This window comes from Neofelis nebulosa, chromosome 4 (assembly GCF_028018385.1).
Source record: "Neofelis nebulosa isolate mNeoNeb1 chromosome 4, mNeoNeb1.pri, whole genome shotgun sequence".
Classification (NCBI taxonomy): Eukaryota; Metazoa; Chordata; class Mammalia; order Carnivora; family Felidae; genus Neofelis; species Neofelis nebulosa.
Window position 1 is genome coordinate 11,684,302 of NC_080785.1, and position 72,089 is coordinate 11,756,390.

The window sequence follows — 72,089 nt, forward strand, 5'->3', positions numbered from 1 at the left end:
CCATTCATTGTGTATAAGAAATAAGACAATGGAGAAACGCTTTACACTTTTACTTAAAAGTGCATCATGTTTAATATGACAACCATATGACTTTTCCTATTTGGATTCACTTGAATAACTTGATAGTTTATAAGGCTTGCTAATCATCTTGAATATAATTAAGCTTATTCAAAATAAACAGCCTGCCGTCTTAGAATCTGAGTTATTGACTTGGGGCAATAGTTAAGCCAACTTTTAATTCTCGTTGGAAATACTTCATTAAAATGCTGTAATTTTCTCTAGAACTGTCTTCATTTCATGTTTCAGCAAAGACTTATTCTTTGAAGAATTTCTAACTCTAAAAATGGTGGCAATTTTTATCCCAAAATAATATAATTATCTTGCTCAGAAAAGGGAAGAAGCATAGAATTGTCTTTATTTTTATGGTTACAATCATGTATTGGTAGCATATATGAAAAATTTAGACATAAAATTATGATAATTATGATGGAAAAAACTGGCAACAAAGAGGATGTATAATAACCCTTTGCTTAATTGAATTATATTTATGTATTTATTTATTTAGGCATATTAAACGTCCACAGCAGCAATATGGACTTCACCTGTTTGGTTGTCTTTTTCAGTATATTTCTTGCAGTGTTGAATACTATATATTATATGCTTTGAGAACTATATATATATAATTGTTACCATATATTTTTAAAATGTATGCTTAATTTTGTACTTATTCTAGAATCTTATAACTTAAAAAAATTTTTTTTAATGTTTATTTATCTTTGAGAGAGAGAGAGAGAGAGAAACAAAGGGTGAGTGGGGGAGGGGCAGAGAGAGAGGAAGACGCAGAATCTGAAGCACGTTCTGTGCTCTGAGCTGTCAGCATAGAGCCTGATGCCATGCTCGAACTCATGAGCCCTGAGATCGTGACCTGAACTGAAGTTAGACATTCAGCTAACTGAGCCACCCAGGAACCCCTGGAATTTTATAAATCTTTTTTTTTAATGTTTATTTATTTTTTGAGAGGGAGAGACACAAAGTGTGAGCAGGGAAGGGGCAGAGAGAGAGGGAGACGCAGAATCCAAAGCAGGCTCCAGGCTCTGAGCTGTCAGCACAGAACCCGACTTGGGCCTCCAACACATGAGCTGTAAGATCATGACCTGAGCTGAAGTCAGATGCTTAGCTGACTGAGCCACCCAGGCACCCAAGAATTTTATAATTCTTGATTTTAATAAATTTTTCATGACTTGCAAAAAATTCAAAATACTTAATGTCTTGATATATTTTAAAATAAAACCAATCTTCACAGCAAAGGAAACCATCAGCAAAATGAAAAGACAAACTACTAAGTGGGAAAAAATATTTGGAAATCATATATCTGATACGTGTTAATATCCAAAACATATAAAGAACTCATACAACTCAATGGCAATAAAACAATCAGTTTTAACGATGGGCAGAGGATCTGAGTGGACATTTTTCAAAGAAGACATGCACTTGGCCAACAAGTACATGAAAAGGTGCTCAACATCATTCATCATCATCAAAAACACATTGAGATATCACCTCACATCTGTTAGAATGGCTATCATCAAAACGACAAGGATTACATGTGTTGGTGAGGATGCAGAGAGAAGGGAACACTTGTGCTCTGTTGGGGGGAATGTAAATTGGTGCAGCCACTGTGGAAGACAGTTATGGAAGTTCCTCAAAAAATTCAAAAATAGAACTACCATTTGATTCAGCTATTTCATTCCTGGGTATTCATCCAAAGGAAATGAAATCACTCAAAAAGATATCTGCACCCCCATATTCATTGCAGCACTATTCACAACAGCCAAGACATGGAAACAACCTAAGTGTCCATTGATGGAACAAGGGATTTAAAAATGTGGTCAATGAAATACTATTCAGACATAAAAAAGAAGGAAACCTTGCCATTTGTGACAACCTGGATGGATCTTGAGGGCATTATGCTAGTGAAGTAAGCCAGATAGGGAAAGACAAATACCATATGATCTCACTTATATGGGGAGCTGGGAAGGGAAGGAAGGGGAAGGGAAGAGGAAGAGGAAGGAAAGGGAAGAGGAAGAGAAGGGAAGTAAGACAAAACTAGCTCATAGATACAGAGAACGACTGGTGATTGCCAGAGGCCAGGGTGTGGGGAATAGGTGAAATGGGTGAAGAGGGTCAAGAGATACAAACTTCCAGTTATAAAATAAAGAAAACGTGGAGATGTATGCAGAGCAAAGTAACTAGAGCTATGAATACTGTATTACATATTTGAAAGTTGCTCTTAAAAGAGTACACCTTAAAAGTTGTCATTACATGAAAAAAAAAACTGTAACTATGTATAGTGACCAATTTAACTAGACTTACTGTGGTGATCATTTTGCAATATCTGCAAATATTGAATCATTGAAAAAAAAAGCAGCTCTTGTTTATTTTATCAACATTAGCATCATGAAGACAGTTGTTCAAATCTTGTAAATCCAGAGAAACTTCTGCCGCCGTGAAAGAAAGATGATGTTAGGTATGTCATAGCTATCTCCTGATATTTGGTGCAACCCCAAACCATCTTCTGACAAGTTGGTTCAATAATTATGAAAAATATTGGTGGGAACAATTTCAAGAACTTCAACAGGTGATTCAATCTTCTCTTATTAGAAATTGTTTTTAAAAAAGAAATCATTGGGGCACCTGGGTGGCTCAGTCGGTTAAGCGTCCGACTTCGGCTCAGGTCATGATCTCTCAGTTCATGAGTTCAAGCCCCACGTCGGGCTCTGTGCTGACAGCTCAGAGCCTGGAGCCTGTTTCAGATTCTGTGTTTCCCTCTCTCTCTCTGACCCTCCCCCATTCATGCTCTGTCTCTCTCTGTCTCAAAAATAAACGTTAAAAAAAAAATTAAAAAAAATTTTTCACTAAAAAAAAAAAAAAGAAATCATTATAACCCAAGAATAAACATAATGTTTGAGCAACACTCAAAACCCTTACCTCTAGAACCATTTACACATTTACTGATGAATTTCCTTTATTGAACCAAATCCGAAGCATTAAATATATTTTAGGATTTTTTTTTTTGCATAGTTTCTCATTGGATAAACTCTTTCCTTAACATTTTCCCCTTTACTCCTAAATTATTCCATCAAGGAATTTAGCATTTCTCTAAACTCTTCCTTCATCAGACTCACAATTGGTGAGGCAGAGTCCTATAACTCCGCAATGTTTTCTGTATTGGAATCTCAGATCTGTGGAAGTTCTTTCTTATGGCATTAATTTTCTGTACTGTGTCCAGCTACCACAAGGTGATAAAAAGTCACATATGTCTAAATACATCAGCCAGAGTCATGCAGTGATGTCGGTTTTACATTTAATTTTTTCTCCATACGTGAATATTCCTGGCTTGAAAAGATAAAGAAATTTAATGTTTTTTCAAAGAAAGACTAAATAGTCTGATAATTTAGATGTCCCAAATACTAACACAGTCTCTCGGTTTCAGAAGATACACTTTTCCATGGAATTTTGCCCTATTTTTAGAGCTAGAAGATGGACAGTTACCACGTTTAATTCAAACTTCCAAGTGGGAACCTATCTGAATTTTTGCTTCAGCAAACCACATAATTTAAAAGGAAACCCCCAAACAATATTCTATCTATATTTCACATGGACCTTTTCTTCAGTGCTCTATACAAAGAAGCCTTTACCTGAGCGTTCCTCAGGCTGTAAATGAGAGGGTTCAGCATTGGGTTAAAAAGACTATGAAAAAGGGATAATATTTTCTCTTGCTCTTCTCGTTGTTTGGAATCTGGGACCATATAAACAACCATGGCTATGCCAAAGAAGAGTCCAACCACACAGAGATGGGACGAACAGGTGGAGAAGGCCTTTCTGCGGCCTTCCCCAGACTGGATTTTAAGGATGGCCCAGAGGATGCACATGTAGGAGATTAGCATTAAACAGAGGGGCCCAACTAAGACAAACATACAGGCAGCAAGGATAACCAATTGGTTGATCCATGTGTCAGCACAGGCCAACTTGAGGACAGATAGGATTTCACAGAAGAGGTGATTCACTTCCCGGGGTCCACAGAAGGGCAACTGTAGAAGGAGAATTGCATGTACCAGAGCCAGAATAAATCCACATGACCAGGAAGTGACAGCCAGGACCAGGCACAGTCTCCAGCTCATGATGACAGTGTACTGGAGGGGGTGGCAGATTGCCACAAACCTATCATAAGACATCGCCACCAAGATCAGGCACTCCGTAGCAGCAAAACCCAAATACAAAAATGTCTGCATTACGCATGGAACAAAGGAGATGGTTCTCTTCTGATTCACTAAGTTTGCCAACATCTTGGGGACATTATTGGATGCATAGGAAATGTCAATGATGGCCAGGTGGGAGAGGAAGAAGTACATGGGGGTGTGTAGTCTCGAGTCCAGACAGATGAGTCCCAAGATCATGCCGTTTGCCAACAGGCTAAATATGTAGAACAGGGAGAAGATCCAGAAGAGGAGCACTTCCATCTCTGCACGGAGCTGGAATCCCACCAAGATGAATTCTGTGACCCATGACTGGTTGCTTCCCATTTCTTAATGACAGTTTGTCAAGGACTGAAGTGTGAGAAAAGGTCAGAGCTGGAGAATGGACAAAAATTGGAGTTACTTAGCTCAGAATGAGCTCAGAGAAATCTTGTATCCTTGTTCCTACTTGACAGGAGAAGCAAATTGGGTACCTTTTTTATTTCAACTTTTTTTTTTAAGGAGGCTCCACACCATCAGGGGGCATGAAATCACAGCCCTGAGATTAAGAGTCTGCTGCTCCACTGACTGAGCCTCCCAGGCACCCCTGATTTGAACTATTAATATGAAAGAAGTTTAAACTCACAGAAAAGGGTCAAGAATTATCCAAAAACTCCCATATTCCTTCACACAGATTCAACAAATTTTAATACCTCTTTTATATATGCCTTATTCTCTTTTTCTCTACGTTTATGTTTTTTTTTTTTTCTGAGAGTAGGATGAATTCAGCACTTTATAAAACACTGAGAATTATCATCTATGCCTTTAGAGGATACCCGGCTTGGGTGAATGTAAGTTACTGGGCTAGTGTATATTGCGCTGGAAAATGCATATGGGTCATTCAAAAATATTAGCGTGGTTACAAACTATGTGCATCACAACCTTCCTTGTGTAATCCTGATGGGATGTTGCCCTGGGGTCATTCTCCTCATTTGAACCATTTTATTGCAGTTTTCACTTGTCACTGCAAAGAGGATGGTGACAGCCTACTTGATCTTCTCTCAGCCCTGTTAAGGAGACTAATTATAAGACAGCTGATAAAAAGGGTCTTTGCTACTCTTGAGAATCAGAGTAGATTCACGTGAGGAGGCTCTTCAGGTACCTATTAACTGTATAGAATTGGTCAATATTAACAGTTAAAAGAGTAATATCTGCACTATGAAGATATGGATAATCCTCAAGATAAAATCCAAATGTCGTGTATTTGAACAGACATTCCCTTTCACCAAATGGTAAATCTTATGGGCCTGTAATATGTCCTGTGCATCTTTACATTTAAAATGACTAGTAAATTCTAGATAAAACAGGCACTCAGGAAATGTTAGATGGATGACTGTCATTTTAGTTAAAAAAATGGGTGTACTGTATATCTTCTACTTGCCAGTTTCTTTTGACAAAGACATGGTTTCCCCTTCATTAGAGAAGTTCACAGTTAGAAGTTAGAGTATGATCACTGGAAAATGAAACAGAGACAAAATCATAGATTCTTTCACCTCCATGAATATGATTGCATGTGGGAGGATTCTATGCATATGTGCGTGAAGTTTGTGACATTGATTTTGCCACAATTAAAGAATATACCTGTAGTATGTAAAGTTGGAGACAACATTAATATTGTAAAATCTACAGAGTTGGATACGATGAGCCATGTCTGAAACACATTTAATCTCTGAACATAAAGGATAAAAATATTGTTGAAGGTAATTGATCACTATTCAGTAGGAACACTTGTTTATGAACTTTTTAGTCTAGTCACTTTTGTGTGTGATTGTGTATATCTTTTTATTCTTATTTTAATTACCATTATTTCCAGTTTGCTCTTAAAAACTGAACAACATAAAGACAAAATTGAAAGTAGGCTAAAACTCTTTAGCAGTTAGAGTACTGGAATAGAGAAGAAAATGTCCCAATAATGATGCTTGAAATTTCACCTCCCTGATGGAGTAAATGAAACAATAGCAACTCAAGAAAAGCTTTGCATGGTTGTATGAGCAGTGCTCTCTAGGCAGTCCTGTACACCAGTATTTTTTTCTTTATTTTAAAGAGAGAGAGAGAGAGTACAAGTAGGGGATGGGAAAGAGGGAGAGAGGGAGGGGGGGGGAGAGAGAGAGAGAGAGAGAGAGAGAGAGAATATTAAGCAGCTGCATGCTCATCATGGAATCCAACACAGAGCTTGATTCCAGGGCCCTTGGATCACGACCTGAGCCAAAATCAAGAGTAGGGGACTCAACCAACTGAGCCACACCTAGGTTCCCCTCAGAATGTGTTGTGATCAAGGGAACTATATTCTATTTCTTCAATCCTCTCCAGGAATGCTGGCACTCATTCTTCCCTCTTTTGTGATAAGAAAGACATGAACATACAATACAATGATTTTTAAGTCTTATAATTGTCACAACAGGGTGATAACCTGGGATAGTTCAAAAAGAAATAATGATACGGCAAACTTACATCTTACAGTGTTTGAGCAAAGACTTACTGTTACTAGAATTTTCTTTTCCATTGAGACAGGTTTCTCTGGACATCAATAGCTTCATTTAGGGTAGGTAATATACAAAGTCCTTTCATTAATTTGGCCATTGCAGAGCTTTATTCAGAGACAATACTTCAATATAAGTCTTCTCATTCTCTGAGTCCCCTCATGCGGAGACAGTCATGCTAGCTCTGCCTACCAGCACTGAGTTACAGTTCCATTGGTAGGAAATGGTAAGAGATGGTGGGGAAGTTCAAGGATGCCCTGACCACTACTCAGTAGGCAGAGGTCCCTAATGTCGGGGAAGGAAACATCCAGGTGCTGATTGCATCTACCTACAGTGCACAATGGGAGTCAGGAGGCAGGATCACCCAGGAATGTCATTCTTGTCCACATAGCCTGTCCTTTATCAACTACCCATACTGAAAATCACCTCCCAGCATAAATTCATCCCTTCTGCATAAGAACATGTTAGCACTGGGTTTTCTCACAAGAATCTACTTTGATCTAGAATAAATTTCACAGAGGTGAGAAATGTACCTCTAACATGGGTGCAGTGTCCTGTTCCCTTAGTAGTTTTCAGAGGATTAAATCCCAGGTACAGAAGGAGTCACTCACTAGACTTGCTGAAGTCTCTTCGAAGAACCCCAAGAGCATAGGTTTTATTTTAGAATCAGATGAACATAAAACATTCTTGCATTTCTACTGAGGATTCAAATTCCCAGAAGGATCATAAGAAAAAAGGTGGGGAGGGAAATCCTCTGGGGTAGAGTTAAGATTGCATGTGATTGACCTCGAAGGAAAATTCTGGGGTACAAACAGGGCAGATGTGGACATCACACTGTTTCTACACAAACTTTCAAATGTCTCAAGGATTATAAATGTGAGACAAATATCACAATTACAGTACCCAAACTCTAAAAATTTATTACAGTTTTATGAAGTCATGCTTCACAATCCCTATCGAAGAATCTGAGAGAATGGAACTTCTAGATACTTGAGAAGTAGATTCCCAGGGAGCCTGTACCACTCTGAGAGAGAATAGATCCCCCAAGCCAAGATGAATCTCTATCTGCAGTAAGGGTTGATAAATCCAAATGAGGAAGGCTTCTAATATACATAAGCAACAAGTATTGAGCCTGTCTCTTGTTTCAGAAAATGTGCCAAATGCTCTATATTGATTACATGGTGTAATCTGATCAGCATTACCATTTTATAGGTGTGGAGACTGAAGTTTGAATATACTAAATTATTTATTCTCTAAGTGTGGTCCAGGGACTAGAAGGGGGAAATCTCGGAGAACCTCAAAGGGTCCATATGATCAAAACTGTTATAATTATATTTAGACTTTTTTACTTTTTCAACCTCCCTCTCTCAAGAGTGTGCCATGGACTATTCCAGAGGCAGCATGGCATGTGATACTGCATGAGACAGAGTGCAGAAGGAATATAAGATTCGCCTGTCCTTGCTTAAGCCAACATTTAAAATTTTTTCAAAAATGTAAAACATAGCTACTCCTTTTACTGATTATTTTTGCTTTATAAAATATTTATATAAAAATACATTATATTAATATGTAATGGAAATATTTCTAAATGAATCAAACTATTTAATGAATTCTCAGTTTTGATTTCCAATATGATATATATCAAGAAATTTCAGGCCCTGTGTTGACAGCTCAGAGCCTGGAGCCTGCTTCAGAATGTGTGTCTCCCTCTCTCTCTGCCTCCCCCCACCTCACCACTCACACTCTCTCTTTCTCTCCAAAATAAAAATAAACATTAAAAAAATTTTTAAAAATATTAAAATAACAACAAAAAAGAAATACAACCATATGGAGGAGAGTCAGCACGGTGGAGAAGTAGGGGGACCTGATGTTCCCTCAAATACAGCAGTACTGAGGCTAGAAGACTTGGAATTCCAGGAATTAGGGCTATAGAGTGACAGAAACCTCTGTCACACAATCGTATGATTGAAAACTGAGAGAGATACAACAGGTGGTGTTTATCCACAGAAGAGAGAGACAAAAGGAAGAGAAAGAGGTGTGGAAGTGTAGGATTGTATTTGGACAATAGGAAAACCACAGACCAGGGAATGGAAAAAAACAGAGAAAGAACCAGTTTCTAACTCCATCCAAGGTTGCGGGGCTTTCTCTGGACTGGGGCTGACCGCTGTGTGCACACACCTGGGGAGGAGGGGAGTCAGCCCTGGGCTCAGTCACCAGCTGAGGTGCAGTTGGAGAGAGCAGTCCCCTTCCTTGACTGCTGTGGGAAGAAGGCACATAACTGCTCGAAGGACAAAAGACCCTGCAGGTGCACACCAGGTAGAGGCCCTTTGTCAACTGGCTGCCAGAGTGGCAGTATCCCAGAACTGAGTGCAAGGAGTGGGATCCTTTAAGATATCAGGGTTTGGATCCCAGCAGATCACCTGAAAGGCACGGGAAACTGTGGAGCAGGACAAACTGGCCCACTCTACCCACGCAGCATTGTGAGGATGGCCTGAACAGAATGGTTTGGTTCACCCGGTCCAGGGAGGAGAGACTGGGGTGTCACTCTTTTTCTCCCCATCACCAACAAGGTGGGCCTTCAGGGAAAGGGCCCACAGTGGAGGTGGGACCCGCCTACAACAAATCACCCCTCTGTGCCTAGTAACTGTGTATCTAACAGAGCAAGACTGACACTGACAGAACCAGACAGTCCCTCCTCCAGACCACAGCAGCTACTGGTTCCAAGGCACCATCAGATATGGGTCCAGCGGTTTTGCATTTTCTGATTTGACTCTCAGTCAATTCTTATTTTATATATATATGTATTTTTTTTCTTTTTTCTACTTCCTTTTCTTCCTTTTATTTCTTCCCTTCTCTATTCTGGTTATTCTGGTTGTTGGTTTGTGTAAGTAGACATTTTTAATCTATTCTTTTTATACCTCTTCTGTATCTCCTTATTCTTTATTCCCCACCCCCTTCTCTCTCTGAATTAAGCCATATAGTTTCTCTGATTCTCTTCCTGGTCAATTTTTTTCTTTTCTTTTCCCCCATCCCTGTCATTTCTCTCTTTGTATGGGTTAAGGATTCTTTCTCCACCACCCCCTTTTTAGAATTTTTTCCAGGGCTACTTCAGTGAACAAATCACAGCACACCTGGTGGAAGGTCCGAACCACCACTATGAGTAGGGAGATAGAGCAACGAGAATCACAACAGAAGAGAGCATGCAACACACTCCAAAAACACCTCCTGAAGGGCCAGGCCCTGGACAGTGTATGACCCCTTTTTAATATAGTAGTGCTCACAGGTGCAGGACACATAACAAGCTATTAAAACACATAAAGGACAGAAAACTAGCCTAAATGATGAAATGGAAGAATTCTCCTCGAAAGAAATTCTAGGAAGAAATGACAGCTAGAGAATTGCTCAAAACAGATATAAGCAATATATCTGATCAAGAGTTTAGAATAATAGTCATATGACTAATAGCGAGGCTTGAAAAAAGCATAAAAGACAGCAGAGAATCTATTGCTGCAGAGATCAAGGACCTAAGAAATACGATGAATTAAGAAATGTTGTAAATGAGGTGCAAAATAAACTAGATGCAGTGACAGCAAGGGTGGAAGAAGCAGAGGGGAGAATAAGTGAAACAGAAGATAAAATTATGGGAAATGATGAAGCCAAGAAAAAAAGAGATAAGAAAATACTAGACCAATGATGGGTGAATTACAGAACTAAGTGACTCAATGAAACGTGATAATATCTGTATCATAGGAGTTCCAGAAGAAGAAGGGGAGTGGGCAGAAGGTTTACTTGAATAAATTATAGCTGAGAAGTTACCTAATCTGGGAAAGGAAGCAGACATCCCAATCCAGGAGGCACAGAGAACTCTCTTCCGACTTAACAAGAATAGGTCTTCACCATGGCATATCATAGTGCAACTGGCAAAATACAAAGATAAAGAGAGAATTCTGAAAGCAGCTAGGGACAAATTGGCCTTAACCTTCAAGGGTAGACATATAAGGGTAGTATCAGACCTGTCCACTGAAACTTGGCAGGCCAGAAGTGAGTGGCAGGAAATACTCACTGTGCTGAATAGGAAAAATATGCAGCCAAGAATCCTTTATCCAGCAAGGCTGTCATTTAGAATAGAAGGAGAGATAAAGGTTTCCCAAACAAAAACTGAAGGAGTTCATGACCACTAAACCAGTCCAGTCTGTGAGTGGAATGCTGCAAAGACTACAAAGGACCAGAGACATCACTACAAGAATGAAATGTACAAATTTCTATGGATTTCTATGACACGAAGTCCATATCTTTCAACAGTAACTCTGAATGTAAATGGACTAACTGCCCCCAATCAAAAGACATAGGGTATCAGAACTGATTTAAAAAAGAAAAAAAAATAAGATCAATCTATATGCTGTTTACAAGAGACTTAATTTAGACCCGAAGATACATTCAGATTGAAAGTGAGGGGATGGAGAACCACATATCATGCTACTGGAAGTCAAAAGAAAGCTGGAGTAGCCATACTTCTATCAGACAAATGAGATTTTAAACTGAAGGCTGTAAGAAGAGATGAAGAAGGGCATTATATCATAATTACAAGATCCATCCGTCAAGAAGAGCTAACAATTGTAAATGTTTATGCCCCCAACTTGAAAGTCCCCAAATATGTAAATCAATTAATCACAAACATAAGCAATCTTATTGATAAGAATATGGTAATTTCAGGGGGCTTTAATACTTCACTTACAACAATGGAAAGTTCATTTAAGCAGAAAATCAATAAAGAAACAATGGCCTTGAATGATACACTGGACCAGATGGATTTGACAGATATATTCAGAACTTTCCATCCAAAAGCAGGAGAATACACATTCTTCTTGAGTGCACATGGAAAATTCTCCAAGACAGATCACATACTGGGGCACAAAACAGCTCTCAATAAATATAAAAGAATTGAGATCATACCATGTGTATTTTCAAATCACAACACTATGAAACTTGAAATCAATCACAAGAAAAAAATTGGAAATCGTCCAAATGCATGGAGGCTAAATAACATCCTACTAAAGAATGAATGGGTCAACCAGGCAATTAAAGAATAAATTAAAAAATATATGGAAGCAAATGAAAATAAAAACATGACAGTCCAAACCCTTTGGGATGTAACAAAGGCAGTCCTAAGAGGAAAAAATTGCAATCCAGGCCTATCTCAAGAAACAGGAAAAATCACAAATACAAAACCTAACTTCACACCTAAAGGAACTAGAAGAATAGCAAAGAAACCCCAAAGCCAACAGAAGAGAAATAATAAAGATTAGAGCAGAAATAAACAATATAGAATCCAAATAAATAAATAAATAAATAACAGTAGAACAGATCAATGAATCAAAGAGATGGTATTTTGAAAAAATAAACAAGTGTTCTCAAAAAAGAAAAGAGAGAAAACCCAAATAGATAAAATCACAAATAAAAGAGGAGAGATGCCAATGAACATCACAGAAATACAATTATTAGAGAATACTATGAAAAATTATATGCCAACAAACTAGACAACCTGGAAGAAATGGAAAAATTCCTAGATACTCACACATTACCAAAACTCAAATGGGAATAGAAAATTTGAACACATAACCAGCAAAGAAATGGAATCAGTTATCAAAAATCTGCCAACAAATAAGAGTTCTTTGGCCAGATGGCTTCCCAGGGGAATTCTACCAGACATTTTTTTTAAAAAAATTTTTTAACGTTTATTCATTTTTGAGAGACAGAGAGAGACAGAGCATGAGCAGGGAAGGGGCAGAGAGAGGGAGACTCAGAATCCAAAACAGGCTCCAGGCTCGGAGCTGTCAGCGCAGAGCCTGACGCGGGGCTCGAACTCACGAACCGTGAGATCCTGACCTGATCCGAAGTCGGACGCACAACTGACTGAGCCACCCAGGCGCCCCGTCTACCAGACATTTAAAGCAGAGGTAATACCTATCCTTTTCAAGTTGTTCCAAAATATAAAAACAGAAGGAAACCTTCCAGACTCATTCTATGAAGCCAGCATTACCTTGATTCCCAAACCAGACAGAGACCCCACTAAAAAGGAGGATTACAGGCCAATATTCCTGATGAATATGGATGCAAAACTTCTCAACAAGTTACTGGCAAATCAAATTCAACAATATATTAAAATAATTATTCACTATGATCAAATGGGATTCATTCCTGGGCTACAGGGCTGGTTCAATATTTGCAAGTCAATAAATATGATACATCACATTAATAGAAGAAAGGATAAGAACCATATGATCTTGTCAATTGATGCAGAAAAAGCATTTGACAAAATTCAGCATCCTTTCTTAATAAAAACCCTCAAGAAAGTCGGGATAGAAGGGACATACCTTAACATCATAAAAGCCATATACGAAAAGCCCACAGCTAATATCATCCTCAATTGTGAAAAACTGAGAACTTTCCTCCTGAGATCAGGAACACAACAGGGATGTCCACTCTCACCACTGTTGTTTAACATAATGCTGGAAGTCCTAGCCTCAGCAATCAGACAATAAAATGAAATAAAAGGCATACAAATTGAGAAAGAAGTCAAACTTTCACTTTTGGCAGATGACATGATGCTTTACATGGAAAGCCCAAAAGACTACACAAAAAGCTGCTAGAACTGATACATGAATTCAGCAAAATCACAGGATACAAAATCAGTATACAGAAATCTGTTGCATTTCTACATACCAATAATGGAGCAACAGAAAGAGAAATCAAGAAATTGATCCCATTCATAATTGCACCAAGAACCATAAAATACCTAGGAATAAACCTGACCAAAGATGTAAAAGATCTGTATGCTGAAAACTATAGAAAACTTATGAAGGAAATCGAAGAAGACACAAAGAAAAACATTCCATGCTCATGGATTGGAAGAAGAAATATTGTTAAAATGTCAATATTACTCAAAGCAATCTACACATGCAGGGTGATCCCAATCAAAATTGCACAGGCATTCTTCTCAGAGCTAGAATAAACAATCCTAAAATTTGTACGGAACCACAAAAGACCCCAAATAGCAAAAGTAATGTTGGAAAAGAAAACCAAAGCGGGAGGCATCACAGTCCCGGACTTTAGCCTCTACTACAAAGCTGTCATCATCAAGACAGTATGGTATTGGCACAAAAATAGACACATAGACCAATGGAATAGGATATAGAACCCAGAACTGGACCCACAAAGGTATGGCCAACTAATCTTTGACAAAGCAAGAAAGAGTATCTAATGGAAAAAAGACAGTCTCTTTAGCAAATGGTGCTGGGAGAACTGGACAGCAACATGGAGAAGAATGAAACTGGACCACTTTCTTACACCATACACAAAAATAAACTCGAAATGGATGACAGACCTAAATGTGAGACAGGAAACTATCAAAACCCTAGAGGAGAAAACAGGAAACAACCTCTTTGACCTCAGCCACAGCAACTGTTTGCTCGACATGTCTCTAAAGGCAAGGGAAATAAAAGCAAAAATGAACTATTGGGACCTCATCAAGGTAAAAAGCTTGTGCACTGCAAAGGAAACAATCAGTAAAACTAAAAGGCAACCGATGGAATGGGAAAAGATATTTGCAAGTGACATGTCAGATAAAGGGTTAGTATCCAAAATCTATAAAGAATTCACCAAACTCAACACCCCAAAAACCAAATAATCCAGTGAAGAATTGGGCAAAAGCCATGAGTAGACACTTTTCCAAAGACATCCCCAGATGGCTGATAGACACATGAAAAGATGCTCAACATCACTCATCATCAGGAAAAAACAAATCAAAACCATAATGAGATACAACCTCACACCAGTCAGAGTGGCTTAAATTCATAACTCAGGAGAAAACAGATGTTGGAGAGGTTGTGGAGAAACAGGAACCCTCCTATACTGTTGGTGGGAATGCAAACTGGTGCAGCCACTCTGGAAAACAGTGTGGAGGTTCCTCAAAAAATTAAAGACTGAATTGCCCTATGACCCAGCAATAGCACTACTAGGAATTTATCCAAAGGATACAGGAGTGCTGATTCATAGGAGCACATTTACCCCAATGTTTATAGCAGCACTTTCAACAATAGCCAAATTATGGAAAGAGACCAAAGGTCCAACAACTGATGAATAAATAAAGAATATGTGGTTTATATATACAATGGAATACTATTTGGCAGTAAGAAAGAATGAAATCCTGTCATTATGCAACAACATGGATGGAACTGGAGAGTATTATGCTAAGTGAAAGAAGTCAGTCAGAGAGAGACAGATACCATATGTTTTCAGTCATATGTGGAATTTGAGAATCTTAACAGAAGACCATGGGGGAAGGGAAGGGGAAAAAATAGTTTCAAACAGAGAGAAGGCAAACCATAAAAGACTCTTAAATACAAAGAACTAAGGGTTGATGGGTAGCGGGCAGGGGATGGGGAAAATGGATGATGAGCATTGAGGAGGGCACTTGTTGGGATGAGCACTGGGTGTTGTATGTAAGCCATGAATCATGGGAATCTATCCCTGAAGTCAAGAGCACACTGTGTACTCTGTTGTTAGCTAACTTGACAATAAATTATGTTTAAATTAAAAAGATACAACCACATAAAAATGTCTTTCAGTCCTTGGTAATTTTTAAGAGTTCAAAGAGGTCTGGAAACCATATATTAGAGTACCACTAAACTAATTGGTAGATTGCCAATCTAGAAAGGGTCAGAGCTGGAAACAAATGAATCTTATCTGATACCAATAGTTTTATAGTTTTCTCTTGTTGTTGCCACAAATGAACACAAACGTAGCAGCTTAAAACAGCACACATATGGTATATATATATATATATATATATATATATATATATATATATACACACACAATGGAATATCACTCAGCCATTAAAAAAGAATAAAATATTTTCATTTGTACCAACATGGATGGTTGTAGAAGTATAATGCTAAGTGAAATAAATCAGGCAGAGAAAGATAAATACCACCATTTGGTTTCACTCATATGTGAAATTTAAGAAACAAAACAAACGGAGAAAGGAAAAGAGACACACACAAAAAAACAGATTCTGAACTATAGAGAACAAACTGGCAGTTACCAGAAGGGAGGTGGGTGTGGGGATGGGAAAACATGGGAAGGGGATTAAGAGTACTCTTATGATGAGCACTGAACAATGTATAGAATTGCTGAATCACTATGTTGTACACCTGAGGCTAACATAACACTGTATGTTAATTATATTGGAATTAAAAAAAATTAAAAATTATATATACATATATATACACATTCATATACACACACACATGCACTCTCTCACACACACACAATGTAAAAAAACCACCCAGACACATTAACAACAACAACAAAAACCCTAAGCTACAAGTGTTATCTCTCAGTTTCTCTGGGTCAGAAGTTCTGGTGTCGGATTCTCCGTTTCTGTCTCACAGGCTAAATTCAAAGATGTGGCTGGGTCTGCAGTCCTCCTGCAGTCCTCATTGAGGGCGCCCTCCATCCTCACACTTGAGATCTCCTGACCTCCTCCTCTGCTGTTAGATGGGAAAACACCCTGCTTTTGGAAAGCTCACCAGACCTGATTAGGCCCACCAACATAACCTCCAGAGTTTAAGATCAGTTGGTTTTGCAAAACATCTTCACAGCAGAGCCCAGATTAGCCCTTGATTAAAAAAGAGGGGCAGGTTCCTCAGGGGGCCATCTTGAGGATCCCACCACCCACAGTCTCTTCTCTTAATCACAGAGCAGTGCCTTCATTTTCTAGATCCTGTACCTTTCCTCAGACAGGTGCTATCCTGTGACTCTCTTTATCATCTGCCACATGCACCTCCAGGACTCCCTCCCCAGATAATCAAAGTAATTCTGACACTTAACTCACAGGGACACAATTTCCATTTCTGTGTCTCATGCTAAGTAACAAGACCAGCATATTTTAAAGTTCCTTTTAATTCCTAATTTATACAAGTTTAAGAGAACCCTTTTTTTGCACAGTGCACACACCTGGCCCTCGGCCTGGTGCTCTTACAGCACAATGACCATATTTTTCTCAGCATCTACATTTAGAAGAGCACTTAGATAACAGGTACAGCAATGTTTTACTTAAAATAATAGAAGAAGCAATAACATGAATATGGCCCATATTTGGAGGAGCCAGTGGAGACGAGGCACAGACTCAAAGAAACATCTATAGCCTATAAAGCCATGACATACATTTTCACATTTTTGATACTAATTTGATGACTTGTTCTCCTTGGAGCTATGTTGTTCATACCTTGTAATAACCTTGTGCAGAGCTATTTAGCATAGAAATGAGCTGTGGGTTAGTTAAATCAAGTTCTGCCTAAGACCAGCCATTTTCCATTGATATGACAACTTGTGAAAGATTTAACTGGATCTCCCAATACATTTGGTCATCAATATCAGCATTGTCATATCACTTACTTACATAATGTAGCTGAATTTTAGCAATAATGTCAATGTTACCTCACAGCAGAGCATAGTCATGGTACAATTCAGTTTCATTACAGAACATATCAGAGATATGTAAGAATTATAGTCGTATTTGCTATGACATTCCAACAGGTTTGGCCCTTGTCCATTTACCAGATTATCATGACAGGTGTCATTATAATTAGCCAAGATTCACTGATTTCTCAGTTCCAGTCAATTGAAGACAAAACCAGTTACCCTATCTCAGTTTAAAGTCTTGTACTGAAACTAGTTTTTATTGTGTATCATTATATATTGATGAGGACACTCCGTTATTCCAAACAGTTCCTTTTCCTCCCAGCTGATGAACTTGACACATCTTAGAAGTTCGTGAGCTGTGTCGTGCTGTACAGAGGCTGTCAAAAGGGCCTGCAGTCTCCACCACCACCCTGCCTGCATGGTGATGCCCTTTCTTTACATGGCAAAGATTTGCCTTTTATAGGAACCTACAAAAGGGTTCTTATACACCCTTTATTGTTCTTATACACCTTTTATTGGTTGTTTTCTGTGGAAATGTCCATAAAGGCAGTGATGTAAACCTTCTCTTGCTCCTGTCTTCTGCCTTCTGACCACCCTGGTGTCTTTCCTACATGTCCCTGGGATCCTGCCTCCTTTTCCAGAACCTGTGAGGACAACAAACTTTGTGCTTTCCTAGTATATCTCTGTGTCTCCTCATGTGATCGTACTTGACTCACCATTGCATTTAAAATGTACAAAACACTTGGTATGTGGCTTGCTTTCTTCACAGGAATATTGAAAATCAGAATGATTCTGAAAAGGTCTAATATTTATCAATTTTGCAAACGTTATGTCTTGTGCTTTTTGCATCATCTCTAATAATCTTTGCCTACCAATGGTCATGAAGACATTCATCTATTTTATTTTCTAAAGTCTACATGGCTTCAGGTTGTATATTTAAGTCTAAAAGATTCTATGTTAATGTGGTATTTATTATAGCACATGGTGAAAATGCCACCTGCCAGATTTCATTGGGAGCAAAATGCCTTTCCCCATGTTGGTTTTTGGTATCCTTCATACGTGCCTCTGTTTGTACAGCATTCTCCTCAGGGCACCCTTGACCTCTGTGTTCCTCAGGCTGTAGATCAGTGGGTTCAGCATAGGGTTGAAAAGGCTGTAAAACAAGGAGAGGATCTTCTGCTGCTCCTCGGGGTGGTGGGATTTGGGGGCCATGTACATGACAATGGCGCTTCCAAAGAAGAGCCCCACCACGCAGAGGTGGGAGGAGCAGGTGGAGAAGGCCTTTCTGCGGCCCTCCCCAGACTGGATCCTCAGGATGGTGAACAGGATGCGCGTGTAGGACACCAGCACCAGGCAGAGGGGCCCTAGTAAGATAAATACACAGGCCGCAAAAATGACCACTTGGTTGAGCCAGGTGTCAGCACAGGCCAGCTTGAGGACAGATAGGATTTCGCAGAAGAAGTGATTGATTTCATGAGGTCCACAGAAGGGCAGCCTCAGGATGAGAATTAAATGGACGAGGGCCAGGAGGAAGCTAAATACCCAGGAAGTGATGGCCAGGACTGTGCACACTCTCCAGCTCATGATGACAGTGTAATGTAGGGGATTGCAGATCGCCACAAGCCTATCGTAGGACATCACGACCAAAATCAGGCACTCTGCGTGAGCAAAAGCTAGATACAAAAAAGTCTGCATAATGCAAGGAACAAAGGATATGGTTCTTCTCTGAGTCAAAAGATTTGCCAGCATCTTGGGTACATTGTTGGAAGCATAGGACATATCAACGATGGCCAGATGGGAGAGGAAGAAGTACATGGGGGTGTGCAGTCTAGAGTCTAAGCAGATAAGCCCTAAGATGACCCCATTCCCCAGAAGAGTGAGGGTATAGAAGAGGCAGAAAAGTCCAAAGAGAAAAAACTCCAGTGCTGGATAAACCTGGAATCCCAGCAACGTGACTTCTGTGACCCATGTCTGGTTGCTTCCCATGCTCCTATGGCAGAGACAGACAAATCCATGTTCACAACCAGAAGATCAGAGTTCCAGGACAATCAAGACACAGAATATTACTAAATGTTACAGAATGAGCATTTTGAAATATATTACTCTGGATGGATTTACGGTCATTTATCTTTAGATATGTTAAAAAACAGTGTGCTCATGTAAACCAGAAAATTCCCCTTGTATCAATGGAATGGCAGGATATATATGTATATAATTTGTTATAGGTAATATTACAACATGATACATCATATACTGCACCTAAGAGCATACACACACACACACACACACACACACACACACATGCAAACATATGTTGTTTTGGAGGATTCAGGTGTTCTGGCTTCCCTTCAAGGGTGCGAGTCTTGATTATTACTAGAGTTAGAAGTGAGACAACCCAGATGGAACATCTGCACTGGAGATATTTTTGTCTCCTAAGTTTGCTTGTCTTCTTGGTCCAAGATATGAAGTGATTAGGGTCCTTTTCTTTATATATGTTGCTTACTTATCCTTTTACCTTCACACATGCTTTTCTACCCATTTATTTCAGATTTGAAATGCCTTCTAAGTAAATTCCCAATTTTATGATATCTTTAAAACTTTGTAAGCCCCTCGTTTTCAGCTAATACTCCCTACAATCATCTTCTGGTACCTCTTTTCCATCTCCAGTGTTTGTGGTTTTATTCTGAGAGGTTTATTTACTACTTTATGACCATTAGATGCTGAAATTTGGGCACAAGTGAAAGAATTCTTTGGCTGCAAGCAATGAACACATGTACATATCCTAAATTCAGGTAAATATGATGATATTTTTGCAGCTTTTTCAAGAATGAAACTCAAAAGGGAAAATGAATTTACATTAACAGTTATCTTGTAATTGTATTTTCTTTGGGTGTTTTCTCCTTTCCCTTCCATAACTTAAGACAGAGACAAATCTCAGAGCTCATTTTCTAGTGTGACAGAATTGTTTGTCATCAGGATGTCTTTGCCGCTTTGGCAATTCCTATGGCCATTAACTCCCCTCAGATCTTCTACACCTGTTACCATGCTGACTGCCCACTGCTGTTTTGATGTGTTCTGGGCAGGTCACAGGGAGTGGGGATAGGTGGAGCATTGGTTGGATATTTCTTTCCAGGGAGCTCCTCCTGGGAGGTGGCTAGGGTTGTCCAGAGGCAGAAATGGTCATGGAACTGCCACGTGGTTATGTTACGCTGAGAAACCATGTGACCTGATGCTGTCCCTTTACACTCTCTTCACATTTTTCCCAGAAACAGCCTGAGACCTATCTTTACTTTCTAATTAGGCAGTAGTTTCAAATCCAACAGAACTTTCAAAATAATTTCATTGCTCTCTCTGTAAAAATTTAGATCCTCAAATTCATATTTTAAAATCAGGATTATATTGTATAGACTTTTTAAACTACCCTCTTCCCTTAATATAATGAACATTTTTCATGTGTTAAAATAATATTTTACAGATATTATTTAAAACTAACATATATAATATTATAATTTATTTAATTTCTTATTGTTGAAAAATTTTTGGTTCTTATTTCTCTTATGTTTATCAGCACTGAGATAAATATTCTTTCAAACTGAAGTTCTGTCTATATTCATGGTTACTTCTTTAGGACATATTCTAAAATTCAAATTGCGGATGTTAGAGACATTTGAAATCTTGTGATACCTATGATCAGCTCACCTGCAGGAAAAACATACTGATTTCTCCCTCTGACTGTGGGAGAATTGTGTTTCTCTCCCACATGGTCAGCAATACTAAGTATTACAAGTTACGAACTTTGAAAATGGAATATGTGAATAGTTTATACAGTTTAAATTTATATTTCAACAATCCATTAACACATACTCCTTGAGTACATCATCTGTTCTGGCCTGTTTCAAGCTCTCGAAGAACAGAGTAGACACAAAAGTAGACACATTCTGAAAGAGATACAGGTAGCGAAGATGTCAGGTGGTGTATTTGTAATCTACTCCTCATGTTTCCATTTAGGGGAGAAATCTCCCTCCCCCAGATGGAAACACTGCTCTCTATATGATTTGCAGAACAGGAAACAGGAAGTGAGGATGCCCTTTCTCTGCTCTCATTTTTGGCCATATACATTTCTACTCCTTCAGGTTAAAGCCTGCAGGAATATGTACTGTCCTGTTTAGAGATGGGAATGGGCTAATGATTGTGATTTTAATTTGGAGAGACATTTTGTTAAAGATATAGACCATGTTTTTCAATAAACATCACTAATAAAATATATATTTTTTAAAATTTTTACCTGATTTCTTGGTTTATTTCTCTATTTCTTCAGACCAGGATTAAGGAAACACCATGGTTGATTACCACCCCTAAAAACCAAGAGCAAAGAAATAAAACATTTGTTGACAGTGGAAAGTATGATGAAGAAAATAAACAGGGTAATATGATTAAAAGTCACTTGGTTTGAAGGGGGGGGTGGTTCTTTAAATGGGATTGTCAGGAAAAAATCTCTCCAATAAAAAAACACATGGGTGGAATGTAAATGATGAAGGGGGGTGCACCCAGTCTAAAGCCAAAGTAGACGTTCCTTGCACAGGGAACCATAAAGACAAAATCCCTGGGCGGGAAGGATTTAGTGAGGTCTGGGAACAGAAAAAATCCAATGTACCAGAACCATGGTGACCAAGAAGATGTAAAATATTCATTGTAATCCTGCTTATATTAAAAAAAAAAAGAAAGAAAAAAGGAACGCTCATAAAGGTTACAAGTTGGAGGCAGAGTAAAATAGCTGGCTACTTTTATAACATAGAATATGATGCAGACATTTAAAAGGTTAATATAGATCTAGGGGTGCTTAGGTGGTTCAGTTTGTTAAGCATCTGACTCTTGATTTTGGCTCAGGTCATGATCTTATGGTTCAGGAGTTCAAGCCCCACAGTGGGTTCTGAACTGACAGTGAGGAACCTGCTTGGGATTCTCTGTTTCCCTCTCTTTCTGCCCCTCCCCAGCTTGTGTGCTCTCTCTTTCTAAAATAAATTTAAAAATTTTTAAAAAGTTTCATGTAGATCTTTGTACAGTGGAATGAAAAGTTTTCCACATAAAGTAAAAAAAATGTGTATATAGTATGATCCAACTTATATTTTGAACATTATATATATATGAAAATTCTGTAAGTTAAACATGAAATTGTTTATATTGATTATTTCCAGACAGTAGGATTGTATAGGGATTCATCTTTTATAGAAATTGTTTATTTGTCTGCTTAATAAACTTCATGCATTAATCAGGGGAAACAAGATATTTTCATTTTGGAAAAATCTATAATGTAACATAAAACAAAATTTGCACATTGTTCCTGCTCATCTTGAGAGTAATCCTCCCCAAATTTTACCAGGAATCTCACATCAGAGCAGATTTTCTGAGAGTTTCAACTGGGAGAAATATATCAGTACATTATAAAAAATAGTAACCTTTGACAGGAATGGGGAAATGGAAAACCTCAAGCTCATTTTTTTTTATGCAGATGTTTTTTTTCCTGAATCATCCTAATAGAGAAAAAGATCAAGATCTTCCTTCAAATAAAAGTAGAAATAGGGGCGCCTGGGTGGCTCAGTCGGTTGAGCGTCCGACTTCCGCTCAGGTCATGATCTCACAGTTTGTGAGTTTGAGCCTCACTTCGGGCTCTGTGCTGACAGCTTGGAGCCTGGAGCCTGCTTCAGATTCTGTGTCTCCCTCTCTCTCTGCCCATCCCCACTCATGCTCTGCTCTGTCTTAAAAATAAATAAAACATTAAAAAATTTTTTTAAAAAATTGAAATAGATCTGAAATCAGGTTGAAAATTATTGCAACACCTGCCAAAATATGAAAAAGAGTACAGGCAGAGCTGTGACTTTGTACAGGCCAGAGAAAGGACCTTTGTCATTCAGAGATGCACACCGTATTGCCCTTTTAGTTTCCTTATTTGCAAAGCAGCTTTTGGGGATTGGAGGTTAAAAACTGAAACACTGAGGACAGCAATAAAACCAGTACCTGTAAGCAGACTCAGAAGTGACAGAGAGTTTAGCAATCATCTAGTCCAGGAATCTTTCCATCAGGATCTTAGAAAAAGTCACTTAGAATCGCCCTGCCTACTGGAGGGGACTTTTTATTCCAAGCCAGTTCATGAAGGCCTCCTCTTCCCCTGGATACTGTTCAAGTGGTACTTTCCTGTTCCCCTCTGTGAGTTCACTTTATTCATATTCTTGTGGTTGAGCAGCGTGCTTACTAGTAGACAATGTGCAGAGTGAGCAGAATTGCAAATTTGAGAGACATTCACCCTCTTTCACAGGAACTTACGTGTCTATGCCTATGTGGATTTGGTGTTTCTCTTAGAAAAAGGTGGTCATCTTAACTTCCTAGGTTTTGGGTGCACACTTCACTGGAGGTCCCAAGAAATAGCAACAAACTACGATTGGTAAAATATCTTACAAAGTCACTCAAATATTACGGATTTTATTTGGGCTGATAGGTCTACTTTTGACTTGTTTTTAAATTCATGCAAAGAGAGCACAGTTAAAGGATGTATATTGAACTTCCAATTAGCAGATATGAAATGGGAAACTGTCCAATTGTTTGGACAATGCATATGTAATGACAGAATGGAATATGGCATTTTGTGGACAGACCAAATATTGTGTTAATGGGTCCCAGTGAATCAAACCAAATAGGGGGGTTCAGAGAGCTCCTAATGCCCAAGTCCTCCAGGAACAGGAACATCTTGTCAACATTTAAGGCTCTTCTTGAATAAGCACATTCTGTCACCAGGGAAAGCAAGGCAAAAGTAATGACAGAAAATTTGATAATGCCTTTGGAAACAAGTCTTATATGCAGGTCTTAGAGCTAATAAAGACACAGGAGGCAGGAAAGACTAAATTTCTTTCCAAAGATTCCCTTTGGATGAGTCATAGGAGATGAAATGTGATACGAGCTTCATATTATCAGGTGGGTAGGAGAAGGAAGGTAGGCTGAGCACAGAGCCTGTGCCCAGGACAGGCTCTCTGGGCCTGACATGGAATCCTGAGAGTGGACCAAAGGAAAAGCACAGTGGGCTCATCTGTGATGGGTCCCTCGTGTTCCTACTGTGCCCAGGCCAGTGACCCTGGACAGCAGACACATGGATGCGTCAGCTATCAGCTATGCCAGTCATTAGCCTCCCTTTCCCAAATGATTAGAATTGTCTGATTAATCCAAGTGCATAATGAAAGCAATCTGGACTTACGGAGTTTTACATGTAATTTGTTTTCTAAGACATCTGAAAGAAACTGGTAGCCTATTTCCAAAATGGCAGGAATGAATAGAGAGGCAAATAGAATTCTTAGCGAAACAGTTTGTTTCATCAACTGTGAACTGCAGACACACCATATGTCATGCAGGATGTGAACTGCACCCTTTTACAGTTTTGTAGGAAGGTGGCGAGGAGACCACTCTACAATGACAGCTAACTACACATACCAGTTGCTGGTCAGCTCATCTGTGAGGACAAGGAAAATAGAATGCAATAGAAGGTGAGAGCATTTTTTCCCTTTTAAATGTTGGCGTGGTTTTGCATTTTGAATTTCACAGCTCAAGTCAGGTTTGGTTTTCCTCTGAGAAAAAGCCTGTGGCAAATAACAAAGAGAAAAATGTCTACAATGATTTCTTTTAGTGCCACCTTAGCTACATATTAAAGATCTTCAGTGCACAGAACAAGGGCAAGTTTCATGGATACATTTCTCTGTTCTTCCACAGCATGAAAATTCACAGGGACTGAAAATAGCAAGATCCTGAGCAAGGATGAAAGCACCATGGTTAACAGTGCTGATCAGAGCATCACCCCAATCTCCATTCTGCAAGGTGAGCTTATGAACTAAAGCCACTTAGTCTATGCCTCACTGCTGCTGTTTGTTTGTTTGTTGAGCACGCTTCACATCCAGAATGGAACCCAATGCCGGGCTTGAACTCAGGACCCAGACAGAGATCAAGACCTGGGCTGAGATCAAGAGTCGCACACTTAACCAAATGAACCACCCCGGTGCCCCTCAACTCATTGTTTTCATCCATAAAAAAGTGACAACAAAGGTCTAAAGGGTGGCGGTGAAGAATAACTACATTAAACTGGCATATTCTACGAGTTACAGAAAGGTTAATTGTGGCTAATAGCATTAATAAGACCACAAATGTCAAGAAAGAGTCCAAATCATCAGCATTAGTGATCCAACAAAATCATGAGATTGTAAACTCACATTTATCTTGCCTCCGTTTGGTTATTTTGGAGTTGAAATAGAAAACGCACCACTTTTGCTTCAGATTCTGTGTCTCCCTCTTGCTCTCTGCCCCTCCCCCCACTCGCACTCTGTCTCTATCAAAAACAAATAAACATTTAAAAAATTAAAAGGAAAAAAAAGGGGCACCTGGGTGATTCGGGTGGTTAAGCGTCTGACCTCAGCTCAGGTCATGATCTCACGGTTTTTGAGTTCGAGCCCCGCATGGGACTCTGTGCTGACAGCTGGGAGCCTGGAGCCTGCTTCAGATTCTGTCTGTCTGTCTCTCTCTCTCTGCCCTTCCCCCACTCACGCTCTGTCTCTCTACCAAAAATAAATAAACATTTAAAAAAAAAAGAAAACACACCACATTACTTTCATTTCTGTTAATGTTTTTACATACTGATTTAAAAAATTAAGTTTCAAACAGATTTTAAAGAAAAGGAAAAATCCTTTAAAGGAAACTCACTCCCGGATTCAGGAAGAAAACACAGGTTTTAAAACTCAAAAATCTCTTGAAAGGAAAGGAGGCTGTACTTTGGGTATTTAACACTGACCCACAGTGAGAGTATGTAATGATCACTCTGAGGGAGAGTCCTGGGGTGTCAAAGATGGGGTTCTGGGGCAATTTTCACACTTACTCAGAAATTACTTAGCATCTTCCAACAGTGACTTCAAGACTTGATCTTACCGAGCAGGAGTGTAACAAACAAACATGGATTCTGGGCTCAACTGCCTGAGTTTCCATTCTGATGTGGCTGCATAGTTTTGCAACCTCTCTGAGCCTCTCCCTTCGTCAGCATCACCAGCTGCGAAATGAGTTGAATGATAACCCTACCTCATGGGTTAACTTACACAAGACATTTAATAAGTGCTTAATGATCTATTGGGGATTTAGAAGCCACCATGCAGAGTAACTTCTGGATCCAATATGGAAATATGTTAAGAATCATAATGTTCCTCTGCTGAAACATAGAACAAAAAGAGAATCAGTACATCAACAGACCTGGGTTTCCCTTGTAAGAGAATGCCATCTGTCTCACGGGGAAGCAATAAGTGGGTCCTGTTTGGGCAGAGGATGTTTCCCAGTGTCTGCAGGGGCAGGCATTTAACAGGCAGGGAAGGAAGATCTGTCTCAGGGCAAGGAACCACTTACCTGTGACTTCAGGATTTTTTTATTTGTAAGGAGAGACACCTGGGCCACGTGACCTCTGAAGTTCTTTGTAGCCCTTTAATCAGACCGTATCCTACATGCTGATTCCTCTTCTCTCACACAGTCAAGACAAAGCTAAGAGCTGCCACATGAGGACGATGAGGGGAGTGTGGACAGATGGTCCTAGAGGGCCAGAAGCAGACAGGGAGCAGTACCTAGAGATCCTCACCAGGACTCTAGTTCTGAAGGTAGGCTTAGGGCCATATGGAAGGCAGCTAGTCACTAATGCCCAGAGCCAGCAATTTCATTCCTACCCCCTTTCCCCATATCCCACCTGTAAACCCCTTTTAGGGGCTAATGAACCACATTTACTTACAGTGGTATAATCTGTGTTCTTTTCTTCAAACATAGCCTTGGGTTTAAAAGAAACTGCACAGGGAAGGACCGAAATTAACTCTCCTGTGCAAAAGGGGTCTCATCGGGAGGTGAAGCCCATAGACACGGTTCTCTTGGCGGAACCTGATGATAGATCTGCTTCCGCAAGCAAGGGCTTTCTTCTGTCGTCATTTGAACCCAGCTCCCTCCCTGCAGACACAGATAATGATTCAAGGGACAGAACCACATAGCATTCCATCCACTCCCATTCTCCTCAGAGAGATTTAAAGTTTGCTACTTTTCTTTCGGCAGGCGAACCACTAAACAGATCTCCCATGTGTATTCATTTTGCTCTTTCGATGTCCCCTGGGAATTTTTATGTGCATTTGTTTGGGACTTGTGTGTTTTTGTGTTTGCTTGGGATTAGGTGAGGTCAGGATGTCTCTAAACTATGCAAGACCCTGGCACAGAAAATAAAAAAATTCAAGATCATGTCATAAATTAATTTCTCTCAATATGTATTTTACCAGCCTTAAAATTTCCCCACACTGGAATTCTTTCTGTTTGTAGAAGAGAGGTTGTGATCGCTTGATCTTTCATGGTAGGGGTCCCATGGGTCCTGTTAAGACATCATCTCGGAGAAATAGATTTCTCCTAATAGAGGAATGTTATTGCCAGATAATCACTGAACATTTCTGACTTACAAGTATTTTTGACTTGGCAGTTTAGATATATTTCTCCCTTAATTTTCTTTTTGTAAAGACATTTTTAATGTTTATTTTTAATTTTTGAGACAGAGAGACAGAGCATGAGCGGGAGAGAGGCAGAGAGAGAGAGGGAGGCATAGAATCCACGAAGCAGGCTCTAGGCTCTGAGTTATCAGCTCAGAGCCCAACGCGGAGCTTGAACCCACGAACTGTGAGATCATGACCTGAGATGAAGTCAGACGCTTAACTGACTGAACCACCCAGGTGCCCCTCTCTCTTAATTTTCTGAAGTTTATCCTCCATTTCAAACTTCTTGAGATTTCTGGACCACATTTTATTTCTTCATCCTGAGTTGACTTACAGTTAAAATGAATTTCTCTCTCTCAATCTCTCTCACCCTCTCTCATGCACTAAGTGATGTTTGATGATAAGAAAGTCCTTCCACTTCTAACTTCCAGAGGGTCTATCTAAAGTTTCAGTTCTTAAACTGTGGTAGAAAAGGCACTTCAAAATAAAAGTAATGTATTTAATCTATTGGACAGGGGGAAAAAAAAAAAAAATATATATATATATATATATATATATATATATATATATATATATGGAAGCGAGGCATATTGGAGTTATTTCTTTTCTTAAAATAACCTGGGTGGATAGAGCCTCCCTCCACATACCTCCTTATTCTTCAACACACACTCTGAATTTTATTCAAGTACTACTCCCTCACCGCTCCCACTCTTGAGATGCTTATTCCTTGTTCCAAGTCAATTTTATCATTGTAGTGTCCATTTCACTTCAAACATAATACCAATCCTTCAAAGCATTCAGGGAGCCCTCTTCACCTATCCAAACCCCAACTGGTCTCCCTTCTCTGGAAGACTAATGGCACTTACTATAACATCCTTCAAAATTGTGCTTAAATAATTTTACACCCTTATTATTTTTATTGTTTGCATTTCCTGTATTTTACAAGGAAAACAAGATTGTTACAGAAGACTATGTTTCACTCACCAATACCCAGATAGAACCAAGTTGGTGCATCCTCATTCAAATATGTATAGTTACCACTTTTATTTCTTTTGATTGAACAGTATGACGATATTTAACACAGTGTATTGTGGATACAAAGGGGCTTATAGTTTGTCTCTACTATTTTGTTTCTAATCTTTGAAGTGGAGGAAGCAAAAGCATTCCTTGTGAAAAGTCTTAGACTTCTTTTATTATCAATAATTCTATTGACTAATATTTTATATTTTAGTGAGAATAGGTATTATAAAGTATACTTGGCTCTATCATTACTGATGGACCTTTATTAAAGAAGGTCAGTATAGGGGCGCCTGGGTGGCTCAGTTGGTTGGTTGAGCATCCGACTTTGCCTCAGGTCACGATCTCATGGTTTTCAAGTTCGAGCCCCGTGTCAGGCTCTGTGCTGACAGCTCAGAGCCTGGAGCTTGCTTCAGATTCTGTGTCTCCCTCTCTCTCTGCCCCATCCCCACTCATGCTCTGTCTCTCTCTGTCTTAAAAATGAATAAAACATTAAAAAAATTTTTAAAGATCAGTATAGAGATAGAAGTGTTTACAGATCACAAATACAATACCTAAATATCATGTTAATATTTTGCCATCTCTGAGACAGTACATCCTCCTGCAGAGGGCATGAGTCTGTTCCCTTCCTTTCCCTTCCCTTCCCTTCCCTTCCCTTCCTTTCCCTTCCCTTCCCTTTCCTTTTCATTCAACCTTGCACATAGAATTTCAATGGGGCGTTTGAAGAAGATAAAATAGTATAAATGATGATAAGAAATGAGAAGTGTTGATGACTGTTTTCACCACGACTTCTGTCATGATAAACATCTCTAACTGTATGAAGCTGTTTAAGGATATACTCCATCAAAACAAGGGGACTACACTGAGAAAGAGGAAGACATGAGATTAATGAACTAAGGAATCTAACACGGGGTAAAGGCAGATGGTTTTGCCAGGGAACAGCCAGTCCAGATAGCAGGAGAATGGAAATCTCCTGAAGGATGGACATATTATTTGAGGCGGCTGATGGGAATTGAAAGATAGAGAAAACCTTAGGAAGAGGGACTAAGAGTCCAGGTGGGGGGAAAAACACAGCAATTGGTTACTATCACCTTTATTACTTATATCTATAAGCTGTTAATTGCTATATACTTCCTGCTTAGAAATCAGGTGAGAGAAAATATTAGCCTAATAAAGAGTTTTCTTTTTTTTTTAATTTTTAAAGTTTATTTATTTTTGAGAGAAAGAGAGAGAGAGAGCATGCACACAGGAGGGGCAGAGAGAGGGAGAGAGAGAATCCCAAGCAGGCTCAGTGCTAACAGAACTTGAACTGATGCAGGGCTTGAACTCATCAACCATGAGATCATGACCTGAGCTGAAACCAAGAGTTGATGTTTTACTGACTGAGCCACCCAGGTGTCCCAAGAGTTTCCTATACAAACTTGTTCACACTGCTGATGTGCTGTGGATAAATGGACTTCGGTGGGGGTGTTGTTTCTTTCTTCCAGCAGATTTTTCCAGAAATTGTGTCTCCTTGGTTGGGTTGATCAATGCGACAACAACACTATATTGCACCCTGCTCAGGCTTGGAGAGTGGGTGCTGACCACTACTATCTTCCCTGATCAAATGTTTATCATAAATCAGTAATGTGTCAGACACTAAGGGATACAACTGATGGAGACAAAATCTGTATTCCCCTTGCTCACATTCTAGTGGTAAACAGGAGAGCTACACTCATGTTACCCTCTTTCTTAAAAGTCTCCATGCCCCCTTTTTTTTTTAATATTTTGTAATGTTTATTTATTTTTGAGAGAAGAGAGAGAGAGAGAGCACCAGTGAGAGAGGGGCAGAAAGGGGACAGGGGATCCAAGACAGGCTCTGTGCTGACAGCAGAGAGCCTGATGCGGGGCTCAACCCCACCAACTGTGAGATCATGACCTGAGCTGGAGTCGGACGCTTAATCGACTGAACCACCCAGGAGCCCCAAAGTCTCCATGCTTCTTTACCAGCCTCTCTCTCCACCAACTTTTAGGGGGGAAAATGATTTTTTTGTTGTTGTAAAATGGAAATGAGCTCCATATGTAAAAAATAAAGCAATTCTGAAAAGTACAAAGAAAAAAATCTAAAATTATTCCAGGTCAAAGCACCTGAAATAACTATTATGGCTAAATAGCTCAAGAAATCCCACAGATTTCTTCAAGTAAATAAACAAATTCAGGGTTAATAGGACAGATAAATGAATAATTTAACAAAATGTAATCACATGATATTTTAGGAAAGTATTTTCACTCTTTATTTTGTGTAAAAAGAATATTTTCCCCAAATGAAAATAAGCAGTTCAGAAAAATACAACAATATCACCCACACGTTTGGTTAGTAGACTCCCACATATCTCTGTGTACTTGGATAAATAGATGGAGGAAAGGATAAAGAGATAACATTTTAATGAAAATTGTTTCATATTCCTCATGCTATTTTTAAGTGTGTGTGTGTGTGTGTGTGTGTGTGTGTGTATAATCTAGCAGAAGGAAAATTAAGTTCCCACTATGTAACTAAAATGTTTATTCTAGTTCAGAGTCCTTTTTAATCTTATCAGATTCTTAATACAATCTCTTTGATATAACAGTTTTTCATTATATTTAGAGGTTGTAGCCTTTAGGTTTTTAAACATTATGCCTTATTGTGAGAGAGTATCCATTGGATCCCTAATACTAAAGGATAAGAAGATTAGCACACTTCAATTTCCTACTCAAGATTTCAGAAATCTTGTGTCAGAACTTGAACCATTTAGCAGATACTATTGGTTGTCTGCCTTATGGCCATTACCACTTCCTGAGCTAGTACTGATATTCTTGAGGTATTAGATAGTAGACTTATTAGAGAAAGTGGGTCTCACTGATTAAACCGTAATGGATCTAAGCCAAGTTCTCAATTTCATCCTCTTTGTCAGTGACTATTTAGAGATCACCATTTGGCTCAATATCGGCCAACGAAATACAAGGAAAAATCTGCTGAGAGGGAGTAATTATATGTCAGAAAACTCTCCCACCCAAAACATCTGAAAATGGCTCATCTACCAGGTGGACAGGAAAGAGAAAAATCTCCATTTTACCCTTATTCCTAAGGTCTGTTTATTTTGTAAAAAGTGATTTGGGTACAAAGATAAACTGGAGTGATATGATAGAAAATCACCTGTTCCAGACACGTGTGACTCTGAAATATGCTGTTCTTTGAGGAGGTAATGTCTGAGACCCAATAAATTAGAAGAACAGGTAGAAGAGGACTCCACGTCTTGTCTTTCCACTCTTTTTACACCCTTTATTGATTGATAGACATTCTTAATTTTAATCTAGTCAAATTCATCAATGTTTTCTTTTGTGACTAACAATTTTGTATGTTATTTTAAAAATCCTTCCCCCTCTTATCTTTTAAAAGCTTTATGTATAGTTCATGTTTGACACTTAGGTCTTGAAAACACTAGGAATTAAGGGTTTTTTTGCCCTTTGAGTATCTACATGGTTCCTTAAGTGTGCCGGCTCTCTTTACTGCAAAGCCCTTCCTTTCCCCCACTGAACTGCCATGGCACATCTCTAATATAGCAAGTGTCATTTTATAAAGGCATGAATCTTGCTTCTGTGCTTCATACACTGTTCAGTTTATTTATTGGTCAGTGCCTGGAAGAGCAGCACGTTGTCTTATTTACTGGCGCTTTATGGCACACGGAAAAATTAAATACTCTCACCTCATTCTTTATCTTTTTAAATAGTACTGAAAGGGCGGGCCTACGCCAGCTGACTCCATCTTGTTCTGTGTCCTTCACCTTGACCACACCTCCTCCCCTTGAGTAACCCCCCCCCCTCACCTGCCTAACAGGACTCGGACCCTTCCCCAACCAATTGGCTGAGGCCATAGCCATTACCTCACCAACTGCCCCTAGGCCCCAATAAAACCTTTGTCCTTTTGAAACTCGCTCTCTCTCCCTGGTATCCAACCGCTGTGTCGGTGCAGGTAGGGGATTAAGCTCGAGCTAGCTCGAATAAAGGCTCTTTTGCTTTTGCATCGGACTCGGCTCCCTGGTGGTCTTTGGGGATCACGAATTCTGGGCATAACAGTACTTGGACTAGCCTTGGCCCTTTGCATTTTAGAATCAGCTTGTGAAATTCTGCACATACCCACACCACTAAAATATTGTAGGATATTGATTAGGACTACATTAAATATATTAATCAATTTGAGGAGATTGGATCTTTATAATATTATGTTTCCCAGTCCAAGAAGTTGGCATATTTCATGTTGTTTACCTGTGTATTTACCAACTGAGCCACCCAGGCACCGCAAGTTACTATTGGAACCCAATAAAGTTTTCTAATTTTGTCTTTATAGTTTTTTGTACATAGTTTGTTGAATTTATTCCTAAGAGTTTTAAAATGAAGTCCGATAGTCTAGCATTTTGCAAAATTTCATTTCAAATACTTGTTGTTATATAAAAAATGTAATTGAGGGGCGCCTGAGTGGCTCAGTCGGTTGAGCGTCTGACTTCGGCTCAGGTCATGATCTCACAGTCTGTGAGTTTGAGCCCTGTGTCGGGCTATGTGCTGACAGCTCAGAGCCTGGAGCCTGCTTGGGATTCTGTGTCTCCCTGTCTCTCTGCCCCTCCCCCACTCATGCTCCATCTCAGAAATAAACATTAAAAAATTTCTTTAATGTAATTGATCGTTGTATTGATTTTGTATCAACCTGCTTTGCTAAAGTTTCTTATAATTTTAATAATATATCAAAAGATTTCTTTGCATTTCCTACATCTATAATCATGTCATTTGTATATAATCACAGTCTGTTTATTCCTTTGCAAGTGTGTGTGTGTGCACATGTATTTCTCCTTTTTGTCTAACTGTGCCAGTTAGGGTCTCTAGTAAAAAGGTTAAAGCACAGAAAACAAGTGGTGATAGTCTACATCTTTATCTTATTTTTTATCTTACAGGGAAAGGTGCTAGCATTTCAGCAGTAAGAATGATATCTATTATATGTGTTCTTTTGTTTTTTGGTAGATCCTCTTAGGAATACTTACTGTTATACTAGGTTTAAAGACTTTTATCATGAATTGATGTTGAATTTTGTCAAACACTTTCTTGGATCTACTGATATATATCTTTTTAATGTGGTGAATTATTTTCATTGTTTTAATGTTAGGCAATTCTTGCATTTGGAAGATAAAAACTTTATCAAAATGTAATATTATTTTGTGGACTTATTTTACTAATATTTTCTTTAAGATATTTGCATCTCTGTTCATGAATAGGATTAGACTACAATTTTCTGTTTCATAATGTTTATCTCAGGTTTTGTGTTAATGGCTTAAATGGTTAGAGTATTTATATTCTCATTTTATAAGAAATCCAAAGATAAAGACTACTGAGTTTGTTAAATTAAGGGACTCAAAAGGGCATTCAAAGACCCAGAACCATGAGGAAAACTCACAGGCTTGGAATACTCCAAACCTTCTCTCACACTGATGTCTTCTTCCTCAGAAATCTCCTCAGAGCACCCTTCACCTCAGCATTCCTCAGGCTGTAGATCAGTGGGTTTAGCATAGGGTTGAAAAGGCTGTAAAACAATGATAGTATCTTTCTTTGTTCTTGAGAATGGCGGGATTTGGGGGCCATGTACATGACAATGGCACTTCCAAAGAAGAGCCCCACCACGCAGAGGTGGGAGGAGCAGGTGGAGAAGGCCTTTCTTTGGCTCTCCGAGGACTGGATCCTCAGGATGGCGAACAGGATGCACGTGTAGGACACCAGCACCAGGCAGAGGGGCCCCACTAAAACAAACACAGAGCCCACAAAGAGAACAGTTTGGTTGAGTCTAGTGTCAGCACAGGCCAATTTGAATACTGACATGATTTGACAGAAAAAGTGGTCGATTGTTTGTGGCCCACAAAAGGGCAACCTCAGGATGAGAGTAATATGGACCAGAGCCAAGAGGAAGCTGAATATCCAGCAAGTGGCAGCCAGGATAGTGCACACTCTCCAGCTCATGATGACAGCATAATGTAGGGGGTGACAGATGGCCACATACCTATCATAGGACATTACCACCAAACTTGTACACTCTGTGACAGCAAGTGCCAAATACAAAAAAGTCTGAAGTAGGCATGGAGCAAAGGAGATGGTTTTCTTCTGCATTGTAAGATTTGCCAGCATCTTGGGGACAATGCTTGAGGCATAGGACATGTCGACAATGGCCAGGTTTGAGAGGAAGAAGTACATGGGGGTGTGCAGTGTAGAATCCCAGCAGATGAGCCCCAGGACCATCCCATTTCCCATCAGCGTGAGGCTATAGAATAGCAAGAAGAACCCAAAGAGGAAAAGTTCAAGTTTGGGGTCAACCTGGAATCCCAGCAGGATGACTTCTGTGATCCATGTCTGATTGCTTCCCATGTTCTTTTGACACACAGACACAATGCCACACGTAGGATAGGAGTTTTGGAGCTGAGGGGTAGAAAAAGAGAAAGGAATGATCTGTTCATACAGAGTGAGAATTTATGCAGGGGCCACAAATCAGTAATTCATGGATCCAATCCAGTCCAAAGTCTGTGGTGTTGACCTGTCCATTTGGCTTTTGGAGACATTTAACAAATTTAGTTATTTACCGATATTAAAAATTAGTAGGCTTCACATAAAAATTGGAGTCTCTGGCTACTGTTTAACAAATAGAAGAAATGTCATTTCTTGAAATTCACTGTAAGCAATAATCAGCTGCAGATAATAAGGAGATAGAGTCAGATTCTCTTCCATTTACCTCCACTTCCACTAATTTCTATTTTCTCCCAGAAATACTATTAACAATAATAACAGACACTAACAATGTTATCATTGCATTTACACTATTGGTTGTATATTTAGTTAAGAAGAAAGACCTGTGCTCAAGAGGGGTTCCTCAGCCTTCCTCTACTTCAAACACATGAAGATGAGAAATCAAAATATAAAATACAACCCCCCAAATAGATATCCAGAGTTTAAAATGAGGTCATTCCCACAATGCCAGAAATGAATCAGAAACATGTATGCTCCAAGTGTGAAGGCAGAAAGTTACACCCGGAACTCAGCTCTTACAGAGTCAAGGCAAGTTTTGGGAAATGGAATATACTAATATAATCGTTCAGTCCTAAGGGCTTGGATATAAGAAGAAGTTTAAAACAGCTATTGGGCTGCTGGATAAGGTGACTACAAAGAAGACAATATGCTTCCTGGGTCTCTCATTAGATCACCAGAGCCTGAGACACTATTATATTACATATTACATTTTATATATTGTATATGCAGGGCTCATGGAGCTGGGGTGAAGAATAACAAAAATTCAAAATTACAAGACAGAGAGAAAGAAAAGGTGGAAAAAGCAAAAAACCATGCTAAAAAAAAATCTTTCACTCAGCAGGTGTGCCTAAACACTTATTTTGGGAAAAATAAGTCCTGCTAAATAGGAAAAACAAAGTAAACATTTGGAACTTGGAATTCACTCAAGATTTAATAAAGCTATGGCACAATCTCCCAAAGACTCCAAGAATGGTTAGGATGCTCCAATAAATTAATAAAGGCATAACAATTACTAAAATGCTTGATAAATTAAGAAAAATGAATAAGGTAGCCATAAAAAAAGAGTGTATAAAATGGATCAAGCACACACATTTGAAATAAGACATGATGCCACATCATTTTGTAACCAATAAGGAAGATCATTTCCAGACCTCACATTAAAGAGAGAAATAGTGCATTGGAAGGTCACATTTAAGAACCCTCCCAGATGTTAATACAGACAAACAAAGGGGTACCATTTTGAAGGTGCAGTCTTGAGACATGATTAATCCGACTGAGCAGCTAAACTTAGGCGTGATAAAGTTTCCAGAGCAAAAGAATGGAGAGAACAGTGAAGATATAATACTTGAAGAGATTTCACGAAATCAACTCAAAATAGAACTCAAAAATTCAAACTAGACCTAAATCCTTAAATGATAAAAAAAAAATGCATTCCACTTAAGGAGTGCAAAAATTAAATGTACAGTCAAGCAAAATGAGGTATTTTTCATTACTGAAGAATACGTGAATCTTCAGATAAAAAAATGTATTCTGATAACAGAATAGGATAAATAAAAATTCCCAGTGATTGCAAGTTCTTAACAATTATCTCTCCAACTGTTGTCTTTCCTCCATCGCCTACATTTCACTGTATCTAGACCCTGTGGGTCTTTTATTCAATCGATGTGTAGTCGATCAACTTATGTCCCTTCCAAAATCCTTTCAGATTGTTTTTCTTTTTCTCTTCACCACGTGATAGACTTTTTCATAACTATACCCTAATTGTACGTTTACTCTATGACTGACACCAGGTTAACATTTATCCCATCTACCTAATTTTTTAAATATTTAAATGACTTTACTTTTCCTTCCGAAGACTTTAAAGGTGATTCTTACCATACACATTGTTCTTGATTCATTATAGTGCTCTTTTTATTTCATTCATAGGTTTCATGATTTTGTCATAGCAGCAATAATTTCATTTTAGTCTTCAGCAACTTTTGTTAGACTGTTTTATCATTTACTTTTTCCAGGATTAAGAGGAAGTACTAAGAGTTACCAAAGGTAAAAACAATGAAATACATAGGAACGACAATTCAATGGCCGCTGACGGCAGGAAAGGGTCTGAAGACATAAGCTACTGCCTTTAATGTGCCAAAGAGGTAAGCTGATGTTCCAAAATTTTGTATCTTCAAGAACTCTCTCTAATGAATGAGAGCAAAGTGACGCATTATTGGATATACAAATAAGAAGGGTATTGATACCTACAGATCCTTCCTAGTACACTATTAAAGTATATTCCTCAGGAAGAATAAAAGCAAACTAGAGGTAAATCAAAATACACAAACAATATTGACACAGCACTTGAAAAATTATGCTGGTAAATTTTATAGCCTGTGGGTTATAAAATAATTATTTTGGTATTTTGAAGAGGTGAGATGAAATCTTTTAAAAATACTAACTAAACAAGGAAGGGAATATTGATAAGTGGCAAGTGCTGAGATTCTTGATAAGAATTGAAACCCCAGTGGCTTTAAATTTTTTAGAATAATTTATTAAACTTGGATATTACCAATTAATGAAAATCATCAAAAACAGACATAAAATCTACAGTTTCCAAAATTATAAGGCAAATAAAATAGATTAAAAACATTATCAATCCAGCAGCAGGCAGAAGGGAAAAAAGGAGAAACAAATAAAATTTTGATTGAAAACACAAAATAAGCTGGCATTAATCAATGTATATATATATTATCACATTACATGTAAATATGTCACTAAAAGACAGAGTTAATCATATTAGATGGAAATCAGAAAAACAAGTTACAAAACCCTTCAAGAATCTTACCTAAACCACTCAAACATAAATCAAACTCTCTCTGTGTCTCTCTGTCTCTCTCTCACACACAAACATACACAAAGGCTAAAAAATTAAGTGAAAAAAAGGGGAAAAAAGAGAAAAATGACAAAACAAGTCCTTGGCCACATAAATACGTAATACCATTCCAAAGCATCTATTGGCACAGAGGAGATACTGTACAATACTAATTGGGAAAAAAAATCCACCAACAAGATAAAATTCAGGACCCATTTCCTAAAAAAAGACTTAGCAAACTTCAAATAGAAAAGAACTTTAGGGGAATCTGGGCGGCTCAGTCAGTTAAGCATCTGACTTGGTTTCAGCTCAGGTCATAATCTCACAGTTTGTGAGATCAAGGCCCACATGGGGCTCTGTGCTGACAGCACAGAACCTGCTTGGGACTCTCTTTCCCTCTCTCTGCCCCTTCTCCCCCCTTCTCAAAAAATAAGTAATAAAAAGAAAAGGACCTTAATCTGAGAGAGAGTATTTACAAAACCTATAGAAATATTATACCTAATTAATGAAATAGTAAAAGCTTTTTCTCTGAGTTAGGAAACAAGCTTACTGTGCTCCACTTACACTAATGTCTAGTTAGCACTGACTCTATAACTAGCCAGAAATAAAGCAGAAAAGAAAAAACAAAGGGCATAAGAATTAAAATGGAGAATATAAAATGTCATTATTCACAAAAACACAATTATGTATATAGAACATTTTTAAAAATTTATAGATAAATTATTGAAACCAATGAGTGATTTTGTAAAACTCTGAATTCAAGGTCAATGCACAAAATGAAGGATGTGTGTGTGTGTGTGTGTGTGTGTGTGTGTGTGTGTGTGTTTATAGATTGGAAAATTTGTAAAGTTCCAAATCTCTCCAAACTGATCTATACCTTCAACGAAATTCAAATCGGAATCCCAGCAGGTTTTTTTTTACATGTGGAAATTAATAATCTTATTGTAAATGTTATATGAAAATGCAAAAGGTCAAGGATAGCCATGGGAATCTTGAGAAGGAAGAATGAGGTAAAAGGAGTTAGTCCATCAACTACCAATACTTATCACAAAGTCACAGTGATTAAGTCAATGTGGTATTGGGCAAAACAAACAGATCAATGGAACAACTTGATTGACTCAGAAATTTGGAAACACACACACACACACACACTCATGCATGCACATTCAAGTGCACTCATATGATCTACAGCAAAGGTGGCACTGGTATTTGTGATACATGATGCCAGGTCAGTTAACTATCTATGTGGAACAAAATTAAAACATGGCCCCTACTACACCTAATACACAAAATAAACTCAGGGTAGGTTTTAGATCTAAATGTGAAAGGGGAGAACAAACTTGCCAGAATACAAATTAGAGGATCTTAGAGCTGCAGATATTTCTTACACAGAATCCAAAGAAAAGATTTTCTCATTACAATATTAAACACACTGATGTGGATTCTCTTACTTTTTTTTCTTTTTGCATTTTTAAAATTTAAGAACAACACATTTTTGCTTTGTTTTTTTTCAAAAAAACACTTTTTGGGACCCTTGGGTGGCTCAGTTGGTTGAATGTCCGAGTGTTGACTTTGGCTGAGGTCATGATCCCAGGGTATGGGATCCAGCCCCGTGTTGGGCTGCACACTGAGTGTAGAGTCTGCTTAAGATTCTTCTCTCTCTCTCTCCCTCTGCCCTTCTCCCCAGCTCACATGTGCACTCTCACAAAAAAAAAAAAAAAGAAATAAACTTTAAAAATTAAAAAAGAAGCAATTCTCAAAAGTGACTTAATAAAGAGCTCATTTAAATTCTTTAAATTTTATAAAGCAAATGTTGTCACTGAACATGGTGCCAGACACAGAACAGAGGTGAAATCGTTTAGTAGTAGTGGCTTTTACCACATTTCCATGAGCTGTACTTTCCTCTAAACTTTACTAAGTGACAATAGTGGTCACATAATTCCATTCTAGGATCTGACAAAGAGTTTCCCTAGGATGAGGACTCCCATCCCTGAACAGTAAGCCTGGAACGCCAAATAAGAATAAGCGAATCAGGCACCTCTCCCAGCTTCACTGATAAAGAAAAAATAATAATGGAACTTTGTCCAATAGGTATAGGATGTGTCCCTGCCACTGACCAACACCTCCCTCCTGGGAGGCTTATAAAAGAAGCCCCAGTGTTCTCACTTTCCTGGTTGGAAAATATCTCTAAGCTGTAGTAGGAGCAGGTAGTTCAGTTGGGGAAGAAATGACAGGTCAAGGAAAATTGCAGAAGATCTCTGGCTTCATCTTCTCCAATTATAAAAGGAGGCTAAAGGATTAGATCCTTCTTAGGCTCCTTTCTGTTTGATACCATGAGTCACAGACATCTAATTCCACCAGGTGTGACTTCCCATAGGTGTGACTGGGGAGGGGTTGTGACAGCATGAATGTCAGGTGATACTGTGAGGACCCCCCCCCCACCCCGCAACATAGTGGGGGAAAGAGGTCTTCACAAAGGAGACTGTTCCTTCTTTTTAAACCTGACGATTTCTGCCAGCCTTCTGGCTTGCTCTTGTGTTAACCATCAACCAGCTTTATATATAATGATTTGTACAAAGGGGAATGCTATTTCTGGTGTAGCTCTTAAACTGGGCTTGAATGTACAGGAAAACTCACAGAGATGGGGGAATGAGTCGCCGACTCCCTGGAGCAGGTTTGGTGGATGAGGAGACACAGATATCCTTTCTACCTTGACCAAGAGGACAGTACTCAGGAGTGTTCAAGACACATCTGGATATGAGGGCGTTGTACTCTGATCACCTACAACCACCCCAATTCACAGAGGCATACCTGTGCATCCAGGGAACACATTACAAAGCGTCTTCACACATTGTCTTCCCTACAGACTAGTGTAAAACCTGCCCAGAGTTCTCCAGCTTTGTCATCCGTGTGGGTATGTGTGTGTGCACCTATTTATGCAGAAAAGTGAGAACTCAGGGAGAATGGCATGAGTGATCCTACTCAGGAGGACCTTGGCCTGAAATGTAGCAGATACAAGTCATATTTCATGGCTTACGTCACACAGTACAAGCCTCAAGTATTTGGACGTCTTATGTACTTGATCTTCAAGTGTGCCTGGTTCCATGTCCCGTTTTGGAATGGTTTAAATGTTACGGTGTAAGTGTGCCCCTCACTCCCCGGGGGCTTGTTAAAGAAGCACCTATAGTCAAAGGACTAGATCCTCCCCAGGGAGTGAACAATCTTTGCTGAATAGTATTACTGTAAAGTGAATTATAAAAAATTCCCATTGCAAATACTTAGTTTTACATGGAAACTCACAGAGATTGAACCTTATTCCCTCCGTGCTTTCTTGTCTTCCTTTGATTGCAAGCCACTCCCTAAATATTTCTTCCTTTTTTTAACATTTATTTTTCCATCACACACTTTAGGGAGGTAATTTTAGTGTCTCTGTGCTAAGCCTTTAGGTGTTAGACTGAATTTCAACAATGAATGTCTCTGTCCACCTCCACACATCTGGAGGAAAACACAAAACCCAGACGACTCAGACCCCTTTAAATTCATGAGTATTCACATCAATTTGACCCTTGATGCTACCAGAGCGCTTCCTGTTTCCTGTTTCTCTAGTCTCCTCGCCAGGTGATTTTTCCCCCATATTTTCTCTCTTTAAGCCTCCCATGAGTCCTCCCACTCAACAGTCCCAGCTACTGACTGACAGTGACTGAGGACACAAAAGAATCAAACAAGAACTTGCACAACCCTAACACATTGACGGAGTTCCTGGACCTGCACTTATTCCCAGCTCCTTGGCTGTTACTGCGAAGTTACTGGGTTGTCCGTCATGAAGGACAGTCCGCCACTTTAGGCCAGGAATCCAGCCCTCCTGCCTACTCAAGAACTGTTCTCCCGCCATTTGTCTCAAATGCCTTTGCTCCTGTTCCTTTAAACATATCTAGTCAAATGTGAGACCGTTTTTCTCACCAATTATCTTGACTTTGCTAAACCCAACGACCGGTTCTCTATCCTTATCTGACTTGACCTGCCACCAGCATTTAACACAGTCCATTGCTCCCTCTTCGAAACACTCCTTTCCCTTGACTATCATGATATTCTGCCTCCTCCCACCCCAACCAGTGGTCCTTCTACTTTTCTGGCTCTTCCTTCTCTGTCTCCTTGGCTGGTTTCTCTTCATTTCCCATGTCTATGAACACTGGCATTTTTCAAGGTTTGTTCTTTGTATCTATTTTCTGACCACTTTCTATGGCGCCTCCTTGGTCCCAAGGATTTTACATGCTGATAACACTTAAATTAAAATGTCCTGCCAGGCCTCTTCCCAAATACAGTGCTCTGGACTGAATGTTTGCCTAGTACACATCCCTGTGAATCAGCAGTGCCCACTGACCTCCTATCTCAAGAGAGTAAATCCATCATCATTAAAGGCACTGACAAGACTCCAATTGTAAGCTTCCCTCTCATGCCTTCTCTCTGTCGTTGAGAGTGCCTGCTTTATGTAGAGACTGTTTCATAGAATACGTTTAAAAATGCACTTCTATATACCTATCCCTTCTGTTCTCTTTCTCTCTTCTCTTCCCTCTCTTTGGTGATCAATATTATTTTATATATATTTTTACATTGCTAATTAAACATGTAAAGTGCTCATTGTATTCTCAGAGGTTGACAAAATTTAGTCTTAATTCTACAATTTGGATTAAAGTTTAAAAGTACAGGATTCATGGTCTGCCTAAATTCTAATCCTAACATTACCATTTATACTTTAACTGTTATTTGCTGTCATATTAGATGTTATGATGTTTTGTTCCTCTGTTCATTCCTTCATTACTGGCCCCTTTTTGTCAAATATTTTTAGTGCACTGTATATTTTTTGAGTTATTTTCTTAGTGGCTGCCCCTTGGGCTTATGATCAGCATTTTAATTTATAATAATATGGTTTAGGTTAAATCAACTTAATTTCAATGGTTTATAAATAACCTTCCTGTGATCATCATGCTTTCATAAAGTGAAAATTAACCCAAAATTAGTTTTGTAGAATGATACTAGAGATTTATTTACTTCTTTGCTCTTATATTGCTTAAACCTTATTCTCCCTCTCCAGAGGCTGCAGAGATGCTGATTTCCACTATGAATGTAGGGCTTTTGCTTTTCGAGGATTCTGCAGAGCTGGGGAGAAAGTGATGGAAACACAGCAAGTTGAACCATCCCAAAACTCACTGTTCTTAACAAGGTCGGCAGTGTTTCTTGCATAAACACTCCCCAGATTGTTGCCTCTTTTTTCCCCCCAGAGTTCTTAAACAGTCAATTTATACCAATTTGTCAGAGTACTTTTTTCTTTATGGAGCAGAAGATTTTTGGAGATCCTTGCTACATTATTTCTGTTGACCAGTGCTTATATTTTTCGAAGGAATATATATAAATAAGTATATATATTAATACTATGTTAACATATTAATATATATATGATCACATATATCCATATTGTCCATAATGGTATTTATTTTCACACAGCTTTAATTAATTTTTAAGATAAATTTTGCTTATATGATTCTTTGAGAGAGTCTCATAAAAATGCATTGCTTGGGCAAATTTATAAATAATTTTCCTGTGATCATTGTGCTTTCACTAAGTGAAAATTAACCTGAAAATATCTAATATTACTTTCATACAATGATACTATAGATTTATTTTTTCCAAAGACGTCAATAAAAGACTTTTACAATTAAGAAAAAAGATTTTACTTTCCAGACTTGAAATAAACTCTCTGTCATTTTTTTCCCATAGCGGAGAATTTTCCAGTAGCTGCTTAAATGTTATCTTTGGTAACTGACTTGTACTTGACAATGTTTGGCCGTCTGCTAATTATATTCATTTGATTCTCTGTTCTACCTCTGAGATAATATATTAGTTTTCTAGGGCTGCCATATTAAACTATCACACACTGGTCTGCATAAACAATAGAAGTTTATTTTCTCACAGTTCTAGAGGGTGAGTAGTCTGAGATTTCAGTGTGGACAGGGTTGATTCCTGCCAAGGTCTCTCTTCTTGGCTTGTCGATGGCAGTCTTCTCCCTGTGTCTTCACATGCTTATATCTGTGTCCTAATCTCTTCTTATAAGGACATCAGCTCTGTTGGGATAGAGCTTACTTTAAACACCTCACACTGATATAATTACCTCCATAAAACCCGATCTCCAAAACATCCCCCTTTGAAGTATTACAATGCCATGACTTCAACATATTAATTTTGAGTGAACACAACTCAGTCCAAGACAGCTAATTACTTGCTTGTCAGACAATGAAACCTTACCACACGGTATGTATGATTAAGGGCCACAAACCAACTTGCATAGCATTTGCTTCCCAAGTACCTGACTTGATCTTTCAGAATAACCATAACTTTTGGAATATGGTTCAGGATTATACTGCCCAAGTTCTTACCATGTCCTTATATTTACTAGCCAGACATCTTTTGTGTTTTTCTTGTTGGTCGTGGTGTCACAGTTATATTTTTCATTCTCTATCCCATGAAGCCATGGCTCATGCTCTTCCTAACTTAAATTGATTATGCCTTAGAAAGCATTACTATCACGGGAATTTATACAGGAATTGTATTTTAATTGCAGAACTATTTTTGAAAGAGTAGACAACTGCTGGATTTCAAATATTGAAATTACTATGTATCAATCTCTGCTAATTGCTGTATCTTAAACATTCTGCCAATACCTTCCTTTATTTTATAAAATGTTGTCTCTGAGTCCTGATGGCAGAAAAATATACAAATTTATTTCCATTCATTCAGAATATTTAATATAATTATATTACAAGTATGTCCACTATTCAGCTGGTCAGAAGTTATTTTCATTTTCTTGTGTAGCATTGACTTGCAATGCCAGAGGGAAGAAAGTAGAATGAGCTTTCTTGGGAGCTAGGAAAGTGTGAAGATGAAAAGGATGCCCTTGAGCATGTTTATGAATCCTGGTAAATATTGGATGAGATGATTTCTCAGGTCCCTTTAAACTCAGTTATTTTATTATTCTACAGATTTTCATGAAGTTTGCTCTTTTTCAAGCATCCTCTTCAGAGCAGCTTTGACTTCTTTGTTCCTCAGACTATAGATCAGAGGATTGAGCATGGGATTGAAAAGGCTGTGGAACAGGAGGAGATATTTCTTCTGCTCCTTGGGGTTCCCATTACGGGGCCCAACATACATTATAATGGCTGTGCCATAAAAGAGTCCAACCACACAGAGGTGGGATGAACAGGTGGAGAAGGCTTTCTGGCGCCCCTCCCCTGATTGAACCTTTAGGATGGCACATAAAATATAAATGTAAGATATCACAATGGAGGAGAATGGTCCTACCAACACAGATACTGCCCCAGCCAAAACCATAGTCTCATTAATGTGGGTATCTGCACAGGCAAGTTTGAGGACAGCTATAATTTCACAAAAAAAGTGGTTAACTTTCTGGGGTCCACAGAAGGGCAATGGTATGAGTAACACTAGATGTACTAGGGCTAGGAGAACTCCTAAAATCCAGGAAGTCAATGCCAGGGTGATGCAGCCTCTCCAGCTCATGATGACAGAATATCGGAGCGGGTGGCAGATGGCCACATACCGATCATAGGACATCACCACCAGGAGAAGACATTCAGTATGAGCAAAACTCAAGAACAGAAAGGTTTGTGTCATGCAGCCAGCAAAGGAGATGGGCTTGTCTGAATTCACGAGGTTTACCAGCATCTGGGGCACCGTGTTGCTGGCATAGGCTATGTCGACGATGGCCAGGTGGGAGAGGAAGAAGTACATGGGGGTGTGCAGTCTGGAGTCCAGCCAGATGAGTCTCAGGATGAGCCCGTTCCCCAGCAGGGTGAAGGCATAGAACAGGGAGAAGAGCCCAAAGAGAAGCATCTGAATCCTTGAGTTGAGAGGAAATCCCAGTAGGATGAACTCTGTGACAGAGGTCTTATTTCTCCCCATTTCTGTGTGAGACAGTGGGGCTCCCAAGCCTGAATGCCTGAGGGAAGGGTTTAAACATGATGGATCTGTGTTTGTCGTTGTTTATTTCCTAAGAAAATATCTTCAAGGATGCTTTTGTCCTATTAGTTACTTACTAAGTGAAAATTATGCATTCCAAATGAAACAGAAGGAAATTTTTTCACTTCAATAAGCTAAATGCTAATATTCTGTTAAAATATTCAGTAAATCTGGGATGCCTGGGTGGCTCAGTTGGTTAAGTGACCGGCTTCGGCTCAGGTCATGATCTCACAGTTTGTGGGTTCGAGCCCTGCGTCGGGCTCTGTGCTAATAGCTCAGAGCCTATAGCCTGCTTCAGATTCTGCATCTCCCCCGCTCTCTGGCCCTCCCCTGCTCATGCTCTGTGTCTCTCTGTCTCTCAATAATAAATAAATGTTTAAAAAAATTAATAGTATTCAGTAAATCTTATGTTTCTTTCCAAACCAACTTTCATCACGGTTCAAATGTTAATACTTAAGTGGTCTTCATAGGAGCGGGTACTTTCCTCAGTTTGGAATGATTCTATCAGAGGTTTGCCCATGCATATTCTCAGATTGCAGTATGCATATCTCCATACGTGTGAATTTGTACTGATGTCTCTTAGCTAGAATATATCTAGAATGTGAGGATGGGAAGAAGGATAAGGTGAATGTCAGAAAAGCTTCCATCAGGTTTTCTCATGAGTTTTTGCCTTCAATATATAAATTATTTGTTAGCCTTGTGATCTTCACTGACAGCATAATCTTGAACAAAGTGAGAGAATGGCAGGCTGTTTGCAACAACTCTGGCCAGGTTTCAAATGGAGACCTTTGTCTTTTGACTCTTGTACCCACGATGTTCTATTCTGATTGTGCTATCTCATTATCAGGATGTTACCCCACCACCCCTCTTATACTCTATGTTATATTTACATTCTGTATCTATCTACCTACCTATCTATATTCCTACACTAATTTAAGGACTCTTGAGTCCTTATTACGTGCAGTGTGTTTCCTATATTATTCTATTCCATTATTTAGTAAGAATTTTGGTTAGGGGGTTCCTGGGTGGCTCAGTCAGTTCAGTGTCTGACTCTTAATTTCAGCTCAGGTCATGATCTCACAGTTTCATGACCCCACATCAGGCTCTGAGCACTGACCACATGGAGCCTGCTTGGGATTCTCTCTCTCTCCTTCTCTCTCCGCCCCTGCACCACTTGTGTTCTGTCTCTCTCAAAATAAATAGACTTAAAAAATTTTTTTTGAAATGTCAGTTGAATGATTTCATGGTGGATCGTAGCCTAGGACTTAAAAAGTACTGTCCCTATCCAAGGCTAGAGCAAGAGCCCTAACTATAGATTCGTATTCATAGTATTAGTAACATATTTTAAAGCTTCTTAACTCTATGTGAAAAGATAATTATTATTTATCATGAATCTTTCATTTTTTGTGGCTTAGTAAATTAAAAAAAAATCTTTCACCACACAGTGGGTGCTCTGAAGTTGGAATCATTGTAACTTTTAAGCCATTCCTCCTGTTTTCTTGCCTGTCTGACTCCATATCTTCAGTCCAGAATCCATCTGAATTTCACCAAAATAAGAATCCTAGAAAAACTCATAATTGAGTTCCTATCAGTTCCCCATCCACTTTTCTGTTAAGTTAGTATTTGAAAGCTTTCATAAACAAAAGTGAGTAAACTTTTGCCCTGCTTTAAAGACAGAATCAGAATTCAGAACAGAAATTATTGAAGGATGATTTTACCTTAGTTCAAAAAATAAGAATCTCCTTGGAAGCTGGTTGTTTTATTAGAGCTGAACTTTAGGTCAGTGAATGTTTGAAATCAGAAATTGATTAACCATCTATTCAAGATGGGATTCCTGTGTTATGTGAGAAGTTGACCCAGAAGAATGCTAACTTCCCTTCCAACTATAGGATTCCTTGGCCCTAAATGTGTAGAAAAGTGTTAGCCATTTCCACTTTGACTTTCTTGCAATATTTGGAGTCAATGGAAATAACAATGCTGTTTCTAAAATTTCATATGATGAAGGCACACAATAAACCAGAGTAGGAGGGCCAATTTTCCTCCTACCTACAAGTAGCTAAAAGACAAAATATAAAATTCACAGATATTTACTAAACATACCATATGTCCTGCTACGTGTCTCAGCTGAGGGCATATAAGACAGTTCCTGTCTGCTGGTGTATATAACCTGATTGGAATGACAGGACTGCTAAAAACATCCACAAAGATGGTAATTCACCACAAGAAATTTCACCTTCAAAAAGAAAACCTTCAGGACACACTTCTTCTGTAACAAACTCATTTTTTGGTGCTTACTTAAGTTCTTACTTACTTAAGTTCTTACTTACTTAAGTTCTTACTCCTTAAGTTCATGAGGCAATAGAAAGGTTTGCAAGAAAATCTCTCAAACAGCTGTTATAATTTAAACAAGAAACACGGGGTACCTGGGTGGCTCAGTCCATTAGGCTTTGGACTTCTGATTTCAGCTCAGGTCATGATCTCGCAGTTCATGGGTTCTAGCCTCGCATCAGGCTCTGTGTTGATAGCTCAGAGCCTGGAGCCTCCTTCAGATTCTGTGTCTCCTGCTCTCTGTCCCTCCTCTGCTGACGTTCTGTCTCTTTCTGTCTCTCAAAAATAATGAATAAATGTTAAAAAAAAATTTTTAAATAAACAACACTACATGCAGGAGAGGAAATGATACATATTAGGTGTATCTAAATTATCCTATTAGCTAAGGCTATCAATAGCAGAAATTTGGCATTGACAGGCAATAGCAATTGTATTTTGAAATATGATTGCTCAGTACAGCCTGTTCGAAATTGTGTAGTGAACAAAGACTAGGTAATAAACTTGGCTCAGATTCACAGCTAAAAATGAGATGACAAACTCAATAGAAGTTGGGTGAAGTGAAAGCACCCCAAAAAAGTAAATGGCATCTGTAAGTTAATGCTGAAATTCATTTCTTCCCATGATCTCTTGCAAGAGAAAAACTTCTCCACAGGGGCAAAGGAATCTCTTTCAGAAGAGAGGATTTAATCTCTGCTCAGCTCACCCACCTCTCAAGATGCTTCTGAGTGTTCGGTGTAGGGAGAGATGAACACCTGTCCGTCACACCACTGTCTGCTGCTCCCGGGGAAGGGGGGGGTCTCGCTGTACTTACCTCTGGTTTCTCTAGAAGGATGTTCTTGACAAAATACTGCTGTTGCGGATTTCTTCACTCATTGTGGAGCCCGTGATCCTAAATGTGAGACGCATTAGAATGCCTTCCAGGCTCCTTCATACATCACAATTACCACAAGCTTGTTTTATTTCGGTTTCAAAAACTCCAATGCCCCCCCCTCCCCCACCACATCCCTAAACCGCCAAATAGATTAAGTGGTATTTAGGACAGATGAAACTCATATTTTCCCCATGCTCGCTGGTGTTGGCTAAGTTTTATACCACACCTGATCTGATGGACCATGCATCCTTTTTTTTTTTTCATCAAATCACCACAAGGAATACAATTTATAAAGTAAGACCAGGTAGCATGACCTATAGAAGCTATAAGGAACATGTTAAGGAGTTAGGAAATAGGATAAGGTATCCCAATGGGACTTGTTAAGTCCTGTTTTGTAGGATTTACCTGGAGTGCAGAAAGGGAAGGAAAACTCTCAGCAGGAAACAATCTCTATTTTTTAATTTCCAGAGATTCTGAGCTCAAGGGGACTGGAAAACCAAGGTCCCCCTAGGTCTTCCCTAGGTAGCCACCATTTTCTCTCTTCTTAAAATGGAAATTAACTGACCGCATCTTATAATTCTGGGGAATACAAGAGTCAATTTAATAGTGACTTTGTAATTTAAATTTATTTTGTTCTTTTATCTGAATCAACTCTTATACACAAATATAAACAGGGTAAAATATAATTCCTAAGTTAAAGTTATTTTAATGTACATGCCAACTAAGAAAATTATCAACAGACCGATTATTTTTTAACCTGAGAGCACTGACCTGCCATAGACCTGAAATGGGCTTTTCTCCATCACACCTGTTCAGGGAGAGGCTTACTGGTGACCAGCATCCAGCTTGCACCCTGACATGCTGGAAAGATGCTACCCCTCCTACTGATAACATCCAAGGGCATCTAGTGCCTAGAGAGAAACACTCATCATTACCTGTATTTTGTTCATGGTCCAATTTATTAAACATACAAAATTACTACTTTTCCTCCTTTTTTAAATCTACTAGCATAGAAGGGTCCTATTTTTCTCAAAAAAAATGTTTTTGCCTTAAGTTCTTTTTATATGAAAAATATCTTTTGTTTGATACTGAATATACTGTTTGGTTTACTGATTATTTAAGATTTTTTGTATTTATTTTACCTTTGAGATTTATTCAATAAATTACTTTTCTTCTACTATCCTTTGGCAGTTTTGCTGCCAATGTCATATTAGCCTTGTAAAATGAACTAGACACTTGTCCCTCTTTTTCTGTTCTCAAAAAGGTTTTATATGATCTGCAAATTAGCCATTTCTTGAAGATGGGTAAAATTTGCCTTTAAAACCATATGACTCAATGTTCTCTGATTGTAGGATAATTTTGGTCATCAATTTTTTTGAAGATTTCCTGTCTAGATTTTCTATTTCTACATAAGGAAGTTTTAGTGATATTTCTAATCTTAAATTTTATTGTAATAAATTTTGTTCATAGAGTTGTCTTTTCAATCTCTACTTTTTGGTTATATAACTTATTATTCCCAACATTGTATATATAGACCTTTTCTCTTTTGTTCCTCTCATCAGTCTTATCTGTTTTAGTGGTGTTTGTTTGTAAAAGGAATCAGGTTTAGGGGCCCTGGTGGCTCAATCGGTGGGTGGAGCATTCAACTCTTGACTTCAGCTCAGGTCATTACCACACAGGGTTTGTGGGGTCGAGCCCTGCCTCAGGCTCCATGCTGACAGCTTGGAGCCTGCTTGGGATTCTCTCTCTCCCTCTTTTTCTGCTCCTCCCAACTCATGCTCACACTCTCTCTCTCTCTCAAAATAAATAAATAAACTTAAAAAAAAGAATTAGGTTATATTTTAATGATCTTCATACTCCATTTTTATCAATAAAGTTTATTGTTATGTAAATTACATCCTATCTTTAATTCTTGATCATCTTCCTGGGTTGAATATTTAACTTACTTTTTGCGTCCTATTTTTTTAATAAATGTAATCTGAGGTATAAGTTTGCTTTTCTTCTACCATTTGAGCTGTACATCTCAAGTGTGATATTCAGAACTTTCATCATTATTAACTTCATTTTTAAAACACAAAGGGGATACTTTGGTGGCTCAATTGGTTAAACGTTAGACTCTTGATTTTGGCTCAGATCATGATTCCAGGGTCTTTGGATCCCAGGGTCTTTGTTTTTCAAAGCCTGTATTTTTAGTTTTTTTGGGGGATTATCAATTTGTTTCTGAGAACATTTGCTAAATCCTTTACTAACAAGTTGAATTTACAAATCTTTTCATTATAATTCTTGGGGGGGTTTTCCCCCTAATTCTACACTGTAGCTATGTCATCACATACATACATATTTATGATTGTAACACTGTCTTGATAGCTTCTTACCTGTATTTGTATATTATAACCCTCTGTATGCTAATGAATGCTTTCTGCCTTATATAAACATGAATGCAAATTTATTTTTTATTTATAGGTAAATAAACTATTTATAAAATTAATCTATATTTAATAAACTATTAAAAATAAATAGTTTTATTAAAAAACTATCATTTGTATTGTTGCTTCCACTTATCACATATTTGTTCAGGGATATGCTCTTCAAGACCCTTATTCCCAGATTTTTTTGTGTGACTGTGTTTTAGTTGCTTTTGTAAACAATATATAAGCTATATTTTATGGGTTTAAAAATATCAATGTGAAAATAGGACGTAATCTATTTTCATTCAACATAATTACTGAGATATTTAGACTGTCTACCATTTGTGTTTTCTCTTTAGCACTCTTCCTCTTGGCTTTCATGTTTCTCTCTTCTTTTGCTTTCTAAAGAGATACTTTAACATTGTCTGACCTGGTGCCCACTCTTTTTTTACTTCATCATTTTGCCTTCACTTAGTGAACAAAATTCCTAAAAGTCTTGGTCATTTTCATTCAGAGTATAGGTAATACACACATACCTATAATAACTGGATCACCTTGAAACACATCAGGCAATTTTAGAAATATTTTACAGTAATTTTCTGTTCTTTAACTCTCATACCTGCCTAGATATTTGATGTCATCACTCATAGTGATGTCCCAAATTCAGAGTGTTTCATAAACCTCTCTTTGAATCCGATGGGAATCCCATAGGAACAGAAAAATCATATAGATTATTTCAATAGAGAATTTAATGTAATAAAACGGTTACAGCAAAAAGGAGCAGAGAGAATTTAACGTAACAAAATGGTGACAGGAAAAATGGAGCTCTGTGATAAACAGGCAGGAGCTGTGTGGGGCAGCCGCCATCTCTAGGGCAGAGGTCGGTGTAGTTAAAATCTAGAAGGTCAGAGGAATCAGGGTCCAGACTACCACGGAGGGGAGGTGGCCCCCCAGCTTGCACAGTTGTTCTCCAGGGGGGTGGGGGGAGGAGGAAGACTCACTTTGGGGAAGTAAGAAAACAAAGGCTGCAGTGACAGACATCAGCTGCTACTGGCAAGCTAAAGAGAGATTGAGCCAACCTGACAAGACCAGCAAGCAAAAAGGAAGGAGCAAGTCCCTTTCCCCCTGGTCTAGGCTCACAGTGTCCCTTAGAGCTCCCTACCCACACAGCACAAGCAACTGTAGGCCACTGAAATCAACAATCCAAATGCCCCAATGTGGTTAATCTAAACTGTAAGCTTGGGTACAATATGCTGGGGTTTTCAGATTTATCATTGAACAACAAGCTTCTACATCATTCCTACTGAGAACTAATTAAGGGAGAGACACAACGAGGATGTGACTTGGATGTGGTACCAAATAGATTTGTTAACTCCTTACCCAGAACTGAACCCACTGTCTTGTCATAGGAAACACTATCAAACAACAGGCCTTCCTGACAAGACCCAGCCCTCATGCAACTTAAAGCACAGAGGGGCAGAGAATGTGTGCTTCGTGTTGATGGCTGACACTCAGTGGGAGGAGAGAGAAAGATGGGCAGCCAGGCACGCAGAGTTGCATCTCACAAACAACAACCTGGAAGACTATTTTAAGTGTAATTCGCTCCATGTGGATTCCTCCAAGGAAAAGGTAGTTACTCCATGCTTACTTCCTTCATACACCATGCCCAACACAAACAACCCAATACTCAAAAAAAGTATTGCATTGTCGTTTCTGGACTAGCGCTTTTTTTTTTTTTTCAGGTCTTGCTAAGTACCTGTTTATTTGCACTCAATACATTTGGGAAAGTCTGCTACCTAGCCCGGGTCACTGTGACCACAGAACAACAGATGAAAAAGATAAAGCACTGAACAGGAAGAAAAATTCATCCCACCCTCGTGAGGATTTCAGTGAACCAGTAAGAAATTGAAGATAAATAAAATAAACAGATACAGCCTTCATCTTTTACGAATTACTTCCTCCTCAAATTTCCCCCATATATACACTTTGGAGTGTTTATATATATATATTCAGTGCAAGAAATGGTAGCATCAGTACATTTGAAACACCTCTGAATAAAGAATAAAGCTAAAGCAATTCTGCATACATTTCAGTGTGGTGTAAGAACGATATTACACTATGGTGATGAGGGAGAGGCTCTGATAGCACCCATCTGCTTTCCACATAAGAAAAAGAAAACAAATCTAACATCACTTTTTAAAAAATTCTACAAGCCACATGCCAAAAATATATGTTTTTTAAACACGACTGCTTATCATATATACAAATGTTACATGAACTGGAAATAAAGACTTAAAAAGGTTAAAACCAAAAAAAAAAAAAAATCAGGTAAACTGGTGCAGCCACTCTGGGAAACAGTATGGAGATTTCGCAAAAAGTGAAAAATAGAACTACCCTATGACCCAGCAATTGCACTACTAGGTATTTATCCAAAGGACATAAAAATTCTGATTTGAAGGGGCACAGGCACCCCAATGTTTATAGCAGTGCTATCAACAATAGCCAAATTATGGAAAGAGCCCAAATGTCCATCGACCAATGAATGGATAAAGAAGACGTATATATATAAAAAAAAAAAAAAAAGAAGATGTATATACAATGGAATATGACTCAGACATAAAAAAGAATGAAATTTTGCCATTTGCAACGACTTGGATGGAACTAGAGTGTATTATTCTAAGTGAAATAAGTCAGTCAGAGAAAGACAAATACCATATGATCTTACTCATGTGTGGAATTTAAGAAACAAAACAGATGAACATAGGGAAGGAAAACTAAAGTAAGATAAAAACAGAGAGGGAGGCAAACCATAAGAGACTTTTAACCATAGAGAACAAACTGAGGGTTGCTAGAGGGGAAGTGGGTGGGGGGTGGGCTATATGGGTGATGGGCATTAAGGAGAGCACTGGTTGGGATGAGCCCTGGTGTTGTATGTAAGTGATGAATCACTAAATTCTACTCCAGAAACCAATGCTACCCTATATGTTAACTAACTTGAATTAATTAATTTATTAATTATTTATATTTTTTAACTAACTTGAATTTAAATAAAATCTTGGAAGAGGGGTGCTTGGGTGGCTCAGTCGATTAAGCCTCTGACTTCTGATTTTGGTTCAGGTCATGATCTCATGCTTTGTGGGAGAGCCCCACATTGAGCTCTGTGCTGACAACACAGAGCCTGCTTATGATTCTTTCTCTCTCTCTCTCTGCCCCTTCCCCACTTATGCTCTCTCTCAAAATAAATAAATAATCTTAAATAAGTAAATAAATAAAGAAAACCTTGGAAGAAAAAAATAAAGTCCTATAACTCAAATACTGAAACAATTAATGGTAATCTCCCATACACTCAGGAATTTTCTGTTATCTGTTAACAAAATATGGTTTTGCTTTTATTTTCTCCTTTTGAGTCAGAGCTACTCTTTAGACCTGCTGGAGGACATCTCTTCATTATTCATCTACACTAGTTATGTAGGGAGAAGCTTGGCCTTTCTCATCTATTTTTTTCTCAAGTATTTTTGAACTCACATAAAAATGAATGCAATCCCCTGAGTTTTCTATTGGGTCCTTGTAGAAACATTCTGAATTCATACTTATGGATTATGCTTTGTGTGAGACACATTATCCTATATTTACCTCTTCCTCTTTCTTCTTTTGGTTTAACCTTAATTTAAGGTATACATATTTTAGTGACTATAGTAATTTTCTAGGTATAGTTAAAACATTATTTTTATTAAAAATATTGCTTGTTTTTCTTCTTTCTACCTTTAAAATACGTCATGCAGTAACTCCATAGTGCTTATTGTTACATTTGGAACCAATATTTTTTTATTCAAATTATTCTTTTTTGGAGGAGAAGGAAGCAAAGCAAGTTTTTTTTTGGGGGGGGGAGCAGAGCAAGCATAACAGGACAGAACAAGCAATGTCCTGATACTCTGGATATATGGAGACTAAGATAATGGCTAGAGACAAAATGTTTTGCCCAAATGCACTAGCAGGCAGAATAGTCAAGGAAGGGAATAGTCAGCAACCAGGCTTTTTGAGAAGCAAGAGGAAAATAGTGCATTAGGGGAGAAATGGAAGACAAAGGTTTCCCTGTGCATCTTAATTTCATGCAAGAAGAAAAAGGGAGACTGATAATGATACACGAGAGGATGTGGAAAAAATAGAAAGACCTACAGAAAGTGGAAATAATGTACAATCACATATATCACACACCTGAATGGCATGTGATATCCCAGAGTAGAGAGGAAGAGAATTCAAAAGACGCCACACTGAGCGTGTTAAAGAAATCCCTGTTGTCACACTCTGTTGGCCATGTAGGTCCCAAACTTGTGGATACAAGGAAACAAATTGCTCTTCCTTATCATTCTGACCACTCGGGTCCAGAATATGTGATTAATATCACTTAGAGCATAATATCACTTAGAATTTTGTTGAGGTTCCTACAAATCTTTATCAGACTTTGTCATGTTAGTGATTCTAAATGTGAGTTTACAACATTATGTTAAGCTGCTGGCCTCCCTTGGAAGAAATCCCTCCAAGATTCTGTTGCTTCTGTGACATTTTGTGCCAACCTCCTAATGGTCAATTGTTACCTACATCTGGCTTTGTAACCTGAACACTGGACAAGGCAACTCTCCCTAATAACTGAGTCTCGTATTTATTCTAAACACAAACTCTTTTAAAGTAAATGGAGCATAATTAAATAAAATGAAACAAAGATCCTGATATTTCTCTGCCTCTCATATACATATAAAAAACCCATAAAATTAAACTTTGCTTTTCACAGGAATAGATTCCTCAGGCTCTGATGCACATAATGTTTCAGAACTAATGTCATCCTGCTTAGACTTTAAGTTCCAGATGAGGGTGTTGGCTCTACCCACAGTCCTCACTGTGTTTCCTAGGAGGGGACTGCTTAACAAGGTCACTATTTATTCTGTCTTGCTAGAGGTGTACTATTGTACAGAATCGATCATGGCATTATTAGCATATACTTACAGCAATAAAGGAGATGGAAATCTTAGATGAACTTAAGGGGAGATGTCAGAGAAAAAAAGCCTCAAAAGAAAAGAAACTGGATCTTAGGTAGCTCTGGGGATTGGCCATAGGAGTCCATGGCTCTCTGCTCCAGTGTTTCATCACTACACAATTCTCGTATGGCCTGTACTTTGTGATTTTCCACTTACACCTTGTGGTCTGGAAGTACCCCATGCTTAGGGACAGAATCTGATCAATATATAGTTTTAATATTGAAAATCTTATACACGAGATTTTTGTAAGGCATTTGTATTATCATCACCCCAAATGTCATAGAAAACAACTCTTCCACCGTCAAGACCATCTCTGGCATCCCTCACATTGATCTCTCCAACCACAGCACTCTCCTCAGGGCGCCCTTGACATCGGTGTTCCTCAGGCTGTAGATCAGCGGGTTCAGCATAGGGTTGAAAAGGCTGTAAAACAAGGAAAGGATCTTCTGCTGCTCCTCAGGGTGGCGGGATTTGGGGGCCATGTACATGACAATGGCGCTTCCAAAGAAGAGCCCCACCACGCAGAGGTGGGAGGAGCAGGTGGAGAAGGCCTTTCTGCGGCCCTCCCCGGACTGGATCCTCAGGATGGCGAACAGGATGCGCGTGTAGGACACCAGAACCAGGCAGAGGGGCCCGACTAAGATAAACACAGAAGCAGCAAAAATGACAACTTGGTTGAGCCAGGTGTCAGCGCAGGCCAGCTTGAGGACAGACAGGATCTCACAGAAGAAGTGGTTGACTTCATGAGGCCCGCAGAAGGGCAGCCTCAGGATGAGAACCACATGGACCAGGGCCAGCAGGGAGCCACATGCCCAGGAAATGATAGCCTGAACCGTGCATACTCTCCAGTTCATGATGACAGTGTAACGTAGGGGGTGGCAAATCGCCACGTATCGATCATAAGACATCATTACTAAGACGAGACACTCAGTGTGAGCAAAAGCCATGTATAAAAAGGTCTGCATTATGCATGGGACAAAGGAGATCGTTTTTTCCTTGTTCAGAAGGTTCGCCAGCATCTTTGGGACATTATTTGAGGCATAGGCTATGTCAACAACAGCCAGGTGGGAGAGGAAGAAGTACATGGGGGTGTGCAGTCGGGAATCCAGCCAGATGAGCCCCAGGATGGTGCTGTTCCCCAGCAGGGTGAAGGCATAGAACAGGGAGAAGAGCCCGAAGAGGAATACCTGAGTCAGTGGGCTGAGTGGGAATCCCAGGAGAATGAATTCTGTGACCCATGTTTGATTTTCTGTCATTCCCTGACAACAGTATCTGTATCAGTCACTGCTGCTGAGGAACAAACTCTGATCTGGGTTACTTATTTAACAGAAAGAGGGGTTTTAAGGTATTTACTGTCTGTTCGCTCAGCTGGCAATCCTTTCCAGAGCCATTATGTCAACTCCTTTAATCCACTGTAAAGCAGAAAGAAAAATCTATTCAGGTAAGTAGTGCAAGTGAGCACAGGATTTCATGCACTATTTGGACTTTTACACAATTTTATTTAACTTTGATCGCGAGATCTATGTTTTTACTATTATGATGGCAGCCACAGAATAATGTGTTTTCCAGAATGACTGTTTCATTTGGGAAGTCCCATAGCCATAGTCTCGTATACTTTTACTTTCTAATTGATTTAGATTTCCAATTTTGTCCCCACTTCCTTTTTATCATTTGGTTTGCGCTGATTTTATAACTTGTGCAGAGTATACTGCACATAGCAGGTGCTCAATCAATGATAGAGTAAATAGGGGCTCCTGGGTGGCTCAGTTGGTTAAGCATCTGACTCTTGATTTAGCTCAGATCACGATCTCACAGTGGTGAGGTCAAGTCCCGCCTGCTTGGGATTCTCTTTCTCCTCTCCCTCTGCCCCTCCTCTGCTAGTGTACTTTGTCTCCCTCCCTCTCTCAAAAAAAAAAATAGAGTAAATAAATAAATGAATTAGGGAATAAGATTTATAAATGTCACTTCAAGGAGGTCTGTTTCCCGCTGTGTTCACTAGTTTTGGGGCTTTAGCAAATGAAGTCGTCCCTAAGTTTTTTACTTTCTGAAGCTACACAGGAAAATCTGACTGTTTCCCTTTTGAGCATGAGCAGAGCAACATCACTAATCTGGCCAGCATTCATAGAAGTAATTTATCTTATAGGGTCAGGGCAAGTGGTTATCATGTGAAGACTTAACCGTGTAATACCTCTACTGCTGCCCCACCCTACCCTCTTGCAGGACTACTTCCCTGGTTCTGCATAGATCCTACACCCCACTGCATTTGGACAGTTCCTAATACAGCACCCATTTGTTGCATGTATGGATGAATGGATGCATGGTTGGATGGATGGGTGGATGGTTGGAAGATAGGCATTACACTTGGGATGACATCCAAAGTGCCTATCCTGGAATTTAATCAAGACTTTGTCTCTTTCATTTTCTCTGGCTGCCATTCCACCAACCATATGGCCACAGGGATGACAGAAAGGGAGATCCTGAAATGTTCCATATACACCTATTAAATGACAATTCATGATACACATGATCATTCTCAATAGGCAGCTTATGATTCCAACTCTGAAAATTTCAGCCCTATCTTAAGACCAGAAAGCTGCCCATAAGTTGACCTTGTACCTCCTGCTCAAGATGCTAATTTCTGGAGCCCTTCCTTCCTCCAGACTCCAGCTTCTTTCAACTACCACACTTTGAAAAAAGCCCTTTACTCACTGTGGCACCAGCCCTTGTCTTATCTCAGAGATAGGATTAGATTTAGAGGAAATTGCACAGAAGTTGGCAGAGATTTTGAAGATCTGAGGACTTACCCCCTCCAACTGTCTCTGAAAGAGAGACTTTCAGGTGCAGGCCTTGTCCCTGTTCCCTTGACACAGGCTGATGCAGGTCCTGGGGGCTTCTCACTGTGAACATCAGCAGTAAAGATTTTATAGCAAGCTCATCTTCACCCCAAACCACCCAGATTGTCCCTGAGTGTCCCTGGGGGAGATGAGACAAGGACACATAAGACACAGATACTGTCTCTACCAGAAGAACAAAAGTTGTTTGTCTCTCTGTCTCTATTTCTCTGGGCCCTGGGGATGGATGTTCAGAAGAAAAGGAGCTAGCAAGTGATGAGTTAATACCCAGTTGGATCCATACGCAGGAGACTTGTGTAGTAATAAGAATAAACATACTCCTGAGACCACACTGCAAATTATACCCCCTAAGTATTTGATGGTGATGGGTTCCTGGATCTCCATCTTGTCTCGCATGGATTTTGTGAAGCTTGTAGGAGGCAGAACATCACCTTTATGAGATAATAGCTTGAAAGTCAACATGAATTTTTTCTTCCCTCCTTAGATAATTATAAGATGGTTGTTGGTAGATCAGGAAAACTCTATCAACCTTCTCAACTATGCTGAGAAAGATGCTGAATCCTCTCCATATAGTACCTGAGATTTGATACGGGGTGTTGGAAGTAAGGGAAAACAGAAACCAGAGTAAAGCTGCTCTTGAAGAGGTTTCTGATAGAAGCCTCGGAGTTTGGAAGGTGGAAGGTATCACATCTTTACTATGATATACTCATGAGTTCCATGAACCTTCTAATATAATAATGCCTTGGGCTGAGATGTTGACTTTATATTCACATAATAAAACATAAACAGAGGATGTCTTGAAAATTTTTGATTGTCTCTCTTTTGTGGGTCAGTCCTGTGTGTGTGTGTATTTGCTCAATAGGCAAAGTTTTGGAAAGAAACATCCAAAACTCATTTATCAGTTCACATTTGGTTCTTTACTTGAAAGAGGAGAAGTAGACTGTTAATGTGTGAACAATATGGTTCTCTGTTAACAAGGGAGGGAAGGAAGTATACCTATGGTTTTTGGCTTACATCCTAGTCAAGGATTCAAAGCATATGTATTTCTATGGGCAGAGTAAAAAAACTCAAGTAATAAGTGTCCTGAAATTTTGGAAGAGTGAAAAGTTTATAAGCTATGTACAGTGGTTACAAAATTAACTGAAGCATTTAAGATAAATTTATTGACTACCTAAAACTGGAGAATTAAATACTTCCATGATAATTTTGAATTTCTATATAATATTCATAATTATCTACATGTAGATTCTTAATTTAAGTCATTCTTTTATTAATTTATAAAATTCATTCAATTTATATTTACTGAGCATCTGTTATATGTGGGCACAGTCCTAGACACTGGAGAAGCAAACATTAATGAGATACTGCCTTGATCTTCAAAGACCTTACAGTCTCTCTCAGAGTGAGCCATGCAAACAAACAATTTAAGGGCTATGATAGAAGTGTGCACAGTACACCATGGGACCAAAGGAGAATGTGTTACATTATTCTGAAAGGGAGTCAGTATAGGCTTGACAACAAATGAGATACTTAAGCACTGTTCAGGAGGACATAAGGTGAAAAGAACATACCAGGCTGTCCCCTAGGGTATGAGGAGGGAAAGGAAAAAGAACAATATTGGAAAGGGGCTTCACAAACAAGTTTCTGTATTATGTCAAAGATGTTGGCTTTGTTTAGAATAAAAAGTAGAATTGTATGACTAAATACATGGTTACAAAGATTACTTCTTGTTTAGTGTAGAAGACTATTTAAAAGAAGAAGATTGAAGACTGTGAGGCCAAGCTATCTGAAGAGTAGGTGTTCAAATGAGAGATAGTGAGTACTTGCGTTAGGGGTGGTTACCATAGGGGTGGGGAGGAGAGAATGCATATGAAACACAATTACAGTAAAACCTTGGTTTGTGAAGATAATTCGTTCCTGAAACATGCGTGTAATCCAAAGCACTTGTATATCAAAGCAAATTTCCCCATAAGAAATAATGGAAACTCAGAGGATTCATTCCACAACCCAAAAATATTCCTATAAAAGATTACATTATTGTAATATAATGAAAAATAATAAAGAAATACAAAATATAAAGAAAAATAAACAAATTAACCTGCACTTACCTTTGAGAACTTTCATGGCTGATGCGAGGGAGACAAGAGAGAGAGAGGAGGATTGTTGTGTAGAACGACTTTCACTATCACTAAGGGAATCACTGCTGTCTATTGGCTCAGTGGAATCTTTTTCTGCATGGGGGCCATTGGTTATGCTTGCACGGATGTTGACTACACTACAGTATTAATAAACTCTTGTCATAAACTGTATTTATTGTAACTGGCAATATGGCGGCAGAGGAAAGAGTCTATATCAGCAGGCAGCCTGACCTAGAATGAAGCAAAGCATTCCTAAGCTTACTCTTGAATGGAAAAGCAAAGGACCATCCATAGGTTCTTTGAAGTGACAAAAAAAAAAATACACTAATGCCAGTTGTGGGCACCTTCCAACATTCTGAAAAATCACTGACTTCTGCCAAACACTGTGGCCTGAGATGGAGCATCCAAGCATGAGAGCTGATCACCCACCATCCCAGAGAGAGAGAGAGAGAGAGAGAGAGAGACAGAGAGAAAAGAGCCATTGGCTCAGTTGTGATCATGTGATAGACGTTTGGTGTCAGGTATGACTTGTATTGCAAGACATCACTCGTTTACCAAGTTAAAATTTATTAGAAATGTTTATCTTGCAAAACACTCGCAGAACAAGTTACCTGCAATCCAAGGTTTTACTGTAACAATATTTAGTGACATTTTGTGTGTGGTGAGGCAAAAAGCAGACCTTGGATGCTTCCCAGGCTGCTGGTTTATGTGGTTGTATATAGAGATGGCTTCATTCACTTATACAAAGAATACTTCGGGGAGAATGTATTTATGGCAAGTCCTGAAAGAGAGTATAGTTTTAACATGATGTGGTTGATGTGCCTATGAGATGTACAGGTGGATATGTCCAAGAAGGAATTAACCAAATTATTTTGGAGTTCATGAGAGATAACTAGTCCAAAGTCACGGATTTGGGAATCACATGCATTAGTTAAAGCCATGATAATGAAAAAAGTCATTTAAGGAGATCAGTTTTGTTGACAAGAAACAAGGACAAGAACAGTGTCTTAAGAATGACCAATATTTAAGAGTTGCACAGAGGAAGATAAACCTCCAAAGAAGAGCAAGAAGAAAGATCAGAGAAATAGGCAGCAGACCAGAAAATAGAAAGGAAGGAAATCGGAGAGTGATGTTACTCCAGGACACAAATAGGAGTATTTAATCCTAGGAGTAATTCTATCTTTTAGATACAAGAATATTCTTCTGCCCAGAACTGTACTGAAGTGAATATTTATAGAAAAAATAAAATAAAACCAGGGGCACCTGGGTGGCTCAGTCAGTTGGGTGTCCAACTTCAGCTCAGGTCATGATCTCACAGTTTGTGAGTTCGAGCCCCACATTGGGCTCTGTGCTGACAGCTCAGAGCCTGGAGCTGCTTCAGATTCTGTGTCTCCCTCTCTCTCTGCCCTGCCCCCCACTTGTGCTCTGTCTCTCAAAAATAAATAAATGTAAAAAAATGTTTTTAAGAAAATAAAAAAGAAAATAAAATCAAAATTACTAGGAGAAATCCATTATTATCCTTCAAGAAAAATACATCACTTTTTTTTGCATCATTGCCATTTGCATTGACCTGTGCAAGGGTGAACATTGTGCAGCAAGTAGAGAAAATTTTAATTTCCAGAGAGCCTACTATTAACATGTCAATCAGAAATATAATACCATTCAGGGGCACCTGGGTGACTCAGTTGGTTGATCATCTGACTTTGGCTCAGGTCATGATCTCGTGGTTTGTGTGTTCAAGCCCCACATCGGGCTCTATGCTGACAGTTCAGAGCCTGGATCCTGCTTCGGATTTTGTGTCTCCCTTTCTCTGCCCCTCTTCTGCTTGCGTGCTCTCTCTCTCTCAAAGATAATTAACATTAGAAATATAATACCATACAAATATACAGTGACTTCATTGTGAAAATGAGAAGTAGTTATTACCCTGTGTGAAACAAGGATTCAACTGACAGCGTATGATGCCAGGGATAAAGAGGCAGATGACCATAGATTTCCAAGGTGAGGATTATAGTTCAGCCTGCTAGGCATCCATCACATTCAAAAGAAGCTTCTGTTAGTACCCTGGAGGCACAGCCATCCTCCAGCAACTCATCACATTATTCTTAATTCATCAACACATGCAGAAAGGCTGATGAATAGGAAAATAATGGATTTCACACTTTCTCATTTTTTTTCTCCAATTAGGGGACAAAAGTCAACTCTATCTCTCGTATCTCCAGAACCACAGTGTAGACTCAAAAGGAAGAAGAAGGAGCAAGGACATTCTCAAACACGGAAGAGTCAGTGTCAGATATTCTATGCATTAATAATATGATTCTGGAGGACAAATTTTACATCTGTTAATTTGTTGGGTTTTGAAAAAAATGTTTATTTACTTATTTTAAGGGAAGGAGGGGCAGAGATAGAGGGAGAGAGAGAATCCTGAGCAGGCGCTGTGCTGCCAATGAAGAGCCTGTCATGGGGTTTGATCTCATAAATCTCATGAACTGTAAGATCGTGACCTGAGCTGAAATCAAGAGGTGGACATTTAACCAAATTAGCCACCCAGGTGCCCCTTTGTTGTTGTTGTTTTTGTTGTTGTTGTTGTTGTTTTAAAGAAAACCACTCCATTCTTTCTTAACCTTTCAACTGTTATGCATTTTTTAGTGTGTTTAGGTGATAGAGAAATGTTTCTCAAAGTATGGTCCCCAGACCACCAGAATGAGAAAAATAGTTCACTCTTTGTAAGGAAGCAAAAAGCACTTTGGAAACTCTAAAACTCAAAGTAAACGTATAGTACTATTTTTTAAAAACTTTTATGCATGCAAAGAACCTTAAAGAACACTGTATCCAAAGGTGTCATTTTAAAGATGAGAATACTGAAGTTGGACAGGTATGACTTCTTCAAAAATAAAGGCATATTTCAGGTAAGAACCCAGGCATCTCAAATCTAGTGTATCTAAAATGTACATTTCATAATATACATTCAGTTTTCTTCTCCTGGCTTCATCTATCACAGAAAGTTGTCTCACTACCCACACGCCCTTGCAAGTTACTCAAGTAAGAAACAGAGTCATTCTGGATTCTTCTTCCTCTCCAGACGTATATGAATTCTGTTCATTTCTTTCCAACGTCAGTGCCATTACGGTACCCCGCAGAGTAGGGTGGAGTGGTGGAGGGTGGTTCCTAGGTAAGAAGGGAGGGAGAAAGGTTTGATCCTCATAGTTATAATGAGACTTAAATACATACATTTAGCGTTGTTTCCATTATCAATTAGTCAAGTGAAAGTACTTGATCTGTGCCTTTTTTAACCTCTGTGAGGCTTTATTCTAGTCGAAGGTTGACAAAATCCAATAAACCAACGTAAAGTCTCTTAACGTGGCTTTCAGCTTCCATTCCATGCCCTCTTGCTTAAAAATCTTCAATGTCTTTCTTTGAACCATATAAAATCCAAATTCCCTCTGAAGGCTATGAAAGTAGTAAATGATCTGGCCCTTCCTGCTTCTTAAACCACATCTCTGGAAATCTTCCTCTTTGATCAGGGTGTTAAAGATGTACAGGACCTGGACAAGTTCTAGATCATAGAGAACTCTTGCCAGCCTCGGGGGTTTTGCACTCACTGGTCACTATGCCAGGAGTATGTCCTCAGTTTAATTATCGCTTGTTCCCCCCTCCCCCAACCACACTATTATACACCACAGCAGTAAATGTCACAAACGAAAACTCTTATGCCTTTTCACTGTTGTCTTTGTCTTCTCTACTCAAAGGGAAGTCCTTAAGGGCAGGGACTATGTCTTCTTTCATTATACTGAGAGCCCAGTGGCTTCTTCTAGTAGTGCTCAATTAATTAGCTACATAAATAAATCAACACTTTTATGATGATCAGGCTTATTTCATAGGCACTAATTGAAAAAGGTTAACGATCTATTAGTCACTTCATGCTTTTTATGAAATACACATTTTTAGTGAAGAATATCACATTTTTATAGCCTTAGAAAAGCAGATTTTTCTCATATGTTTGCTCATGGATCATCATTTTCATTACACTGAGCATGATTTGTAAGATATTCAGTTACAGAACTCCCTGTGCCCCACTTCTGTGACTCTTTGGTGTTTTCTGATCTTCTGATCTCCTTTTCATTTCTTTCTTCCTGCATCATTTTCTCCTTCTTCCTCTTTCTTCTTCCTCCTTCCCTCCCTCTCTTGCCTTCACATTTCCCTCCCTCCTTGCCCCTTCTCTTCTTAGTGTTCTCTTGGGCCCTTCTCCTCAACACTCTCTCTTCTCTCTTATGAATGTAAATTATTTTCAGTCATAGAGTGACTCATAATTAAATGAGGAATGTCAAACAGGATTTCAGATAACAAGGTAACAAATAGCAAAAACCAAAACAAATGAAAGAACAATGAAAAAGCCTCTTGGGGTTCCTGGGTGGCTCAGTCAGCTGAGTGCCTGACATCGGCTCAGGTCATGATCTCGCGGTTCATGAGTTTGAGCCCCATGTTGGGCTCTGTGCTGACAGCCTGGAGCCTGGATCTTGCTTGGAATCCTGTGCTTCCTTCTCTCTCTGCCCATCCCCCACTCATGCTCTGTCTCTGTCTCAAAAATAAACTTAAAAAAAATTTTTTTAAGAAAAAACTTCTTAGCAGCCTCAGATCGTGAAGTTCCTATGCCCACTAGCTCAGAGGGCACATGCCCCATCCTTCCCCTACTTATCTATCCTGAGGAGGTATAAATGTGAATGATGCACAGACTACCTTAGCTAAGAGCCCCATTGCCTCTCCTCTTCCAGAAGGCTTAATTCTTCACATTAAGAGAATTCTAATTGTAATTTGTACTTCCCTCTTGACAAACAGCTTATAGATGGATCTTTAGTAACCTAGGTAAAGAATAGGTGTTTTGCAAAAGTTTAACCCTACACTCCTTGTAATTATGTCAATGTTTGTCACTAAATATAGCTGAGCATGAGCTCACATCCATGTGAGAAGGGTCATGCTATCACCCATCGGTTAGTATGGAATAGTGGCCATAACACTCAAGTTGTTGTTTTTTTTTAAGTTGTTTCATGCCAGTCCTGGACATACTGTAGTAGTGGAGGTAGCAATATATTTTCCCTCTTCTCATTGACAACTTGCATGATACATAAAACATCTGTAATACTGGTATATGAATCCAAGTCTAATGATTTATCATTGATCAAGAGAATAAAAGTTTTCATGTTTCTATAACTAGAATGCGGATTAATCAAAAGAAAAGTCAGGAGTGCTTAGGTTGAGATCTAGGTGAAATTCACATGATTTAATGATTACTGATGTGGAATTATCCCACACACAGAATCTCAAATATTCCCAAAGCCTAAGACCATGAAATGTCTCATCTGCATCACTCAGCAGAGGTCAGAGGTTTGAGATTGCTGTACTGATCAATACTCATTATTTGAATAATACCTACAGACGAATGAGAATTGCCCATTATAGTGAATTCCTTGCCAGTAAGTGCCCCTTTGATAAGTTATTTTGAAATAAATAAAAATTGTCTAGTTTAAATTTGTATAGTCTGATTGATTATATTCTCTATCAGGACACACATTTAGTTGCTATCTGTATCTAAAAACCTTAAAGGGCACCTGGGTGGCTCAGTTGGTTGAGCATCCAACTTCATCTCAGGTCATGATCTCACAGCTTGTGGGTTCAAGCCCGCTTCAGGCTCTGGGCTGACAGACAGCTCAGAGCCTGGAGCCTGCTTCCGATTCTGTGTCTCTCTCTCTCTGCCCCTCCCCTGTTCGTGCTCTGTTTCTCTCTCTCTCAAAAATGAATAAACGTTGAATTGGGTTCACATTTATCTCCAGAAATAAAATCCTTCAGCTTCTAAGAGTTCAACTGGTAATCATAACACCTTGGTTCACTTCTTGGTATGTGTCACAGACTGTTCCAGGAACTCTGCATACCTACTCTCAGGAAGCAATCATTCAAAATACACCCAAAACTGAATAACTTCATGTGAATGAGAAAATTGAGACTCCAAGGAGTTCACTGACCTCGAACCCAGGTTTAATTACAAATTGCATAAACTACTTCACCACTGCCCTATTCCTTGTCTGGTATGCTGATTTGATAAGCCTAGGAGGGATGTGAACATACATTCCATACGCAGGTTGGTCGTGCTGCCTGAGTTAATTTCATAGTTGTATGATGTTCCATTGTATGAGGATATCATCATTTACTTAATCATTTTTTGGGTACTTAGATTTTTTTTCCATATGCTAAAAATATTATACTACTTAAAAATATTATATTAATATTATACATATTATAACATATGCACATACTATGAATAGAGGAATATTCTGTACATAAAACTTCTTTATTTGGGATTATATATCTTTAATTTTTAGAAATATACTTACTGAACGAAAGATCAGAAATATCTTCATGACTCAAGTCAGCACAAACTAATGGTCAGACAGATCAATGAGCCTTGCTGTACCACTTATTAGCTGTGTTACTGTAGGCAAGATGTTCAATGTCTAAATTATTTCTTCATCTATAAATTGGGTATAACATCAATATTTCAGAGTTCTTGTCAGATCTCAATGGGACAGTAAAGAGATAACTATTACTTATTATATTATTAAAGTGCTTTTTGCAAAGATTGATCCAATTATTTTTTCCCTTGTAAGCATATAAGAATTTCTTAACATCTCCTTGCTTGCGTGTCTCTCTGTGTACATGTATATAATTCCTAGACTTCAGTAATTTGCTAGTTTAAAATTGTGTCTATTAAATCTGCATGTGTCTCATCACTACTAACTATGCTGTGCTCTTCTCTGTACATCAGAGGGCACCTAGCATTGATCCATATCACCATCGGCACTATTTTAACCTTGGCCAGCTGATCATATTGGCTTCTGCCAAGTTTCTCCACCATAACGTAATTTTCCCTTTATAATCTATTAGAGTTTTGTAGGAGATATCCTGATGCTATACCAACATTTTGATCCTGATCAGAATTTTATCCACTAGGTTTAGCCTCAACTGACACCTCCTGCCTAAATCAGTCACCATTATAATGGTTGCCAAATAACAACTTCCTATTTCCATCATTTCCTCTACATTTATGAATTGTCATTCTGCTAAAGAAGAGCTTACACATCTCTATTTATTTTACTGGTTATTTATTTGTTTATATCATTGTCACGAATCTCTATTATATTAAATAAAATTTAATATTTTATTAAGTTATAATCTATTATTTTCATTTTTAATTTTATTTGGCCAATGAGAGTCCCTTCCAGATGACTTCTGTATCCTATTTTTACATCTTCACCTTCCTTTTTTTTAGTATTTTCTTATTTTCTGTTGTAAAAGATGTTACAGACTCTTCTTGTACTTTTTTTTCTTTATCTTTCCCTGGCATTAGCCATTTTTTCAGGAAGCCCTGCTCCCTTTAGTGGTAGAGAGTTATTAAGCCAATATCTGGGTTCTCAGTGTGCTCACTGCCAGCATAATGTCAGCGTTTGTAAGAAGACCAGCAAACGGGGGTGGGAAAGAAATGCATTTACATGTTTCCGTATTTACACACACTTATATATACAGATACATCTATAACTATTTCTACATTTATGTACACATTTTTAAATGTGACTTCACTAAAACATGGTAACTTGTACTTCATCAAAATTAAAAACTCCATTCTTTAAAAGGCACCATTAAGGGGCACCTGGGTGGCTCAGTTGGTTGGGCATCCGACTTCAGCTCAGGTCATGATCTCACAGCTCGTGAGTTCGAGCCCCACGTCAGGCACTGTGCCAACAACTCAGAGCCTGGAGCCCGCTTCAGATTCTGTGTCTCCCTCTCTCTCTACCCCTCCCCTGCTCATGCTCTGTCTCTCTCTGTCTCAGAAATAAATAAAAACATCAAAAAAAATTAAAAAAAATAAAAGGCACCATTAAGAAAACAAAAGGACAAACTACAGAATTGAATAAAATATTCACACTGCATATTTCTTCTGTCAAGCACTCCTGTCAAGAATATATAAAGGCCTCTTAAATTTAATAAGGAGACAACCCAAATAATAAATGAGCAAATGGTTTGAACAGATACTCCACTAACGAAGATATATAAAAGATCAATAACACATTTAAAAATGTTCAACATCCTTAGCCATCAGAGAAATACATATTAAAACAAGAAGACACCACAATACACCCACTAAAATGGTTAAAAATTAATTTTTTAAGTGTATTCATTTATTTTGAGAGACAGAGGGAGAGAGCAAATCTCTACCAGGCTCTATACTGTCAGCGCAGAGCCCAACATGGGGCTCAATCCCACAAACCGTGAGATCATGACCTGAGCCAATATCAAGAGTTGGATGCTTAACTGACTGAGCCACTGAGGAGCCCCTGGTTAAAAATTTAAAACCAAACTGTGGAGAAGATGCTAATCAAGTGGAATTCTCATATATTGGTGGTGGGAATGTAAAATGGAACATCAATTTTTCAGCGCCATATAAACTGAAACATATACTTCTATGTGGTAAATTAAGTAAATACTTTTAGGTATTTTCCAAAGAGAATGAAAGCATATTTTCAAAGACATGTATGCAACTGTTCAGAACTACTTCAAAAAAAAAAAAAAAACAAAAAGAAAAACAACTCAAATGCCAACCAACAGTTGAATGGATTAAACAATCATGGCATATCCATATAGTGGAATACCACTCAACAATAAAAATAAATGAACTTCTGATACATGTATTAACATGGATGAGTCACAAAATACATTAGTGAAAGAAGCTAGATAGAAAAGAATATATTCTGTATGCTTGCATTCAAATAAAGTTGTGGAGCAGGCAAAACTAATCTATAGTGACAGAAATTTATTGTGGCATATCAATGGTTGCCTAGGGCAGAGGGTGAGGGGGCATAAATCCACTGTAAAGAGACACCAGGAGAATTTTTTGAGGGATGGAAATGATCTACATCTTGACTGTGTTGATTTGTCGCATGGACTTGACTCTTGTCAAGTGTAAACTTGTGTAAACTATTTCTCAATAAAGAAATGTGTGTAAACTATTTCTCAATAAAGTTGTCTAAAAAACAAAATGATTTCATACTGCTTGCTCTTATTCCAATCATACTCCTCTAGGGACTTCTAGTCTATCACCATTCCATGGTTGTGAATACTTTTCCTAGTTGTGAGAAAGTTCTCAAAGTGTTTGCTTATTTGCTCAATCAACTACTTCTTTGTTCAATGCATCCATTTGATGCTATCTCCATACTCTGCATCCTGGAGTGCCTCCAGCACATTTGCTCAGATTTCTGCATGATTACCCCATCCATTCCCATGCAACTGACCAGCTCGTAATTTCTTTTTCTAGGAAAAGACGGTGGGAAAGATGGGAATGTCTAATTATTTCATTTCATAGTTTTATTCTCTTCTCTTCATCATTATCTTTGTTTCCACTGATCTCTTCTTTTTTTCTGTATTTGTCTTTCATTGGAAACTCCAGATGTGTAGTTTTATATAAGGTGATAGGATGGTCCAGCTATCCAGTGTGTTGAGATTCCCTCAAATAGGAATGTCTCCTGGACTGTTTGGTTTATCCAATGAGTTCTTCAATCTTGTGTCTACTTGCAAGCAAGAGGGGTAGAATGCATCTGACTGTGAGAGACTGGGGCGCAAGGAGAGTAACTGGGCACACTCTCATTCATTGCACAGACTTTCATTTAATTCCTGTCTTCAGACCCAAGCCTCCCTGACTTCTGCTTCATCTGGGGTCCCAGAATCTAGGACTTCTTATCCTCAATTTCTCCAAAGAATGAGCTTCCAAGCTCCTGCCCAGGTTGAGCTGTTGCCTAGCTGTGGGGGATGGTGCAGAATCAGAAGATCCAAAGTTGTAATAACAGACTTTCATCTTATTCCCCTGTTTTCCCCTTTTGTGTACCCCAGGGTCCGCTGTTGCTAGTCTAAGTCTTCAGCTTCCCAGGGGCTAATGTGTCTTACCTCTTATTGGCTTCCCCTTTCTGCATGCTCATTGGTTGGTAGCTTCTTATTTGATAAATTAGTTACCACTCCTCCATGTGTCTTCCATGTTAAAAAAAATGCTTCAGTTCCTCTTATTCACTTATGTCTCCTCTGCCATTCTATATGCTCCTGTACATTATACATTGTGCTCTATTGCCACTTCAGTGGTATCTGGGAAGGGAGAAGAGATGAA

The 72,089-nt window shown here is 38.7% G+C and overlaps 5 protein-coding genes across 5 annotated transcripts; all 5 read right to left on the reverse strand.

The window, feature by feature from the left end:
- Nucleotides 1-3,653: 3,653 nt before the first annotated feature.
- LOC131508357 (olfactory receptor 2A2-like) lies at nucleotides 3,654-4,583 on the reverse strand. Its single transcript, XM_058723460.1, has one exon. It carries the CDS (start codon nucleotides 4,581-4,583, stop codon nucleotides 3,654-3,656), a length of 930 nt encoding a protein of 309 aa, XP_058579443.1.
- Nucleotides 4,584-18,316: 13,733 nt separating this feature from the next.
- LOC131508359 (olfactory receptor 2A14-like) lies at nucleotides 18,317-19,249 on the reverse strand. Its single transcript, XM_058723461.1, has one exon. It carries the CDS (start codon nucleotides 19,247-19,249, stop codon nucleotides 18,317-18,319), a length of 933 nt encoding a protein of 310 aa, XP_058579444.1.
- Nucleotides 19,250-34,290: 15,041 nt separating this feature from the next.
- Nucleotides 34,291-35,223, reverse strand: LOC131508360 (olfactory receptor 2A12-like). Its single transcript, XM_058723462.1, has one exon. The coding sequence runs from the start codon at nucleotides 35,221-35,223 to the stop codon at nucleotides 34,291-34,293; it is 933 nt and encodes a 310-aa protein (XP_058579445.1).
- Nucleotides 35,224-45,271: 10,048 nt separating this feature from the next.
- Nucleotides 45,272-46,207, reverse strand: LOC131508361 (olfactory receptor 2A25). Its single transcript, XM_058723463.1, has one exon. The coding sequence runs from the start codon at nucleotides 46,202-46,204 to the stop codon at nucleotides 45,272-45,274; it is 933 nt and encodes a 310-aa protein (XP_058579446.1). The 5' UTR covers nucleotides 46,205-46,207.
- Nucleotides 46,208-57,050: 10,843 nt separating this feature from the next.
- Nucleotides 57,051-58,220, reverse strand: LOC131508362 (olfactory receptor 2A5). The gene has a single exon (XM_058723464.1). The coding sequence runs from the start codon at nucleotides 58,155-58,157 to the stop codon at nucleotides 57,225-57,227; it is 933 nt and encodes a 310-aa protein (XP_058579447.1). The 5' UTR covers nucleotides 58,158-58,220; the 3' UTR covers nucleotides 57,051-57,224.
- Nucleotides 58,221-72,089: the final 13,869 nt, after the last annotated feature.

What these genes read in the sequence shown, in the direction of transcription:
- LOC131508361 (XM_058723463.1), bottom strand. Translation starts at nt 46,204, where the DNA reads ATGGGGAGAAATAAGACCTCTGTCACAGAGTTCATCCTACTGGGATTT.
- LOC131508359 (XM_058723461.1), bottom strand. Translation starts at nt 19,249, where the DNA reads ATGGGAAGCAACCAGACATGGGTCACAGAAGTCACGTTGCTGGGATTC.
- LOC131508362 (XM_058723464.1), bottom strand. Translation starts at nt 58,157, where the DNA reads ATGACAGAAAATCAAACATGGGTCACAGAATTCATTCTCCTGGGATTC.
- LOC131508360 (XM_058723462.1), bottom strand. Translation starts at nt 35,223, where the DNA reads ATGGGAAGCAATCAGACATGGATCACAGAAGTCATCCTGCTGGGATTC.
- LOC131508357 (XM_058723460.1), bottom strand. Translation starts at nt 4,583, where the DNA reads ATGGGAAGCAACCAGTCATGGGTCACAGAATTCATCTTGGTGGGATTC.